Genomic DNA, 53,531 nt, shown 5'->3' with positions numbered 1-53,531 from the left:
CTCACCCCTTTATTTTCATCCATGCGGTAATCCCCAACCATAGTGGGCTTGGAGTCGTGAGGAATTTGAGTGTCCACCCGTTCGAAAGTTTGATTTTCTTCCGTGAACTGGATATCCTTTTAATTACGTTTGAGGTTTTGGGCTTTTAAATGTAATAAGGTCGCTTATTTATTTTGATGGTTTTATATGTTTTATTAAGATAGGTAATATTTATATTTAACTGTTGAAATTAGATAGTTTTAGGTAGCGTTTTCAAAAAAGCAAGAATTGATTTCAAAATAATACGAAAATAGGCAAAGCTTTCGCAATGAAGATATTTTCCAAAATTAATCACTTTTCCTAAAAAAGGACTTAATCAAATCGGTTTCCTAGAAATATACATGACGTTAAGGTGTGGCAATGGCAGTTTGCATGTCTAGGATTGGATCCGAAGGGAGTTTGGTACTTAAGCAGTCCGATAGACTCACCTCATCTTTTCCTGTTTCCTACCTGGTGCACAGCTTCCATTCACTTTAACCTATAATGAAATCATCTTTTAAAACACTCAGTAAGTTTTCTTTCTGGATCAGAAATGTTTTGAATGCTTCGATGTGGCATGTCGGATTCGGCCATAACGTCTGGGCCGAGTAAGGGGTGTTACATTTAGTGGTATCAGATCTAGGTTGCAATAACTTGGTTGTGGAATGGGTTTACAAAAACAAAGATTTTTGAAAGCGAAAATTTTATAAATAATGCGAAAAACTCGATTTTTAAATTTTAGATCTTTAGAAGGTGGAATTCTGAATCTCCGGCTCAAGTCTGTAAGTATTCTGAATTTTTTTGAATATTTTCCTGAATTATCTGTCTGTACTGAAACCCTACTAGAACACTCTAGATAGGATGATACTGAAACCATAGGAAAATTTGATAAGAGACTGAAACTGTAGCTAGACTTCGATTCTGCGAAAACAAACTTTGAATTACTATCTGATTCATAAAACATCTGTAATAATCACTGGAATACTAAGTTAATGCATAAAATTCGTAATCAGATAGTACGACATGAGTACAAGAGGCTGTGGACGGAGCCGAGGAAGTGCTCAAGCGAGATCTTCGTCTTCGGGATATATGCCGGCAGTGGATGCACCGGTACCACTGGCAACAGAGGTAGAGTCTCATGACCGCAGTGCCGAGGATGATGCCTTGTCACAGGCAATGCTTCGTGTTCTGGAAAGGGTTGCCGGGGCAAGTACGGGTAATGGAGTTCGGGGATCTATTTCTAAACGACTTCGGGCTAACAGAGCGGAGATCTTTAGGGGCGTGTCTGGTATAGCCCCGAATGTGGCAGAACATTGGTTGGAGGCCACAGAACGGATTATGGACAACTTGGACTGCTCTGAGGAGATTGTGAGTGGGTATCTGTGTTAAGTCCTTTAGGTCATTCGGTTAGGGTAGACAAACTATATAGGGACGTACCCTTAGAAACTCAAGGCAAGGTTTTCCCTGGAGATCTGATGGAGTTACCGTTCGGAGAGTTTGACCTCATTCTGGGAATGGATTGGCTTGTTAAGCATAGGGCGACTCTGGATTGTGCTACTAAACAAATGGTGTTAATGACCACAAAGGATGAGGAGGTTATAGTGATAGGTGAGCGAAGGGATTATTTGTCCAATGTGGTGTCGGCTTTAAGAGCCGAAAAGTGGATTTGAAAAGGTTGTGAGGCCTATTTGGCATTTGTAAGTCAGTCAGAAGAGGAGGGACTGACAGTGGATAAGGTTAGGACTGTAAAGGAGTTCCAAGATGTTTTTTTGGAGGAGCTTCCAGGATTGCCTCCGAATCGAGAAGTGGAGTTTGGAATCGACTTATTGCCTGGAACGGCACCAGTGTCTATCGCACTGTATAGGATGGCACCGAAGGAGTTAGTGGAGTTAAAAGCTCAAATTCAGGAGTTGTTGGATAGGGCTTCATTAAGCCAAGCGTGTCTCCATGGGGAGCACCGGTGCTATTCGTGAAGAAGAAGGATGGTACAATGCGGATGTGTATTGATTATCGCCAGTTGAACAAACTGACAATTAAGAATAAGTATCCACTGCCAAGGATTGACGATCTGTTCGACCAGCTTAGAAGAGCTTCTGTATTTTCCAAGATCGACCTTCGATCTGGATATCATCAGTTAAGGGTCAAGGAGACAGATATCCATCAGACAACATTCAGGACTCGGTATGGTCATTACGAGTTTCTGGTTATGCCATTTGGACTGACGAACGCTCTTGCAGCATTTATGGATCTGATGAATCGTGTGTTCCAATCATTTTTAGATAAGTTCGTAGTCGTCTTTATTGACGATATCCTGGTATATTCTGAAACTGAAGCTAAACATGATAAGCATCTCTGTATAGTGCTGCGAGTGTTAAGGGAGAAGGAACTCTTTGCGAAGTTCAGCAAGTGTGAATTTTGGTTGAGGGAGCTTAGGACATGTGGTCTCTGCCGAAGGGATTAAGGTGGACCCTCGAAAGATTGAAGCAATTTTGGAGTAGAAGCCACCTAGGACGGTGTCAGAAATTCGAAGATTCCTAGGGTTGGCAGGATACTACAGAAGGTTTGTGGAAGGTTTTTCTGTGATGGCAGCACCTCTAACAAAACTCATAAGGTAAGGAGTACCGTTTGTATGGACTGAAAAGCAGCAGGAAGCTTTTGAGAAGTTGAAGAAAGTTCTGACTGAAGCACCTGTGTTTATTTAGCCAGAGTCTGGGAAGGATTTTTCTGTGTACAGTGACGCATCACACGTGGGTTTGGGCTGTGTGTTAATGTAGGAAGGTAAAGTGGTTGCATATGCATCACGACAGCTTAAACCTCACGAAAGGAACTATCTTACTCATGATTTGGAGTTGGCGGCAGTGATATTTGCACTTAATATTTGGAGACATTACTTGTACGGGGAGAGGTGTATTATATACATAGACCAAAAGGGTCTTAAGTATTTGTTGACTCAGAAGGAGCTGAACCTTAGGCAAAGGAGATGGATTGAGTTGCTTAAGGATTATGACTGTTCGATCGAGTATCACCCAGGCAAGGCTAATGTGGTAGCCGATGCTTTAAGTCGTAGAACCGTATCTGATCTGAGAGCAATGTTTGCTCGTTTGAGTCTGTATGATGATGGCAGTTTGTTGGCCGAATTGCAAGTAAGGCCAATCTGGGTGGACCAGATTAAGGAAAAGCAGTTGAAAGATGAGTCTTTGGTTGCTCGTTTTCAACAAGGAAGGGGAAACTTCTGAGTTCGGTTTAAATGGTGATGGAGTTCTGTGTTTCCGAGGAAGAATTTGTGTTCGAGGACTCGATTTAAAGCGCACAATATTGAAGGAAGCTCATGGGGACTATGTGCCATGCATCCTGGAGGAATAAGTTGTATCACGACTTGCGAGAATTGTCTTGGTGGCACGGACTTAGCGAGAAGTAACGGAGTTTGTAGGAAAATGTCGACATGCCAACAAGTGAAAGTCGAGCATCAATTACCTTACGGATTACAATAGGTGAAGATACCACTTTGGAAGTGGGAGAGGGTAACCATGGACTTTGTGAGTGGGTTGCCTTTGACACCATCAAAGAAAGACTTGGTGTGGGTAATTGTGGATAGGTTGACCAAATCAGCCCATTTCATACCTGTACGTACTGACTTTTTGCGTCAAAAGTTAGCCAATCTGTATGTGGCGGAGATTGTACGACTTCATGGGGTCCCAGTTTCGATTGTCTCTGACCGGGATCCCAGATTCACATCTCGGTTTTGACAAAAGTTGCATGAGGCGTTGGGGACGTGATTGAACTTTAGTACGACTTTCTATCCCCAAACTGATGGTCAGTCAAAGAGGGTTATTCAGATTCTGTAGGACATGTTGAAGGGATGCGTGATTGACTTTCGAGGTAGTTGGGAGGATTACTTACAGTTGACAGAATTTGCGTACAATAACAGTTACCAGGCGAGTATTCGAATGGCACCGTATGAAGCATTGTCTGGACGAAGGTGTCGTACACCTAGTTGTTAGACCGAACTAGGAGAGCGACAAGTTCTTGGACGAGTTGGTAGGCGTCACGAGGATAAGGTCAGAATAATTAGGGACGGTTAAAAGAAGCATCTGATAGGCAAAAGTTGTAAGCAGATTTGAAGCGTAAGGAGATTGAGTACTCAGTAGGTGATATGGTCTTCTTAAAGGTTTCTCCTTGGAAGAAGATATTAAGGTTCGGTAAGAAGGGCAAGTTGAGTCCGCAGTTCATTGGGCCTTATCGGGTTTTGAAGCGAGTAGGCCCAGTGGCTTATCAGTTGGAATTGCCTCTAGAGTTAGATAGGATTCACGATGTTTTTCACGTCTCTATGTTAAGGCGTTATCGTGCTGACCCTGCTCATGTCTTGCCAGTTGTAGAAATTGAAGTTCAGACTGATTTACCTTTGAGGAGGAGCCTGTGCAAATATTGGCTCGAGATGTTAAGGTTCTCAGAAGGAAATCTGTCCCGTTAGTGAAAGTACGTTGGCGTAATCATGGAAAGGAAGAAGGTACTTGGGAATCAGAAGAGACTATGCGTCAACAATACCCTCAACTAGTTGGATCAGTTAAATTTCGAGGGCGAAATTTCTTTAAGGAGGGTAGAGTTGTAACGCCCCAATTTTCGGGAATTCTGTGAATGTTGGCATAGGTTTAATTATGTTAGTGGGCCTCTAGAAGGCCTAAGCTTAAGATAGAACCCGTCAATTTTAGTTAATTTTTGTTCCATAAGAAAAAGCGGGTGAAATTATGAAATAGGACCTATGTGAAAATGTTTGAAAATGCTATAGGCTAAATTGAAGTGGCCAAATAAATAGGAGTGCAAAATAGGAGGATTTGCATGACAAACCTCTCATTTTACATGAAGTGGCCAGCCATCATGTTGTTGTAGACAATATGAGCACTTGATATCCATAATTCATGGTACAAATTGATAATGGGTTAGGTAAATGTTCCATGATAATGGATTAGGTAAATATTCCATGATAATGGGTTAGGTAAATGTTCCATGATAATGGTTTAGGTAAATGTTCCATGATGGGCATTTCATGTCTTTTACATTAAAGAATTAAATGGATGAAATATGAAATTTTATTAAAAGAAAAAGGGGTGAAAAGAACAAAGTTTTGTCCATCTTTGTTCATCATAGCCGAAAGCTAGAGAAGAGAAAGGAGAGGAGAAAGCTCTTGAATGTTCGGTCACTTGGGGAAGAAAATTGAAGGTAAGTTCATGGTAGTTTGCTTCTATTTTGAGGTTCATGAGTTCTTCTTGATTCTACCTTAACTCTTGAAGCATATTTTGGTTTTTAGTTGTGTTGTGAGCATTTAGTCATGAATTAAAATGAAGGAAATGGTTGTTGTTTCATGTTCTTTTGATGAAAAATGGAAGATAGGTGAAGTTGAGCCAAACAAATGAGCATGCATGTGCCTTAGATGCTAAAGGGAAAAATCGGCTAACATGTTGTGCTTTAAAATGATGAAATGGAGATTATACTTAAATAAAATCATAGATATGTGATGATTGATTGGTGATATACATGTTTAAATAACATGCATGCAAGGTATGTGTGAAAGAGTGATTTGGAAATAAATCTGCTTGGGACAGCAGCAGTAATGTGAATTTGGAAAATCACCATAAATTGTGGGAGATGAATTAGAAGCTGAATAAATTATTTAATTAAAACTTATTTAGTCTAGTTTCTAATGAAATAAACAAGAACATATTTTGAATTCTGTACAATGAGAAATTTGATTCGTAATGAAGAGTGGTCAGATTAGTCAAACAGTGAAACATGGGAAACTTTAAGAAAAATCTGGTATTGATTGGCCAAACAAAAAATTCTGAAAATTTTATGGATAGAAGATATATGAGTCTATTTTCAGGGAAAATTAACGGCACTTGATTTGGAGTTTCGTAGCTCCTGTTATAAATGATTCAGTGACTGTTGCTCAGGAAGACAGCTTGCAGTGAAATTATGATTATGTGGTAAACATTGACAAAAATTTGTTAATGAGTTGCTTATTCATTTCTTATAAGCTTACTATGATCTGTAGGTGTGGTTGGCGAATATTGTAAGGGGTTAATCGTAGTTCGTATTTGAATAGTTAGATTAACGTGTTAGTAATCCAATTGTAGGCGTTCGTGTGTGGATCTAAATCGACATATATCGTCGCATAAGCAGTGTGTAATCGACACCCTCTCATAGACTAGATTGGCAAAAGCCAAAAAGCTGAAATGCCGAAAAGTCAATATTTTGGGAATTTGCGAGTGTGCGAATGCTCGTAAGATAGTTGGGTTTGTATATTTGGTAATCTAAAGTAATAAACTCCAATACGCGCGATTTCGTACATTTTGATAATTTGGGCTTAATGGGCCAAAGATCGGGTTCATGGGCCAACGGGCCCAATTCGATAAGTATGCGCGGTAAGTATTCTGATAGTACGTAAATAGTTAGGATATGCATGAAAACCCTAAAAGTAGCTAAATTACTATAATACCCCTATGTATGGAAAATTACTGTTATACCCCAAGGTGTAAAATTACCGTTATACCCCTAAGGTTAATTTTGACTGAAAAGTATGACGATCTGATTCTGTATGATGTATGCCATGATTATATATCTATTGCATGGGGACATGGGTTATATTATGGAGGAAGCGTCCTGGTGGCTATGCCACAATTATCTGATCTGGTGGCTCTGCCACATATATCTGTTCTGGTGGCTATGCCACAATTATCTGATCTGGTGGCTCTGCCACATATATCTGTTCTGGTGGCTCTGCCACAATATCTGTATCTGGTGACATCGTCACAATATCTGGTAGCCTCGCTGCGATTTCTGTGGTGTGTAGCGGTTGGGTGGGTCGAGTAGTCTCCCCACATGGTGTAAGGTTGGTGCAGGGTCATTATGGATGAATCTAGATTGGGTTTTGCATAAACATGTGATATCATTACGTTACATTATGGGCCTATGGGCTTTATTCGAATTTACATTGCGGGCTAAGGCCAACTTATTACATTTACGTGGGTTGAGTGATTTAGACTATGGTTGGGTTATTTTACATGAGTTTCCCCAAACTCACCCTTTTATTTTCATCTACGCAGTAATCCCCAACCATAGTGGGCTTGGAGCGTGAGGGAATTTGGAGTGGCCACCGTTCGAAAGTTTGATTTTCTTACGTGAACTGGACATCCTTTTAATTACGTTTGAGGTTTTGGGTTTTAAATGTAATAAGGCTGCTTATTTATTTTGATGGTTTTATATGTTTTATTAAGATAGGTAATATTTATATTTAACTGTTGAAATTAGATAGTTTTAGGGCGCGTTTTCAAAAACAGTAATTGATTTCAAAATAATACGAAAATAGGCAAAGCTTTCGCAATGAAGATATTTTCCAAAATTAATCACTTTTCCTAAAAAGGACTTAATCAAATCGGTTTCCTAGAAATATACATGACGTTAAGGTATGGCAATGGTAGTTTGCATGTCTAGGATTGGATCCGAAGGGAGTTTGGTACTTAAGCAGTCCGATGGACTCACCTCCTCTTTTTCGGTTTCCTACCTGGTGCACAACTTCCATTCACTTTAACCTATAATGAAATCATCTTTTAAAACACTCAGTAAGTTTTCTTTCTAGATCAGAAATGTTTTGAATGCTTCGATGTGGCATGTCGTATCCGGCCATAACGTCTGGGTCGGGTAAGGGGTGTTACAAATATACTTTGGTATGTTTTGTTAAATGTTTGATGGAATGGAAAATATGAAAATGTGTCTTGTTATTTGAAAGGTATATGAATGGAAGACGTATAGTATTAGTTAAGCATTGTATTCTATGGGGAATTGGTAACTTATGTGTATGAATTGTTATGGAATGGCTACCTTTTGAGTTGTAAAAATATTGTCATTTATGCTTGTGTATTCTTGTGAAAATAAGGTGGCAAAATGTCTTTGCAAATAGCCTATTTTTGTCCACACAGGCAGGGACATGGGCGTGTGTCCCAGCTGTGTGTGACACACAGTTTAGTACACGGCCATGTGTCCCCTGGTTTTGAAATTGAATTGAAGTCAGTATGTTCCACACGGTCTCACACAAGAGCGTGTTACTGGCTGTGTGGTACAAGTCAGTGAGTTATATGGCCTAAACACATGGGCGTGTGGTCGGTCGTGTGGCTAAGTCAGTATATTCTCCAGTTTTTACACGGGTGTATCCTCGGTCGTGTGATGCAAGTCAGTATGTATGTCCTATTTCCACACGGTCTATGACAGGAGTGTGTCTACTAGCCGTGTGAGGCGCACAGCCTGTTCACACAGGCGTGTGATACTTGAGATGTTGAAATTTTTCTAAGTTTCCAAAATTTTCATATGTTTTCTGTTTAGTCCCGAACCACTTTTAAAGCATGTTTAATGCCTCGTAGGCCCTTATAAGGGACAATATGATTGTGTTGAATGGTACTTGTATAAGAATGTATGAATGTATGAGATATGGATATTAAATGATGTGTATTGATCGGTAATACTTGTAACCCTACTCTGGTGATAGATACGGGTTAGGGGTGTTACAATGAGCATGTCTGATGCTACATATAAGATATATTCTCAAACAAGAACAAGCTAAGTTTTTAAATTATGATTTTCAGTAAGTATATGCAGAACTATTTTCAAACTTATGTTTTCTGACAAGCAGAATCTACGAACTGGGTCTCGCATCTTTACGACGAACCCAACTCACGACATGATTTTTAGACTAAGTCTTCTTTCTGTTTTAAACTCAGAGTTTTAAGCATACTCTGCTGATTATTCATTAAGTTCTCAATGAACTCACCCACTCTTCTCTTACTTTGCAGGTAAGTAGGTCGTGGGTGGCAAGATGCGAGGCAAATGGTCTAAGCGAGGCTAAGTCCTGAGTGGATATCAGTGAACCTGGGGAAGAAGGGATGTGATTTTATTTATGTAGATTTTTCATGGGATTTTTCTTGTTTGATTATCACTACAGTTATTAGATTCAATTTTTTTAATTTTATTTTCCTTTTGCGAACCATGTCTTAAAATATTTAATTATCTTTTTTATTATGAATGAAGTTGATGTTTTTAATCCATAAGTGTTATGTTGTATTACCTTAAATTTTATCAAAATATTCGAGTTATATTTATTTCTAATTACTATTTTCTATGACCACTGTATGTTTGTGACCCCAAAAAATTACATGCGTACCCCTGTTAGCGATAGCCTTACTACTTAGAGAACCCCGGTAAATTTAGCGAACCCATATATGTATGCAAACTCATGTGCTTATGCGAACCCTATTATATTTCTTAGCGAACCTATATTAAATGTCAGCATGCAAACCTATATTACTGTATGCAAACTTAGGTTGATGTGCAAAGTCATATGTGATGTGAACTGACGTTGATTGCTGCTATGCAAACCTATGTTGACTGATGTTTTCTAACCCTTAATTTGTTGTAGATTGATATGCGAACAGTTCCTCTATTTTTTTTATAAGCTCATATTTTTTATAATATATGCATGATGTTATGACATTCCGCTGCAATGTGTGAAACTTAGCACAACTTCCATGTTTTGAATTTGTGGTATGTTGGAGGTTAGGTTGGGAGTTAACGGAGAGTCACTCTGATGGCTAAAGTGACTCGCTAGATTCGGTTCAAAGTTACTCAGTCGGGTTTGGCGTGTTACATAATGACTAGCTAATCCCGAAGTAGGAGTTAATTATGAACACTTAAGCAAGTTAATCTTCTATCATTTAATAAGATAAATTCTACAATTTGTTTCAGCAATTATTTCTTATTACTTTTATAGAATATCTTTTATCACCACCTTAGGACTAATCGTAATATAATTTAATTAAAGTACTACTTAGACCCGTTTGCGTAGATGTTAATATTAGTTTAGTCTAGCCTCCTTTAAATACGATCCCCGATGTACTTTTAGTTTTTCGTTGTACAAATCTATATTACAACCTAGCCTGCATACTTGAGGACACTGCTTTAATTCCTATCTTTAGTTGCAGTGTTCTCACTTCCAACGTTGGTACATCGAGAGACGGTCAAGTTGTTGGCGCCGTTACTGGGGAAGCTTTACCATTAGATTGATTTTAATTTTTATGTTTAATAGGATAGCTAGAAAAATTTTAAATTATAGATATGATTTTATTTTTATTATTATATTTATTAATTTAGTTTACTAACTTCTTTCTTTTCATTGTGGATTTCAGCGTATTACTCAGAATACCGGCATACCTATAAAGTCAGTCAGTCATCCAGAAAGAATTATTTGTCGTAATCGACTTCAGCAACAACAATAGCCAATGCAAAATAACCTGTCTGCTACAATTTATCCACCACGCAATAATCCGCTATTTGACGATCCAAACTTACAAGACTTACCATCACCATCACCATAATTGTCAATAAAGTCAACAATGGCTTGGGAGGAATGCACGCTTAGGGATTATCCGCTACCAAATCTGAATGCAGTATAGGGCAGTATCACAATACCGACAATTACAACAAACAAATTTGAGATAAAGTCGGCAATGATCCAAAAGATTCAGAACAACCTATAGTTTAGAGGGACAGCAATGTAGGACCCAAATCAATACTTAAAATAGTTTCTCCAACTTAGTGATACTTTCAAATTCAATGGGTCCATCGATGACGCTATTCATCTTCGGTTGTTCCCTGTCTCCTTAATCGATAATGCATTTTCTTGGTTAGATTCACAGGCACTAGGAACTATCAAAACATTGAATCAACTTGCAGAATTTTTTTTGTACAAGTTCTTTCCTATAAGCAAAACAATCTAACTAAGAAGAGAAATCACGAACTTCAAACAAATGGACGGAGAGAATTTTCATGAAGCTTGGGAGTAGTTTAAGTCACTGATACAAAGATGTCCTCATCATGGTTTGCCCGAATGACGAAGGTTGCAAATGTTCTACAACGGGCTAGATACATATTTTAGGTCAGGACTAGATGGAGTCGCAGGAGGAGCCTTAATGGATCGAACATAAGAGGATGCCTATCAACTAATAGTGAATATGATTATGAATTCCTGTCAATGGCTGAATGAGTGGTTTACTTAGTCGAAGACCATCTACAGCTAAAGCCATCCACGAGGAGGATAAATACAAGCAAATATTGGACAAGCTGAACCGTTTAGAATCATTATCTCAAAGGCCCATGAGGAATGAGACAGGGAGAACAATAGGTTAGTACTCTGAGAACCAAGCCGAGGATTAGTACCCTGAGAACCAAGCCGATGATATGAACTATATCAGAAATAAGGTGGAAATCCCTATTTAAACAATTATAATCCTGGCTAGAGAGGCCACCCTAATCTGAAATGGGATTGTAACTAAGAAGGAGGTAATAGTTCTAACCAAAACTGAAAAATATTACTTACCAACCTCCTTATTTACAGAAAACTCAGAAAAGGGCCAACAAAAATGACCATATTTTATGTTGTAAAAGCCTAGACAAAATAGAGGGAGAAATGCAATGAATGTGGACAGAAGTGTGACAAGTCCAGTTTAAATGCATTCAAACATTAACCACAATGACCAAACTTGAAAATCAGATGAGCCAACTGCTGAGTATAATGAGAGATATCAAAAGACAAATTGGTACAGATATCCCAAGCAACAGAGAAAATAACACTCAGAGAGATGGGAATGAGCAAGTTAAAGCAATAACGCTCTTTTTGGGTAAAGTGTTGAGTAACTCGAATGACTCAAAAGGAGAACAAAGGAGTTGAAGATGACCTTCATGAGGAGACCCCTTAAGGAGATGATGTTGAAGTAGGACCAGAAACGGTAGCCCAACCAGTAGTTAAGTCAGAAGTTGAGCAGAACATAGAACCTGTCCTCACGAAAATACCATTCCCAGCATGGCTAGAGGACAAATGCAAAAAGGATGAAGTATAATTTTTATGTTTTCTAAACTTATTTAAATCGCTTACTGTTAATTTTCCCCTTATTTATATGATAGAGAAAAGGCCAAAATACGCAAATTCTTTAAAAAAAATGGCTAGGCATAGAAAACTTTAAAAAAAAGAGAGATCAAATTAACATAGACGCATCCTGTAGTGAGATAATAACTAAACAGATACCCCCAAAATTAAAAGAGTCGAGAGTTTCACTATTCCGATAGAGATTAAAGACATACACTTCAGTAAGACCCTATGTGACTTAGGAGTTAGTATTAATCTAATGCTCTTATCAACGTATAAGAAACTAAGGTTATGGGAGCTTAAAAAGACACATCACACTACAAGTAGCTGACAAATCTGTGGTAAAACTGAAAGAGGTGCTTGAAGATGTGTTGGTTAAAGTGTGTAATTTTATTATCCTTATTGATTTTGTGATTTTAGATTTTGAGGAAGACTGTGAGATCCCTATTTTTCTAAGGAGACCCTTTTTAGCCACATCTAGGTCCACCATTGACTTAGAGAACAATAAATTGATAATGAAAATTAATGGTGAGATTGAAACCTTTAAATGTGGTAACCTACAAAGCGAGGAATGCGAGGAAAAATTAGGGAATAAAAACTATGAGAAATCTATAAATATTCCTAACGAAATTGATTCAGGAAATGCATGTTATGTGATAAATGTAGGTCAAAAGATTAAATTCAAAGAGTGAGATAAATAGAGTACGGTGCAGTGGCATGACGAACGTTGGATAAATTTCAATAGAAAAACACAAGATGGGATGTCCATGAACACACTTACTGAGTTGTCAGATGAATTCGACAACCATACGTGATGAAATTGTGGACAATTTATTTATTATGCTGTAAATTAGTGTAATTTGATTATTGATGAATTCGAATGATACTAATTAAATAGGAGTAAGATATAAATTAGGACTAAGTAGGTAGAATAAGACTTAATTTTATTAGAATTATTTAAAAATAGGGTATGAATATGCCAAACGCCTCGAAAGACAAGAAATCAGGCCAAAATAGGGTTGGTGTCACAAAACAGAAACTTCGTGTCGTAACACTGACCACAGACTTGAAAAATTGAGAGATTCAATTTGATGTTGCAACACGGGTACCCCTGTGTCACAACATCGAAGAGTTTAGCCTTAGAACTTGAAAACTTGAAGGTGTGTTACGACATCGAACCCCGATGTTGTGAAAATGGGATACTACCAGGGGTGTCGAAATAAGGAACCCTTGTGTCTCGATATCACTACAAAATTTTGCAAGGTTTGACCCAACCCACCAACCAAAACCCTAATTCCATCTTATTTTAACTTTAAAAAAACACCTTATATAAGTTTATTTAACACATAGACCACTTTTATTAAGTTTCTTAACCTTAAGAGCTTAAATCCTCATTAAAACCCTTTACTCCTAAACCTTTATTTCAACCCTTTTTTTATTTTATTTTTTATTCCAATTCCTTTCTCTCTTCTTCAGCTCTTCTCTTGTGTAGGTAACAAGCTACATGTCCATGGAGAATTTGTAACAAGACTATAAACAGAACGAAAAGCATTCGGTGTAACAAGGTTAAGAATTCCTTTTGCCATTTTTCTATTCTATTGATTAATTAGAAATACATTGCTTAGGTTCAAGTTCATCTAGATAAAAGTCATTAGAAACATGCCTCCTAGGAAGTTAGAAGAACTAATGAAAAAGAAACACCGATGAATGTAAATCCCTCTAATTTTCCAAACCCAAACATCAAAAAATATTTTTTGAACTATAAGGGAAGACATTCATACAATAGAGGGGTTTCGAACCATCGCTGAACTTATGTAAAGAAATTTGGGCATTAGTCTAGTATCATAGGTGGGAGGGATTTTGTGTAACTTTGAAAGAACCTGCTTTTATTCTGGTAGTATAGGAATTTTACTCATCATTTTAGGACTAGGAATCTAGGAGACTTTTGATGATGTTTGGAAAAACATAACAGTTAGGGGTTAAGAGGTGTACATCACCCCTAGGGAAATTTGTGAATTTTACAATGTACCATACTATGAATCTAATTATTTAACATACTTCAAAAACATAGATATGGAAAAAAATTATGAATTATTTAACCGAGGGTAGGGATGAATAGAGGCATTGACCGGGTACCGATGTCCCAACTTCCTTTAACCAATAAATTATTTTCCCAATTGCAAAAATATGGATGCAATTGCGCTAGGATTACACCTATTTTAAACGTATCTAACATCAATAGTTTTTGAGCTATTTTTTTATATGCTATTTTACAGAAGAAACAAGTATGCATCGAGAGGTGGATCTATCATAGTATGAAGTGATGCATAAGCGTTCAGAAGGTCGAGGTCTTCTTTCCCCATTTAGTGACGACATTGTGTAAAAAGGTCAAAGTTCCAATGGAAACCTAAAAACAATTTATGAGGCCAATCAAGGAACCAACAAAAGAAAAAAAAATGGATGTCTTGGGATTAATGAAAAGAAAAATAACATCATTAGCTCGAAAAAGACTTGAAGGAAGTGGTATCCTAGACATGGAATGGGTATATGGTGGATGCAGGAAATAAGCCCAGTTGGACAAGAATTCGCAAGGAAAAATGGTATTCCAATACCAAACTTGCCTCCTAACAAATACGGCTCGACGCAGGTCCACCAACAATCCTAGGAGGAAGAAGAGAATAATAAGGAAAGAGATGACGAGGAGGACAAAGAGGAGGACGATATGGAGCAATTTCTAGAGGATGATAATTACGAGGTGACATTCCAACCGTAAAGATCTTCGCACAAATAGCCAGTCATCCAAAGTAGAACTCAACAAGCCCATTCGTCGGGTGGAGGCTCATCACGAACCTATGTTTCAGGCAGAGGGAAAGCTTCGATGGAACGGTGGCAACCACCTAAATTTGATGATTGAACTTTATTTTTAATGTTTATTTTGGGGAACTTTAAAATAATTAACTTGGATAATTTTCAATTTTTGTTTTAGATAAGGAGTAGGTTAACATTAGTTTATATATGTTTTGTATAAATTTTCTATGCACGAACTCCTACATGAAGAAAGCACTACAATTACGATCTTTAACAAATAAAGAAGCAGAAACTCACCATAAGTTTACGACAATGTCACGATCAATCGAGTAGCTTTTCTTATTTTTGAGGGTTGCATATTAGGGACAATGTGGTATCTACAGTGTGTGGAAGATAATATAGGAATTTTTTATTTTTAATTTTAGGAAATTTATTTTTGTTTTTCTTTTGAATTTATTTTTCTTGTCTAATGTGTGCTTGAGCTTGTACAAATACAAGTGATTGGTTAGGAGTATGTATATAGGTTGATTGTGTTTACTGTAAATTTGGCATGATAGTGAATGATTTTAATTATCAATTAGTAGACTAATTGGCTTTATATATTACATTGTGAATAGGCATTAAGTAATTGAGTATACCAAATGATAGAGAAAATATAGGAAAACGAACATGCTAGTATGAATAATAGTTAACTAGAATTGCGATTATTTAGTAGATTAAAGTCATGAATATTGAAATACCTAGTGATGACCTAAGCCATTATTTGGTATAAACTTAGAGCCAAAAAGCCAACCTTATTCATCGATCTTTAGTACTTATATTTGAGCCAAAAATCACTTATTAAGAAACCTTCATACAAAACCCTAAGCCAAAACATGAATTATACTTATCATTTTTCTTTGGTCCCCGAACTGCACCAACTTAGACGTCGGACCATACGTATTGAGGGATAGGTAGAGAGATAACAATGATTTTGAAATATCACAGTGAAACAAGAAGAAACAATGTGATATAGTAATTATAGGTCAAGTAAAGGTGTGCAAATAAAGAAAAATTCAGAAAAAAAAGTTAAAATGAGATGAAAAAGTACTAAATAAAGCAAAAAAGCATTGTGAGTGAGAAAAGAGTGAAATAGTCAAAGTGATCCTAAAAAAAGGACACCAAAATAGAAAAACTTAGTCATAGTGCACAAAAACTTTTTAAGCTAATCGTAGTTGCTATTGTTATATTGTTACTTCCTACATAGATAAATAAGAAAGGTGAGAGAAGGACAGAAAAGACGGTGAGCAGGAAAGGGATATTAAATGGGGGTGAATATGGAACAATACGATGTGTCAAACTCATTTTGTGCTTGAAACTGTTTTGATGCTCCCCGTTCTTGAATTCCATACCAACCTTCTACTATTGCTTGAAAATGGCTCATGTACTTCCTTCAAACTCATTTCTTGCAAAGGAGGTTGTACCATATTGTTAGTTTTAGTAGAATGGTTTAGACAATCACCTTCAATTTTCGATGTGTTGCCGGAATTGCGAGCTTGAAGGGTGATTGTTTCGTCTCCCACACGAAGTGTGAGCTCACCTGTGCCAACATCAATAATCGTTCTAGCAGTTGCTAAAAAGGGCCTTCCTAAAATCAAAGGAGTTTTGATATCCTCCTCTATGTCTAGAACAACGAAGTCAACGGGAAATATAAATTTATTGATTTTAACTAACACATCTTCAATAATACCCCTAAGAAATCTTATAGTTTTATCTTCTAATTGAATGCTCATCCTAGTCTGTTTGGGTTTCGCAAGACCTAGTTGTTTAAACATTTTGTAGGGCATGATGTTAATACTAGCCCCTAAATCAACTAATGCATTATTAACATCTAAACTACCAATTAAGTAAGGAATTGTAAAACTCCCTGGATCTTTCAATTTTTTGGGTAGTTTATTTTGTAGAATAGCTGAGCAAACTACGTTTAGCTTCACATGTGAAGCCTCGTCCAACTTCCACTTATTTGCTAAAAACTCCTTTAAAAATTTCATTACGTTTGGCATCTGCGATAGAGCTTCAATAAATGGCAAGTTAATATGTAATTTTTTAAGAGTTTAAGAAATTTACCAAATTATTCATCTGAACGGTCTTTTCTTGTCGCATTAGGGTATGGCACACGAGGTTTGTATTCTGTACTTATCGGTTTTTACTCATTGTGGTCTACCTCACCTTTGCCTTTGCTTATCTCAGTTTCTTGCCTTGGTTCTGGTTCAAGTGTGACTAACCTTTCCTCATCTTGACTAGTAATCGCGTTGAGTTGCTCCATTGGGTTAGATTCTGTGTTGCTTGGCAAGCTACCTTGTGGTCATTTAGAAATCAACTTGGCAAGCTGTCCAATTTGAGTTTCGAGCCCTTAGATTGATGCTTGTTGATTCTTAAGTGTTGTCTCGGTATTTTGAAAATGGGTTTCTGAAACCGAGATGAATTTGGTTAGCATCTCCTCAACGTTCGACTTCTTTTCTTGCTGGTAAGGTGGTTGTTAAAAACCAGGAGGATGTTGTGGCCTTTAATTTCCTTGACCGCCCCACGAGAAATTGGGATGGTTCCTCCAACCTGCATTATAAGTGTTACTATATGGGTTATTTTGGGATCTAGAGTTATTGTTACCCATATATTGGACTTATTCCTCGTCAATGCTAGGGTTGAAGGGTTGATATTCTGTGCACGCTCCTCCTCCATTCGAATCAAACCTCATCACTGGATGTACCTGAGTAGAATCACACAAACCGTCAATCTTTTTATTTAAGAGTTATACTTGGTTAGATAGCATAGTAACTGCGTCGAGGTTGAAAACACCGGCTGCTTTCTTCGGCTTTGTTCTCATAACTTGCCACTGATAGTTATTCAGTGACATCTCCTCAATAAATTTGTAAGCCGCCTCAGGTGTTTTATTATTGATAGTTCCTTCAACAGCTGCATCAATCATCTACCGAGTCGAAGGATTCACGCCATTATGGAATGTTTGAACCAGTAGCCAAAGCAGCAACCCATGGTGAGGGCACCTTCTCAAAAGGTCCTTGTATCTCTTCCATGCACCGTAGAGTATTTCTAAATTCATCTGCACAAAATAAGAGATATCATTACATAAATTGGCTGTTTTAGCCGGTGGAAAATATTTTAATAAAAAATTTTTGGTCATTTGTTTCCAAGTAGTGATTGACCCTCGTGGTAACGAGTTCAACCACTGTTTAGCCTTATTCCTTAATGAAAAGGGAAACAACCGAAGAAGGATGGCATCATCAGAAATGCCATTAATTTTAAAGGTATTACAAAATTCTAGGAAATTTGCCAAGTGAGCGTTGGGATCCTCGTCCTGCAAACCATTAAACTGAACAAACTGTTGTATCATTTGAATTATGTTACGTTTCAGTTCAAAATTATTTGTAGTAATAGCAGGTCTAACTATACTTGACTCAGTTCCTATTAAATTAGGTTTAGCATAATCATACATAGTGCGCGGAGCAGGATTCTGATTAACAGCAATCGCAGGAGGTAGCGAATTTTCTTAGGTTTCAGCCATCTCCTTGGTTGGGGTTTGAATATCGTCTTATTACTCGTTCTTTGTGTATCTTAAGCTTCGCCTTATTTCTCTTTGGTTTCTACGAACTGTGCGATCGATGTCACTATAAAAAAGTAATAGTCTTGACGGGTTTCTTCTAGTCATAAACTATAAGAACCTATCAGAAAAAAGGGAAAAAGAAGAATTAGTAACAAAAATTAGAAATAAATTTAAATTGCAGTAAAAGTAAATGGCTAAAGTAATAAAAATCGAGTGTTCCTAATATCTTAGTTCCCTGGCAACGACACCAAAAACTTGATACGTGATATTCGTGACAGGTTTTAAATATTTATAATGAATCGTTCTTGAAACTAACTATTATCACGATGAAGGCAAGTGTACCTATCGAACAGTAGTATAGCTTTAGCAAAACCGGATTGTCGAACCCAAAGGAACTAAAAGTACTAGTAATGACTGTCTTTTTATTATCTAGCCTAGGAATAATGGGGTTTGTTTTAACTAACTAATTAACTAAACTAAGAATTCATAGAAAATAGAATTGGGGAATTACTTTTGGAAAAACGATTGAATTAAGACAATACCTAAGGAAAAATCCACCTAGACTTCACTTGTTATTTGACTCTGAATCGGACGATTTATTCATTTGACTTGATCCGTAGAAATCCCTAAGTTATATTATTATCCCTCTCGAGACTAACAACGTCTAACCCTAGGTTGAATAATTGAAATCTCTTTCTAATTAACTCCCTAGGGTTGCATTAACTCGATCTATGGATTCCCTTATTAGGTTTCACCCTAATCCGGCAAAATCTTGTCACCCTATCTCTAGGCACGCAATCAACTCCGCTTAATTATGACAAGTGTACTCTTAGACAGGGTCTATTCCTCCTCTGAATAAGAGTTTAACTTGAATCAAAATCCTGGAATATCAAAACAAGAATTAAGAACACATAATTAAGAACAAGTCAAATATTTATCATACAATTCAGATAATAATAACAAGATCTGTCTTAGGTTTCATCCCCATTAGGTATTTAGGGGTTTTAGTTCATAACTAAAAAGGTAAACATCTCAGAAGAATAATGAATACAAAACATAAAGAAAAACCCAAAACTGCTGAAGGGAAATTAAGGGGAGATCTTCAGTCTTGATGATGAATCTGACTTCTGAGATAGAACAATCGGCTTTCCTTGAGCAGTTCCCTGCTTCCTTCTCTGTGTGTCATTTTTCCTCCTCCTCTAGGGTGTATTTATAGGCTTTAGAATGCCTAAGAACCCTTAAAATTGACCTTTTTTGAATTGGACTCTACTTGGGCTCGGTAGGGACACACCCGTGTGAGATTACTTCAGGCCATGGTCAAGCTTGTTAGATAGGTACGGCCATGTGGTCCAACCGTGTGAGTCGTGCTTCGATTCTGCCAAATTGACAAGGCCGTGTGGTCTGCCCGTGTGAGGAGGTCCAGGCCATGTTGATTTCGTACGTTGGCCCATTTTCTCCATTTTTGGCCCGTTTCTCGTTCCTTTCACTCTCCTATGCTCACCTAAGTATAAAACATGAAATTAAGGCATTAGGAGCATCGAATTCACCAATTTTAAGGAAAAATCATCCATAAAATGTGCTAAGCATGGGATAGAAATATGTATAAATTACGGTTTATCATTCACTAATTTAGATAATTAATCATCCAAAAATGCATTAAGAATGAGATTAAAATATGTTACTTTTACAACTTATTAGTTGAGCATGAATGTTGAGCTTGTTTGGTATGTGTTGAATCAAGTGAAGTTATTTCTTAATGCTTATAATGAATGGTTGGTTGGAAACAATTAAATAGGTGCCAAAATGGTTCATTTTTTCCAAAAGAAAAAAGTTCACGTCCCAACGATCATCCTCTTTCATCACAGCGTTGGCCGATAGTAAGTGATGTCACGACGTCAAGTGGCCTAAGGTCGTGACCTGACATACTATTTTGATGAATTCACGACGTGAAAAAGATGATGTCACGATGCCAGCCCTAAACTTTTAGAACTTTACAATTTGGTCATGTCTCATGCTTGAGTTAACAAAAGAGCTTTTGTAAGCTTGTATAAGATCCAAATATGATTGTTTAACATAATTTGAATGTGATTAACCCTTGATTACATGTGTAGATGTTTGTTTACTGCAAAATTGACTACAGTTGCTCTGACAATGAATGGAGCATCCTGTAGTTTGGACCTTGCAATTGGGTCGGGCAAGGGGTGTTACATCTATGAAGAATAGAAGCAGATGAATATAGAAGCCCGCTTCAAAGACATATTAGGGTAGGTAGAAACCTCCCACCACACCACTTTTGCAATTGACCTTAGAAAGAATGGAAAATTCGTAATCATAATTTGGAAGACTAATCCCTCTAACCTTCAACATACTAACTATCTTTTCCTTCTTTGTTTTGCACAACCACTCGTTGGCAACTCTCGATAATTATCTAAATTTTTCATCATCGTAAAGTTTGGATTTACTTTATCCTTTCCTTTCTCCTACCCTTACCTTTACCCCTTCGAATATTTTTGTTGACCAATCTATTCAAATATTAAACCTAGCTCTAGTTTACCGAAATAAACTTTTGCTAACAACACCAAAAACATTAAAAGCAAAAGTTTTTTTTTTTTGAAACTTTCCAAATGAAGCAAAAAGGAAGAGACTTTTGCAATGAAAAAACTTCAAGCGGTAGAGAACTTCCAAAAAATTCTCTTCAACAATACTTAGGCTCTCAACAACAGTAGTGTAAAGACTTAAGAAATTCTTGAAAAGCCCTATTTATTTCAAGCCCAAGTGTGCCCAATATGATTTTAAAAATGAGTCATTTCTTCGCAATTAATCAAACGCAAACACGTGACATTATAATTATGATTAGCCAATCCATGTCCAATGAACAATAATCACATGGCTCCCCATTAACTGGAAAAAAACTCAAATGACACATCTCTCCATTAAACCTGAGACTCCCACTAAAACTGAGACTCTTATGATTCCAAGACATGTGCACAACATTCGGTACACCCCTACCACATATATAATTCACGAATAGGTTGCCAAGATTTTTTACTTTGTTTAAAGGATAGAAATTCCAAGTGTCATTGCCTTGCCTTGGGGAAGTTTACTATATAATCTCCCCTCAAGTGGAGGAAATTGTTATACATACCTAGCCAAAATGGGCTGCATCGACCTTACCTCATCAATCACAACCTCGCTTAATAACAGCAACTCACCAAACATGATCCTTATAAAGACATGCATGATCAACACGTGGAATGCTTCCAACCTACATCTCCAAATATAGGTTTTAAGTCTCTTCCTTGCATGAAGCATACATAAAATCTATGTGGGGCTTCATTAAGTCCACATCAGTCTAATTGCAGCTAAATTGTCAAACCCATTAGCCCTATCACCGCCTAGCTAGGATGATTATCATGTTCTCTAATAGGCCAATTGGAAAAAAAAAAAAAACTAGTATAAACATGTGTCAAGACCTAATGCCAAGGTGGTGATCAAGTACCCCAAAATGGAAAATTACTATGTGGTCCTTTAAGAAATGCTTAAATTATAAATTAATATATGGTTAAATTATACTTTAGTCCTAAAAATTTAAAAATTATGTTAAGTCACTTAAAAAATAATAAAATTATAAATTAATACATGATAAAATTATATTTTAACCCCTCACAAAATTTATAATTAAATTCTACCCCTAAATAAATTTTTGGTTTCACCCATATTGCTCAACCTTCCTCTTGACTGGCTCTCAACATATCATCACTGTGTGGACCTCAATTTTCTTCCTTCTTCCTCTTTCCATCAAATTTGAGGCTAATTTTGTATTTAAACCTTTTTATTATATTTTATTTCAATTCAAGGTTTATTTGGTTATATTTTCCATTTATATTTTAGGAAAGATAGAATAAACTTTTTTTTCTAAAATTCAGATGAAATTCGAATTCAGATTTTTTTTTATTCAAATAAGTTTGAATCAATCATTTCTATTAGCACCTTATGACTATGTTTCCAAGCAATAGTTGAACGACACAGAAAAAGATACATGAAGTTTCCAATCCATTCCCATAGAATCTTTCTTTTCATCACACTAATACTATATTTTCATAATAAATGCTATTCTAACGAAAAATTAATATACCATCGAACAAGTATCAAACAACAACGCCCACAAGATGCATCGACCCAACCAAAAGTGATTTTAATTTAGGCATAATGTTCTTTTTTTCATTCCAATTTTATATAAAAAAATTTTATTATAATTTATTTATTTATGTATTTTTTAAATTTTATTTTTGTCAAATCAGCCTAATATAGATGGAAAAGTTAACTTTGTTGACGTGGCATACATGTGGATGATCATGTGGATGATATTAAAAAAACGTTAGCTTTTCTATTCATAATGAAGTGATTTGATAAAAAACATAAATTTAAAAATTAAAAAGACAAAAAAATTAAATGAATGAAATAAATCATTATATCTTTAATTAATTATTCACATAGATCTCATACCAGCTGGAAAGTATCAAAGAATATATAACCAAACCAACTTCCTACAACTCCATTAAACACCTCAACTTCCACAAAATTATATTCACTCTTTACGCTGCAAAATATATGTGTTATATATATATATATATATATATATAATATATTCTTAGAGATAAAAGGTCATTTTCATTAAGCAAAAATCAAACTTGTTTAGCTTCATTATGCAGTAACCCTAATTTTATTGCATGTGTATATGCTTTTTCTTATTTTTTGCTGATGGTTTGAATCCCTATAAATAGTGAAAACCAAATGTGAAAAAGAAGGTAGATGAAAGATTGTTAAAAAAGGAGAGAGTTAGGCAACACGAAAGTTAGATTTATAATATTAAAGAGAGATGATCAAAGTTCGGTCTGGCAGAGCAATATTTGTCAAAAAAGAGAGAATTAGGCAAACCAAAGTTAGATTTTCTTTTTAATATTTGAGTGAGAGACAAAATAACTCGAAATAAAAACCAAACACTTCAAACTCCCAATAATATTTTTACTTTCTTTTTTCTTTTTCCCTTGCTTGCCTGTGGAAATGGAACAAATCCCTTCATGTATTTACGTATGTCGAAAAAAGTAATTAAATATATTCATATTCGGGATTCTTTCATAATAGTATAATTTTACAATATTAGATTCATGATTAATAATTTAGTAAGAGAAACACAATTGTGTTAACATTGTGAACTTCATGAGAATATAAGAAAGAGGAATTTCGACGCATCATTTATATTAAACACTAATTTCACTGAAGTTAATTAATACTTTCAAACTCAACCACTAACTTCTTTGGACTGTTGACAAAAATAAAACAAATTTAACTAATTGTATTTAATAGAAAACAAATACTATAATTAGTAACTTAACTAATATTAAATATGTATAGATAGATAATTTGATTATGAATGCATATCTTGTGGGATGTTGCAATTCAAGTTATTTAACTTTTAGACTTACTTTTCATTACAAATTGCTAAAAAAAACTAAGGACATAAAATCAGAAGCTTCAACATCTTCATGTAATCATGTACTTTAATTTATTATAAATTTTATGACATTGTAATATCATATATTTTTATGAAATGTAATATAAATTGATTCAAAGAGCACGTTGCAAGTTGGAAGAGTAAATTAAGAGATGGCTGCCTGCCTGTTTACCAAACGACATTGACATTCGTGTGTGCTCTTTGATTTTGCATATATGTACGCATTTTGGCACCACCCGGGGGGGAGAGGAGGGGTAGGGCCAAACCCCCCAAGAGAATATTCTGTTTTCTTTTATCATGGCTAGTCACGCCCATCTTTAGTGGCTCTCGAACTGCCGATTCTTGGGTCTTTATCAACTATAACAAGCATGTGTTGTGTTGGTGCATGTTAACTCATATCAAGTAACACAAGATTTTAGGATAAATTATAGTAGAGGTTGTTGAATTATGGTTATTTTTCTTTTTTGGTACTTGACTATAAAAGTTACAAAATGATTACTCAATTATGAAAAATTACAAAATAATCATTTAACTATTTAATTTTTTTTTATCGCTAGCGGGCCAACATAAAAATAAAAATACTTAAAAATCTAAATAGTTTGGTGACCAAATTTTTTTTTTTACTAAACTGCATATATACATATAAGCCACAATTATATTAGTCCAAGGTGAAAATAAATGTTTTTATTTATTTCTTTAAATATGTACAATTGAATTAAATTTAAGCTTCATATATACATATGAGCCACAATTCAAGTTTAATGTAAATAATTATACCAATCAAAGTTCATGTATCAAATTGAACATTAAAATAAAATTAATGTATAAATTTGATTTATCCTTGTTATTTTGTCCATTGTTTTCACGTTCCTAAAATTCCATCCGTCGTGGTCCACTGGTGGCAGCCACTTGTCACTTGAAAAGTATATATTTCAAACTACTTTGTTTGATTTGAAATTATCTTATTGGTAAATATTTAAATTTTGTAAGTGAAATGAATAAGATATTAGGATGACATTTTTTGGATATTAAAAATAATTTTAATTACTTAAAAGAACAACCATATAATCATTTTTAATTCGTTAATTTATAAAATTTAAAATTTATTGTCAATATATATAATTTTGAAAACAAACTCTTATGTTTGTATATCTAGAGTTTATAATTGACTTAATGCATAATTTGGTGCTTAAATTTGATTTTTTTTAAATTTGGGAATTATGTTATTTTTTAGTTCAATGTTGTACTTGCATTTGACAAAATTATACATTTTGGTACTTGAAGATAACAATGTTAACTTTCTAGTATTTAATTTGGGTTTTAGAGTTAGTTTGATGAAAATTCATAATTAGCTATTAATATTAGCAATTAACTATTACGAAATTAACCCTAAAACCCAAATTAGTTCACACCCATCAGATTGTATTTGACAAATTAAATGTAAATTATACAAATTCACAATTAATACTAAATTCATTCTATTAAAAAATTATGAAAAATTCAAACCTAATAATAGTAGCAATTAACTTTCACCCAATCAACCCTCAAACCCGAATTAAACATTAGAAAGTTAACAACACCGTTACCTTTGGATACTACATTTAACTTTTGTTAGATACAGATACCATATTAGACCAAAAAGTAACATGAGTACCATATTAAAAAAAGTGTCAAATTCAAATACCAAATGATATATTAAACTTTATAATTTACATTACAGAAAATTTATATACCTACTAGAATAAAAATTTGGTTTTAAAGTATTAAAATTTTATAACCAAGAATCATTGGAATTACATTTATCATTAATTTAAAATAAATTTTACAAGTGTTTTTGAACAATCTCATTATAGATTCTAATCATATCAGTTTTTTTAATACAATACCTAGAAATACCCATAACTTATCTCCAACCCATAAATAAAAAGATAACGCGTTTCATTGCACACAAACCCTCATTTAAAGGAAATTGATGTATTCTTCCTTTTTTTTCTTTTTCAAGCTTGTAATTTTGTTTAAAGGAAATTGTGCTCTAGATGAATAATTGGAACATGAAAGATGTGAAATATACGCATAATCCAAGTAACTATTAAAACCCGGATTCTCACGTTTGTTTTTGCTTAATCTATTCCAAAGCTATTATTCATCAATAGTTAATATTATTTGTGGTGAATTTGGTCATACAAAATTTTTCTTAGAGAATTTGTATCTAAATGTGAGTTTTAACTTTTTAAAAAAAAAAAACCGAATCGAATTAAAGTGGTACAAAAATATATTTGATGTTTACACAAGGAGCCAAATTGTTGTGATGGGCGGTGGGTCTTCAAAGGAACAGTCTCTAAAATCCCTTCTAAGCATTGTGTATATATATATATTCCCTAAACGAATAAAAAAAAACAGCATGGTTTCCATGAATGAAATCTTTGGCCGGTTTGCATAATCCAATATTATCTATCCTCGACCGGAAAAATGATATTCGGATGAAGTTTGCAAGTTGGAGCAAATCTTATGGTTTTCGTTGCTAGTTCTTTGCATGATTCAGGATGAAGTGGCTTAGATTTGGTTAGCTTTTTTGCCTTTTTATGAATGTGAAAAGTGGAAAAAGAAGATCTCTTAAATCTACACATGAGGCAGGATTGGAGAAACAAAACCTTATCTCTCTTTTTTACTTCTTTGAAAATTATGGTTTTGTCGGTTTTTTAATGATACTAGGGGGGAAAATTTTGTATTAAAAAGATTTAAGTCTAATTATTACTTTTTAGAGACTAAAAGCTAAGAAATTTAATTAAAATATTTCGTATTTGGGGGTCTTAAACAGAAAATTTCCCATTTTGCCTAGCGGCCAAAGATGAAAAGCCCATAATCATGATCTTCTTGTAGAAAATATGAGAGGATAAACGGTTTTATTTGGAGTCCATAGTTATGTCTAGTAATGATGGCGAGATTTCTTTTCTATATAGATTACAAGTTTTGAAACAGGTTTAAATAATAACTAGTTGAATTGGAGTCATCGTTTTATTCTTTATATAAAGAAAATCTTCAAATCTTTACTTGGATAGAAAAGAATCTTTGTATTATGTTAAATACCTTATAGCAAAATTAGAATTAAACCATCAACTATTATTAGCAATCAATTAAGTTTAATTCTAACCATAAAAATTATATCAAATTTTGTGTTTTTGGTAAAATTTTTATTCTCTTATAGAAGTAACACTTATTTGTCATTCATTCCTTTTTCTCGCCACTAGAGACATCAACAAACATGTTTTTCTTCTTCTTAAACTTGTTGGTTTTCAACTTTAGTTTTATGTCAACTCTTCGACTCACAAGTTTGATGAAATAACTTCATTAAGTCTTTAATCGAACTTTCTCCTAAACGAGCTTATTATCCAATTCATTAATATCACATTTATTTTTAATAGTGCTACAGTTAAATTAAAACAATCCACAATTCAAACGCAGTGAGCTCAAAATGAACTAAACTAACCATGAGCCATCTACCATCATCCTCAAAATCTTTTAGCCTTATTGCAATATTAGTCATCTTGATGATATATTCTTGGATTCCCACTACAGCAAATTAGGGATATCACGACATTTTTTTTAACCTTTAGTGATGTTTACAAATGCCACAATATCCAATATCCAAACAGATAGTATAGCAAAATTATACAGAATCTATTTCAATTTGATTTGATTTTATTCAATTTGATTTAATGGCTCCTTTAATGCAGATTTGTATCTTTATTCATGAAAATTTTCAAAATTCCTCCATATTAAAGCCTAAAAAGATACTACATAATTCTTTAGAGACACACAATGAATTTATTTCACTCTCAAAATAATTTTTCTTTTTGTCTCCAAAGTTTCAAACGTTCGGTGATAGAAGAAGGCAAGGTTTGTTCGTTGATCACTGCAGAAGTACTACTATCACGATCATTTTGTTGTTGTATTCTAGGAGATAGACGACCAACGTTTCTTTAAGTACCATAGGAGCGGCTGGATCTGTCTTAAGGAAACTGTGAAAATAGGCCTCAACATCTAATTAAACCCGATTCCCTTATTTAATTTCTAATTTTTCAAGATCTTGTTTATTTAATTATTTTTCAGATGTGATGTTTTAAATAAATATAAATATTTGTTTATATTATTTGTCGAAACCATCTTTCAAAATTTTAAATTTTAATGAAAAAAAGGGGGAATTGACTTTTTGAAAAATGGAAATAGAGTCGCCACCGATCTTTTTGTTTAGTGTGATTGGATCACCTAGAAATTTGGTTATTTTAATAAAATATTTCCTTTTATTAAAACAACAATCCTGGTCTTATGAAAATATGAGAAAATGGGTTCGGGAGTCAGTTACGCATGAGGAAGGATTAGCACCCTCACTACGCCCAAAATTGGTACCAAATCAATTAAATACTGTCCTCATGTCTAAAATTAAAAATATTTTTGAAATGTGGTTCTTTTTAATAACATTTGAATAACCCAAGTTGGTCGTTAAAGTCTTCTCGTTTCGAAGGAATATAGCGTCGTATCCAGCACGATAGGACACGATCCTTTATACCCTCGAGAACACGATAAATTTTGACTTCCAAAAGTTTATATGTTGAAAACCGTAAAAAGATGTCCAATTGTTTAGTCTAACAAGAAAATCGAAACCCAGGACAGTACGGCACGACCCCTCGAATTTCTAAACATCGAACATTGCCTTATTTTAGAATGAGTGAAATCCTAAAGGAATATTCGATTATTTGGAACAAACAGGAGATTGCAACCCAGCAAGATAGGGCACGATTCCCCGGATTGCCAAACGTCGAACATTACCTTCGTTTTAAAGAATTTTTAAAGACATGAGCGAAATTCCAAAGGAATATTCGATTGTTTTGAACAAACGGGAAATCGCAACCCAGCACGATAGGGTATGATTTTCAAATTGCCAAATATCGAGTATTGCCTTCGTTTTAAAGAATTTTTAAATGAGTAATCATAAAACTGGCTTAAAATGCATTAATTTTACTTGAAATAGAATGAAATGATTGATTTTTAAGAGTTAAAAATTACAAAGCGATATTTGTAAATCAACAAAAAATGAAAACGTAGGATAACATGCATACGTAAAATACAATAATGGATGAATGAAGATAATATATCTTATTTAATCGATTAACAAAATAAACAATTAAATATAACTAGCCTAAAAAGTATAACCCAATTTGCAAATATGGGTGAACAACAGTTGATTTAATAAAACAAACAAATGGGGTGTAACAAATATACATATGAAACAACACATATGAAAAACAAAATAATATGAACTCAAGAATATATGAAAATATCAAACAATATGAAACAAAAATATAACAAGTTTTGAATATAGATGAACAAAATTGAAATAATAATACAACATACTATTAAACAACATGAAACAATAATACGGTAAATAATACGAAAACTAAAATAACACATAACATACAAAACAGATGGAAACAATTTGAAAACTATTTAATATGAAAAATTACAAATGAACCACATATAGTAGGATTTGAAATGATTTGCATATATAAAATAAAACTTATAAATAATATTAAAATAAACATTATGAAAGAAGAGATTTGGAACAAATAACATACAAAAATATTTTAAAAACATAACATATACATACAATAATGGACATATAATAATAAAAGAATCAATGTGAATAATATATAATGAAGGTATAATAAAACAACAAAGAATAAACAGTATACATGAAAGAATAGCAAACCAATATGTAATAAACAATATATACATGAAAGAATCTTAAATAATCAAAGAAATAACAAAATATGTTTTCTTAAAGAATAAACTATATACATAATGGATTAAAAGCATACACACACACATATATATATATATATATATATATATATATATATAAATTTAAAAGCAATCACATGTAAAAATAACATAGGAATGATAATACATATAAGATTAAATTAATTTGGTTATATGTGTACAAATATATAAAAACATTTAAATGAGATACTCCATAATATATTAAAATAATATGACATAAAGAAGAATCTCAAAATAATAATTTTATAAACACAAAAAAGTTCCCAAATAACTTTACACACGTAATTAAATGAATTTTAAAAACAATAAGTATTTTTAATAAAAAACCATTAAAATAATATATGTTTAAAATGAATAATAACCATAAATAAATAATGAACCAATAGAAAACAACGAATTTTAAATTACAAATTTTAAAAACTATGTAATATGCCTAAAATATAATAATTAAAGAATCGGTTAAAATATAAAATGTGGAAAAAATAACATAAAATACAAGATCTTAAAATAAACAATCATAAAACAATTTTTAAAATAAATAATACTTAAAAAATAATATATAAAAAATAGTTTTAACTAATTAACATAAAAAAAACATTTAAAGTCAATAATATATATTAACATAAATAATATACATGAAAGAAAGTTAAAAAAATTGAAATAAATAATATATAAGGAGATTAAAAAATAATAATGAAACAGAAAAGTAATATATAAATAAATCAAAATAAGTTAAGGACAAATTTGAAATTAAAACAAAATCTGAGATCTAAAAGCTAAACATTACATCAAGAAGACGGCCAAGATGGAATTCACAAGGACCAATAGGGATTAGAACAGAAAATAAACCAAACCCAATTTTATTTGTTTCCAAAGCCTTAAACGACGCTGCTTTATCAGTTATTAAGGCTAAAAAAAACCTAGAAAATGTTGTCTGCCATTTTTAAAGAACAGACCCATCATTTTATTAGGGTTTCGACATCCCCATGCCCCAAATGGCCGCCGCAATGCCAACCCTCCAAAGGCCAACTTTGATGACGGAGGGAGAGTTGCTGACGATGGAGGAGCGAGTCAACTCAGGTATCCCTCTTTCTCTTTTCTCTTTTTTGCTTTTTTACACACAAATAAAAGGAAATAAAAAAAAATCAAAAGAACCAAACAATCGAAAAGAAAAACCCTTTCTTTCTTTTTTATTTTCTAAATGCGATGATCAAAGATTTGAAGAAATAAATTACCAAGTAAAAAAAAAGAAATTGCAGAAATCAAAACAGAGATTACTTTTTCAAAAATGGCTTTCGAATCTTTCTTATTCGATCTGCATGTATAGTATGCGTTCGTAGTTTTTACAAAAGGAAAGGTTCTTGGCTTTATAACCGAACCAAAGAAAATGAAAAAGAAAAATACAATTCCTTTTCTTTTTTTCTCATTGCTCTGCCTGTTTTTTGCTATTGCTGTTGTGGTCGTCCTTTGCTTGTCTTCATTTGCAGGTACGGAGGCAACGTGGTGGGGGTAGCTGACGCGTACAGAGGCTGCTGGTGGTGTCGACGTGGAGGCGCGAGCCATGGTAGTGCTGGAGGCTACTGCGGCACTGAGCGAATGGGGCTAGGGTTAGGGCCATTGTATTTGGGCCGTGTAATTGGATTTTGGAACTGGACCCGGACTATTGATTGGTTTTTATTTTTATGGGTTTTAGATTTATTTTGGTATTTTGGCTTTGACATGGGCCCGGGCAAATTGACCCGTTTACATTATTTATTCAAATCTTATATTTAATATAAATATTTATATTTGTTGACTAACTTGTTTTATCCAACAGTTATAGAAGTAGCGCATTTTGTGCGTGTATTTCCTCTTATCTTTCTCCTATCTTCATCGTTTTTGGCATGCATTTTTGCCATTGTTGCTTTGACGTCATCTAGTTCTTTGACTACTTCATGTGACGAAGTATTTCGTTGAGAGCCACATCCAAAGAATTGAGATGAAGTCGGATCTATTCCGAAAATTTACACTCGTCCATTTCTCTTGGGTCCAAACACTTTTGTAGTAACTCAAATTTTGAAGTTCTTGCGGATCCAGTGAAGTCCCATTCGGTGCAGCTTATTGATGCCCAACAAGCCTTGAATTTGCTTTCTTCTGCACGATATTCAAATAATTTAAAGTTTAAAATGTCATTTGAAAAAAAATATGATAAGTAGTCATTAAATTTAAGGATTAGCAAAAAGACCATAAGTTGTGTTTTTTCATCTTTCTTTGTGTGCATCAGACGAAAAAGTTCAAGTCAATCCAAAAACTATCCATCTATAGTTTCCTACAGAACATCGAAAAAAAAAAAAAAAAGGAGTTGGTTAACAATAATAAAAATTGAAACAATTAACACCATTTAAGTGCTGACTAAGACCAATAATTCAAGTGATTTCTCATACCTTTTCATCAGCAAACTAAGCAAAACTTCCTGAACCACTTGTGTGAATGCATTTTTTATGGCTTCTCCTTTGTTCATCTTTTCTCATTCTTGTACAATGATAAATATTACTAACACTTATATAGATATGACCATGGGTTATGTTGAGTTGGGTTTGGGTCAAGTTGATATAAAATTTTAGGCTTGTTTTTTAAGTACGAGATTGACTCCACTCGAAAAATGAGCTTAAAATTTGACCAAACTAGACCTAGATAAAAAAATGCTAAACCTGAACCCGACTCAACCCAGCCCGCCCATATTAAAAAATTATATAAAAAAATAAAAAATATAATACATCAAATAAACTAAAAACATTAAAATAAATATTTCTCAACAAATTGAAAATACTTTAAAACATTTATACTTAATTAACACTAAATAGTTACAAATTAGTAATTAAATGTCCCTAAAATAGTAACAAAATTAATAACAAAATAAGAGTTATACAATATTCAAAAATAATAACAAAATAGTAGCAATATAATAGCAAAACAATAATAAACAATAGCAAAACAGTAGTAAACAACACCAACGAAAATATTTTAAGCAAATTTGGGGCAGGTAGAGGTGTGCATGGGCCGGGCTACCCGGCCCGGCTCGAAGACCCGCCCGAAATGTGGGAGGGTTTGGGCAAAAATATAGTCCCGAAAAATGGGCTTGGACAAAAAAATAAGGCCCGTTTAAAAAAAGGGCTGGGCCTTAGGTAAGGTATTTTTAGCCTGGGCCTAGCCCGGCCCAGCCCGAATCACTAAAGGACAAAAAAACTCTGCATATATATTTTTTTATTTTTGAATGTTATTTTCTTGTTGTTTTCTCCCTATTTTGCTACCATTTTACTATTGTGTTGCTATTATTTTGTTGTTATTGTTTGGATATTGTATAAAATTTATTTTATTGTTAATTTTCTTATTATTTTAAAGGCATTTGTTAATTTTTTATTATTTTAGAAGCATTTGCTTGTTAAGTTGTATTTATCTTAGTGTTATTTAAGTAGGTCAAGTGCAAAAGGCTCTATGGCAATTGAGAGTTTCAACAATCAATCTAGTTCTATCCCACACCCGATTCTCACTCCTTCAATCAAGCTAGCTGAGAGGAATTGAGACTTTCAATGGTCCGCTCTTCTCTCCTCGTGATCGAAGCTGACCCCATAAGTTGGGTATTCCTTCTTAAGAGGACACTAAACCTCCCGATCTTGCTAGCCGGGGGCTCGCTTATTCGATTCGTCCTCTATCTAAGTCTACATATTTTTAAAATTTATTTTTAATTTGTTGGGAAAGATTTATTTTGATATTTCTTGTATTTTTGATGTATTATATATATATTTAAAAATAATATAAAAAATTAATACGGGCGGGCTTGGCCCGGCTCGAATTTTAGTATTTTTATTCAGGTCGAGCTTGGACAAAATTTTAGGCCCATTTTTTGGGCTCGGTCCGGTCCGATCCCAATAAATAGACATTATTTTTTTGTTAAGCCCGGCCCGGCCCATGAACACCTCTAAGGGCAAGTCAGGCTGGGCTCGAGTCAAAAATACTACTCAATGCCTAACCTAATTTCTAAATGGATCTTTTTTTTTTGTCTAAACCCATTTTTTGAGCATATATTTTTTCTCAAACCCTATTACTTTTCGAGTAGGCCTTCAAGCTTGAATAGATAACTCAACCCATGATCAAGTCTACGTTTATATAAACATAATATAATATTAAATGAAAAGTAATTTGACTATTATTTATTTACCTTCGCTTTATCCGAGAACACAAAGTCCACAAAATTCTGGTATTGCCACCCGACCTCATCACATGGTACGTTTTCGCCTCCAACCTAAGGATCTTCATACTTCATGACATGTTGCTTCAATTTGCACGTATAATCTTTCCAGTTCTTCCCCAAAGAATTCAGAACAAAGTCTTCCAACTTTTCATCGAAATGAAATTTGGTCTGCAATTGAAAGTTTAACTAATTATTATCTAAAAAATTTCAATAAAGAATTAGAAATGCAATTAAAATATGAAGTGTCACCCTAATATGATCAAGAATGGCCGCTTTCTGGACTTTCTTCAGCTTATCGCATCTCTCGAAATGTATTGGACATCACCGACCATGTCAAGCTGTGAACCCTAGAAACCAAGTAAATAATTGTGCTTCCCAACCAATCGGCACGTCGTTCCACTTGTGCATTTAGACTTTACAGTTTCATGATGTTTCCTTTTAAAAACGTCTTTACATACACACCGTTTGATGTGTTTTTAAAAGAAACACTGCTAAGTTCTTGGAATTAATTTACTTTTTTTTTTAATAAAAATATAAATATATTAAATTAAACATTAATTATATGTTTTATTATTTTTATTATAACATAATAAAATTATTTTGTTTTTAAATTTCATTAACATATAACTTGTCATTTATATTATAATTCACATTAATTTCTTCTAAATTTATATTACTTTATCTAATTATATAATTAGAAATATTTATTTCTTAATAATCAAATAAATAATCTAAGCATATTGTGGCGTTTAGGGTAGAAACGCTGCTTCATATATACGAATAACGAAACTAAATTTTCTTTATATCTCACTTATTCATATAAAATTGATTAGTGACATTTTTACCAAAAACGCCACTAAAAGTTATGAACTACAATGGTGAATTCATTTTAAAATGCTACAAAGTGTTTTATCTGGAGGCGTTTCGGTCATAAACGTCGCTAAATGGTTTCTTCTGGAGGCATTTTTTTCGTAAACGTCATGAATGTCAGCGGTATAGAAGCGGTTTTATGTAGAACATCGTGGAAGGTTCAATCTGGTGGTATTTTTGTTGTAAATGTTCCCTGTTTTCCCCGTCGTATCCCTAATTTGTTGTAGTGGATCCCCTTGACTCATCGAACTTTATGATTGTGAGTTGTGCTATTAAATTACCAACGAGTGACTTGTTTGCATAACAAAAACGTTCTTCCACAAACGTAACATATTCTTTCACAATTTCATGTTGTGAAATTATGCTTTTAATTATGTTAACAATAGTCATTCGCAAAAACATAAGGCTCAATATGATTGATCGTTCCTATTATTGATGGTGCAACTTCTCTTCCTTACCACTTAAGTTAATAATAGTAGCAAGTTTATATTCTAATATTGTCAAGATAACTTGTTCACTCCATTCAAAGAAGTTAATTTATTAAATAAGTAACAAATGAAGGTAGTGAATAAAGAAAATTAGTTACAAAATAATACATAAAAATGAAGCAATACATAAATACTCAAAATATTAAATTTACTTTATAAATTCATATAAGCAATCCTTTGGGTAGATATTATAATATACTATCATAAAAATGTTATTAACTTTAATAGATAAATAAATAATTTTCATTAAATATACGCGTTGTCATTCAACATTAAAATCTATATCTAAAAAGTAACTTGCCTCCATAATTTTCATTATTCATGGAATAAATAATTCACCTTAGAGCAAAATCTAAATTTTTAATGAGTAGTGAATGTTCATTTATCCATATTTCCATCACAAGTATTTCATTAGTTACATGGATATTAACAATTTAAATTTGCATAATTGATTGGCCTATATAAAAACTTTCTAATTTTACTAATATATCACATAGACATCAAATTAAATAGGAATAAATATTAAAATTATAAATGAATTTTGGTCCAATGTGTAATTTGATATATAAACTTTTATTTGGTGCAATTATACATATGAAACTTAAATTTTGATTTATATGTATATATAAAACTTTGATTTTGATTCAACTATATACATTTAAAAGAATAAATGCATACATTTAAAAGAATAAATGCATACATTTATTTCCATATTGCATTAATATTAATGTAAAAGGGTACTAATTTAATGGTGTTGTTAGTGATTTGCAAATTTTAATTAAATTAAAATTTTAAGTATAAAATGACATAAAATCAAAGTTTATGCATGACATTACACATTACGTCAAAATTTATATATAAATTTAATATTTATCCTAATTAAAAATATTCATATTTAAAGCACAAAATCTTTTAATCCCCATTTATGTAAAATACATAGAACACTGAGAGTCTATATATCCAATTTTTATCAATATATTTATACATGAAACTAATCAATAATGCATTGTATAATAAAAAGTTTAGAATTAAACAATATGATTACTTGATACCGTTAGATTTAATAATAATAATAATAAAAACACTACAATCAATTGATTTGTTTTCTCTAGAACCCTAATAGGTCATAATTATAAAATTTTAATATGATATTCCAATCAAATAATTAGTTGATTTTATAATTTGGGCTAAAATAGTAGAATGTTACAGAGAAATGCATGGGAGAACTAAGTACAGTGGTTGATCAAAAAGTGGAATATTATCATATATGATTGGAGCGTCTACCAACTATCTATAAACCATTCGTGAAATCCAAATATATATATATATATATATATTATTCAATAATTAAACCTAAGAAAAAGATACGAAGTACAAACTGTGGTGGCTCTTTATGCCAACCTAATTAAGCTTTGTAATTCTCTTTTCCTTGTTATGAAATGGTATAGTTCACTTTCCCATAGTTTTAAATTTTAAAACGAAAAACCCTCCACATTATTTTAATCAAATGAATAAGAAAGCTCAGCAAATTATTTATATTATCGTAAGAAAAGTTTTGCCCATAATAGTATGCACTTTAGACTTTGAGGGCCTGTAATCTTCTATTTTAAAGATGAATAATTTTGGCAAAAGTATCCACTAGAATTTGAAGAACCCTTTTTCTAAAAAAAAATAAAAAAAAATTAAATGATGGAACTCTGTAGGTGAGATTTTCTTTTTTGAAAATAATGAAAAGCTAGATTAAAAATCAGTCATATTACACAATACATTCAACATATATCCCCAAACTATCCTACACAATTTTCAGTAAAAGTTGATAACAAAACATGGACACCTAAGGGATGATTTCTAGCGATCTTCGACAGCCCATTAGTTGCTCTATTGCATGCTGCAATTTGATCTCTCAACTTTGAGACATCAACTTTCGAGTATCCAATACTAAACTTGGCACATCAGCACCATCCATCTCCTGAATCAAGCTAACCGCCACCAAATTATTACTCTCTTGATAACTTTCCTCCATGCCAATCGCATCCCATCATACATTGCCCAGAGTTCAGAATTCAAGACTGAACAAGCGCCAATATTTCTAAAGAAACCAATCAACCAATCCCCTCTACAGTCTTGTATCAAACCCCCAGCTGTTGCCTCATTTGTGCCTTGTTCTACTGCACCATCAGTATTTAGCTTGTAGAACTCCGCTGGTGGTGGCATCCACCTAATTTTCTCCCTTCCCAGATCGATTCCAAGGCCCCTCCTCGTAGAGTACAATGATACTATCTTCGACCAAGCCATACCTGCAGCAACTATGCATTACGACAATTTCAGATTTTCCAAATAAAAATCCCAAACACTATCTGCCAATCAATTTTATTAATCTTAGTTCCATCCTTATTACCTAAATTATCGGCAAGCCAAGTATTAAGAGACATGTTAGAAAACCAAACCGCTTCTGACTTGGAACTACCATGTTTCACACTGATTTTGCTATATAACAATCCCGCATTGCATGAAATGGCGTTTCAACATGAAAACCACAAATAAGGCAGGAGCTGTCATCCGACATTCCTCTTCGACAACGCTCCGAATTAGTAAGCAATCTATCATGTAATAAGAGACAAATAATCTGTCGCACTCTTTGTGCGCCTTTAAACTTCCAACCTAGCTCCCATCTTTCCTCCTTCGGCTGTCACTTATTTTTCACAAACAGCTTGTACCCATCGGCCACTGAAAAACGGCCATGTTCAGTACTTCTCCAGGTTGATCGATCATTCCTTGCATTAGCTTTTGGAGGTCGAATACAAGCAATATATTTTACGCTGTGTTTGTTAGAGTAGCCAATAAAGTTAGTTAATCTGTTACCTGTTAGTTAATTGTCACTTAATCTGTTAGACTACTTTTGTTATATAAAGGAATGTGATTCCCTTGTACAAAGTTAACAAAAATATTAATGCATTCTTCTTGATTAATGTTGTTTCTTTTAGTTTCATTTCATCTAGTTATAGTTTAACATGGTACTAGATGTCCATTCATTCCTGGAGATTGATTCTTTGAGTTCTTCATGTCTCATCCTTCCAGTTCGTCCATTGTTCAGTCCACTGCACCAGTGATGGCTTCTAATCTTATTGATGGAGTTGTTGATAGTCGTTTCTTTTCCACCAAGAAAATCAGTGTTCTTTTTGATGACACTAATTACCTGTTGTGGCGTTAGCAGGTTCTTTTAGCAATTAAAACATATAAGCTTCAAAACTTTTTGGATTCTCGTACTGTTCCCCGTCCTCAACTGCTTCCGGATGCTGATGGTGTGCCTCAAGAGAATTTTGAGTTTGCTCAGTTTGAACAACAAGACAATGCTCTTGCATCCTGGCTCCTGTCGTCGGTAAGTCAGGTGGTTTTTCCATATCTTATTGATATGGATACTAGTGCTCAAATCTAGAATGCTATTGTTAATTTGTATGGCAGTAAAACCACCTCTAGACTGATGTTTTATAGAAGAGCTTTACACTCTTAGTGCAAGGGTGATCTTTCTATGAAAGATTTCTTAATGAAAATTAAAGGGTACTGTGATAATGTTGCTAGTTGTGGAGAAGTCATTAGCGAGCATAAGCATGTTACTGCAATTCTTAATAGTCTGTCACCAGAATATGAGTCTGTCATTACGAACATCACGGCCAGTCAAATACCTTACACGGCTCAAGGTGTCACTACCATGCTCCTTGATGCTGAAGCACGCCAACAGGCTACAATATTTGAAGCTCATAGTTTAGCCAATATGGTGTCACATCAACCTGCAGACCTTACTACCAACAGTGCACCTACACCAGCTTATCGCCCCTCCTCAACTACTGGAGGTCGTGGGCGTGGTCGTATATCTGGTCCACATTTTCAATGTCAGTTATGTGGGAAAGAAGGTCATCTCGTTGATCGATGTTACTATCGGTTTGATGCCTTGTACAAGAGTGCAGGCTACAGACCTCCACCTTTTCGACAAGTAAATGTATGTATGTTTGGTGTTGGATCTCATATAGTCCCTTGGATGCCATCTTCTAGGTCTACCTCGCTTGCTGTTGTTCCCAATACCCAACCCGGTTGGTTTTTTCCACCTGCTCTAGCACCTACTAGGCCTAAACCGTTTACTGCCAGTTCTCCACAAACTGTCAATGCACCCACTTCAGTAACCTCACATCCTCAAGCTTATATTTCCACTCATGAGACAGTTGGTGATAATGCTTCGTATCCGAATTCCGGGGCAACTTATCATCTCACACATTTGGCTACTTCACTAAGTGAAAGTACCTCCTATAACGGTCTAGGTAAAGTGTATGTTGGTAATGGCACTGCATTTCATGTTCTGTCTACTGGTCAGTCTTCCTTGCTTACTCGTTCATGACCATTATATATGCGATCGTTTTTGTTTGTACCTAGTATAACCAAAAATCTCTTGTCTGTGTTGAAGTTTACAAAAGACAATCAGGTGATATTTGAGTTCTTCCTACATAGTGTCAAGTTCGTGATCTGAAAACCAGGGAGGTTCTTCGAGGATCAGTGCAGCACAGGTTGTACAAACTACACTTACATGACTCTTTCAAGAATGTCTTACCTTTTGGTTTAGCTCAATGTTTTACAACCAGTACGATTGTTCCTTTATGTGTATGGCATTCTAGGTTAGGGCATCCCTGTAAAGCTACTCTTACAAAGGTCCTATTCAAGTGTAATATACCTTTTGGTACGAATAAAGAACCACTTAATTGTGTTGCTTGTCACTTAGGAAAAGAACATAAGCTGCCATTTCAGAAGTCATTGACTGAATATACTACACCACTTCAATTGATAGTTGCTGATGTTTGGGGACCAGCTTCAATCCCTTCCAATGGTTTTCGCTATTATGCTACATTCACAGATGCATATACACAATACACTTGGGTTTATTTCCTGTAGAAAAAATCAAAAGTGCTTATTATCTTCCTACAATTTCATAGGCAAGCTGAAAGAGCTCTTGGTTGCAAACTTAAAGCTTTACAAACAGATGGGGGAGGAGAATTTCAGGTATTAAAGTTGTACTTGTCTCAACAAGGGATCATGCATCGGTTTACTTGTCCTTATACCTCTGCACAAAATGGTCTAATTGAACACAAGCACAAACAGATAGTTGAAGTTGGTCTCTCTATGCTAGCTCATGCATCTATGCCCTTAACTTACTAGAATGATACCTTCAGCAGTGCTGTCTACTTGATAAACATGTTAGCCCTCTTATCCCCTAAACAATATCTCGCCATATGAAAAACTATTTTAGGTTCCACCAAGCTATTCATTCCTCTATGTCTTTAGCTGCTTGTGTTTTCCTAACATTCGACCCTACAACACCTACAAACTACAGTTTCGGTCAACCCTATGCACATTTTTAGGGCACTACCCATTGCACAAAGGATATCGTTGTCAAGATAATAATGGTCGTGTGTATATCTTGCATCATGCCACCTTTAATGGAACAGTGTTTCCATTTAAAACCATCATCTTCAAGCCTGCTCTTCCCATGTCTACATCACTGTCTAGTTCCAAGTTCTTTGTCTTATCCCTAGCCCGTATTCTACATGCTAGGCAAACATCTGTCATTTCACCTACTACTCAAGCCAACCTTCTGAATGATGTCCTTCAGTCTCACTCACTTAGTCCAGTACATTCTATTTCTAAAAGATCTACTTCTCGAACATCTGGTGCTGACGTACCTGACCAGCCACCTCCTCTAGTATCTGTTCCATGTAACTCCTATGCTATGGTAACACGTAGCAAAGCTGGCATCTTTAAACCCAAGGCATACATGAGCACAACACCCTATCTCTATGAAGATATCCCTGCTGACATCCATGAAGCAATGCGCAATGAGTCTTGGAAAGCTGCTGTGCATAGTGAGTTACAGGCTCTCATTCAAAATAACACATGGAGCCTTTGTTCTCTCCTTGATAATCGAAGAGTAGTTGGTTGCAAATGGTTGTTTAAAGTGAAAAAGAAGGCTGATGGTATTATGGAGAGATATAAAGTACGTTTGGTAGTCAAAGGGTTTTCTCAACATGCAGGGCTTGATTTTCAAGACACCTTCAGCCCAGTGGTTTGAGCAGCAACCATTCGGACTGTTCTTACCATTGCAGTCATGAAAGGATGGTCATTGAGACAAGTTGATGTTAACAATGCTTTCTTAAATGAATAGTTGATTGAAGAGATATACATGGACTAGCCACTTGGGTTTGAAGAGTCAAGTCACAATGGTCAGAAGCTTGTCTGCAAGTTAAACAAAGCCCTATATGGTTTACGCCAAGCTCCTCATACGTGGTTTCAAACTCTCAAATAGTATCTAGTTGATCAACTTAGCTTTCATGCATCAAAAGTTGATCATTCATTGTTCATTCGAGCTACTGCAGGAAATTATTTGTTGCTTATGGCTTATGTAGATGGCATAGTAATTACAGGCAATTCTAGTAAGGATATTGATAGTGTAGTGCAGCAACTTCACAATAAGTTTGCTCTCAAAGACATGGGACGACTCAACTTTTTCTTAGGCATTACCGTTCAGCATACACCTCAAGGGCTGTTCCTGAGTCAGATAAAGTACATCACTGAGATACTTCACAAAACAGGGATAACAGCAGCATCAACCACACCTACACCCATGGTGAGCACTCCCAAATTAGTTACTTCTGATGGCAATCCACCGTTAGCTGATGGTCACTTATATCGAGGTATAGTTGGCATGCTTCAATATATGTGCATCACATGCCCTGACTTGTCATTTTGTGTTAACAAACTCAGTCAATATATGAATTCTCCAAGTGATACTCATTGGAAGGCAGTTAAACGAGTATTGAGATACCTTATTGGAACAACGGGTCATGGGTTGTGCTTATCCAAAGGTCAGTTTGAGTTAGTCTGCTACTCTGATGTTGACTGGGCCTCCTCTTTTGAAGATCGACGTTTCACCATAAGCTATGTTGTCTTCTTAAGACTGTACTTTATCGCATGGTGCTCCAAAAAGCAAGCAGTAGTGTCTAGGTCCTCATCTGAAGCAGAATATCATAGCTTAGCCAATTGTGTGTCTGAGTTGCTGTGGGTCAAATATTTGTTAGATAAAATTGGTATGCCTCTCTGTCAGTCTCCAGTGGTCTGGTGTGACAACACGTCCACAGCCTCAATGGTTGCAAATCCCTTACATCATGCTAGGGTAAAACATATAGAGATTGATCACTATTTTGTTCGAAAAAGAGTTCTCAATGGTACACTGCAAGCCAACTTTGTTCCTTCTAAAAAACAAGTTGCTGATGTCTTCACAAAGCCCATCACTCCCAAACAGTTTGCCTCGTTTCGACATGCTCTTCAGGTTTTGCTAAGTTATGATGATCTTTTTTTTTTGTTTTAAAAAAAGCTTGACAAAACCAGGAGAATGTTAGAGTAGCTAATAAAGTTAGTTAATCTGTTAGTTAGTTAGTTGTTAGTTAATTTGTTAGACTATTTTTGTTATATAAAAGTATGTGCTACCCCTGTACAAAGTTAAATGTGCTACCCCTGTACAAAGTTAACAAAAATATTAACGCATTCTTCTTGATTAATGTTGTTTCTTTTAGTTTCATTTCATCTAGTTATAGTTTAACAGTTTTGTGGAAACTCCGCACTCCTAATTCCACTCACCAGTGGCATTCGTCATAGCAAACACAATAACTTCTTTGAAAGTCGGTTCGTCAATTGTGCAAAACTCCTTAAGAGGTCCAAGATCACTAATCCAGACATTCTACCAAAATTTTATTTTCCAACCATCACTAAACTGCCAAAAAACACTCCACTTCTGAACCTTCTAAACTTTTGCCAGAGACTTCTACACAAAGTTGCAATTCCATCGTTTAATACTCACCGGACAACCTTCAAACTCCTTATACCTTCATCGCAATATTTATACCTGTAACACCGCTAACCCGTATCCATCGCCGGACTAGGGTTAAGCGGCATTACCAAACATATCGAAACACTTCACATTCATATCACAAACATTATAGCATCATAGTCGAACATCAACATAAGTCCCTTTCTTAGGTCAATGAGACCTTAAACATGCACTAAAAAGAGGTCGGAACTAAACCAAACACACTCGTAAATTTCAGAACTTAGAAAATTTTTCAATTATATTGAGGTCACACGCCCGTGTATCCAGGCCGTGTGCCTCACACGGGTATCAGACACACCCATGTGAACTAGCCGTGCCAAAACAGGGTGACCATACTAACTTTCACCCACGGCCAATAGACACGCCCGTGTGCTATGGCCGTGTGATACTTAGCTAGCTACTGACTTATGCCCACGGCCATATGACACGTTCGTGTGTCAAAGCTGTGTGATTTTTAAGAGGTTACTGCCAAACAAATAGGCCACAAAGCACACCCGTGGCCTTTGACCGTGTGGTACAATGCAGGCTTGGTTTAAGACAACTTGGCACCCCATTATGGGTCAACCTACAAATAAGGAATCAAGCATATATGTACAACCCAATCAACCATTCTTTATGCTAAAACATACATCATTTAAGCCATAGTTGCAAATTAACATCACATATCATAACCCACTATCAAATATGAGTTCAAACACAAATTAGCCAAATCTCATGGCTAACTATATACATCACAAAATATACTTCACAACTACTAGCCTATACACGCCATACTTCAAATATTTACATTTTTAAAAGTACCAAAACGAGATCGATAGTGTGGTGACGATCCTCGACTATCCCCGAGACTTCAAGAATTACGATAATCGTGAAATGCATAAGAATCACACGAGTAAGCTTTCAAAAGCTTAGTAAGCTCGTACTCAAAACATTCATAGTATATGAACATAAAATGATAACCTATGAGTATTTGCACAATTTCAATCCATATAACTATATCAACTCAATGAGATTCATATACATAACATCATCTACCACTTAGGCATTATACATACCTGAAGCTTCCCGTACTTATTCACTTTTGTACTTACCTCATGTTGAATGTTATAAGACTTTCCATAAGTTATTCGTATTTTATAAATCAGCACACTTAGTGCTATAAGGTTAGCCGAAGCTAAATATTTCTGCACACTTAGTGCCATCTCAAATAACCGAGACTAAGTCGGTATCACACACTTAGTGCCTCAAGTAGCCGAAGCTAGTTAAATCGCACACTTAGTGTCAAAGCTAGTTTAAATCGCACACTTAGTGCCAAAACTTCCGTTTCATCACCATATTATCCAATTCAATTTTATATACAACCTATGTATAATAAAGACATCAAAACATACTTGACATCATATTTTAAGTACGAACTTACCTCGTACTCGAAATTTGTCGACTTGGACTATCTACTCGATAACCTTCGACTTTCCTCGATCTAAATCCGAATTCCTCTTTTCTTGATCTATAAGTATTCAAAATTAATCCTTTTATTTACCAAATAATTCAATTCATTCCATAAACACATATTTAGGGTAATTTGAAAACTAACCTTCATGTTTTCACATTTCGACACTTTAGTCCATCTTTCAAAAAATCACAAAATACACATAATTTGTTTGTACACAAGATTAACCGAATTTTCATGGCTCTCAAACAAGTCCACACATTTCATTTATTTCACATTTTAGTCCTTCAAAATAACATTTTCACAAATTAGCTCAATTTACTCAAATCCAACTAAAATTCAAAGACAAAACATGTAAACTCAACATCAAGCTTTAATATTTCACCATTTAGCAACACAAAACTCATGAATTCATCCATGACACATTTTCAAATCATCAACAAAATCAGAAATTGAGGCATGGGCTTTATAGTACATTTAGCAACGATCACAAAAACGTAGAAATTATCAAAAACCGAAGCAAAAACATACCCCAATCAAAGAATACAATGGCCGAACCGTAGGTGTTCTTTTTCTTTTATTTTTTTGTATTTTCGGTTAAGAATGGACATAAAATGATCCATTTACATGCATTTTTTTTATTCTTATTAACATAAAATCTAAATGACTATTTTGCCCTTTCATTCAACCATTAAAAATTCACTTAACACATGCGCTTTTATGTCCATTCAAATTTCCAATGGTCAAATAGCCATATAAGGACCTTTACTCTAAAAAGCCAACTCAAATAAGCACTTAAACATCTAGCACACAGCTTTTATATTTTATGCAATTAGGTCCTTTTTGCAAATTAAGCACACTAACAGTTAAATTTTCACACGGGACTTTCACACATGTAAATTCACTTACCAAATACACGGAAATTAATATTAAAATATTTTTTTAACTCGGATTTTTGGTCCCAAAACCACTATTCCGACTAGGGTCAAAATCAAGCTGTTACAGTTCTCCCCCTTAAGGATTTTCGTCCCCGAAAATCTTACCATTAAACAGATTTGGATATTGCTGTTTCATAGCATCTTCAGGCTCCCACGTGGCCTCTTCAATACCGTGCTGATGCCACATCACTTTAACTAATGGAATCTTTTTATTATGCAACTCTTTAACCTCTCGAGCTAATATTCGGATCGGCTTTTCTTCGTAAGTCATATCAGACTAAATTTCGATCTCAAACGGAGGAATTAAATGCGAAGGATCAGATCTGTGTCATTGAAGCATCGATACGTGAAATACATTATGAATCTTTTCTAGCTCTGGTGGAAAAAACAATCTATATGCAACCGACCCAATACGCTCGATAATTTCATACGGCCCGATAAATCTTGGGCTCAATTTGCCTTTTCTACCAAATGAAGCACTTTCTTCCACGGAGCCACTTTCAAAAATACTTTTTCACCAATATCAAACTCAATATCTTTTCTTTTCAAACCTGCATATGATTTCTGATGATCAGAAGTTGCTTTCAAACTATCTCGGATCACTTTCACTTTCTGTTCAGTTTCCTTTATCAAATCAACCCCGTGAATCTTATTTTCGCTGAGCTCTGTCCGATGCAAAGGTGTACGACATTTATGACTGTATAAAGCTTCATATGGTACCATTTTGATGCTCGATTGAAAACTGTTATTATAAGCGAATTCAATCAAAGGGAAATATTGTTCCCACGTACCTTCAAACTCAAGAATGCAACATCTCAACATATCCTCGAGTATCTGAATAATCCGTTCAGATTGACCATCTATTTGCGGATGATAAGCAGTACTAAAATGCAATTTAGTACCCAGAACATCTTGCAATTTCTTCCAAAATCTCGATGTGAATCTCGGATCTCAGTCTGATACTATAGACAATGGTACACCATGCAATTTCACTATATCAAAAATGTATAATTCAGTTAAACTATCAACTGAATAATCAGATCGAACCTGAATAAAATGAGCTGATTTTTTCAAACAATTAGCTACAACCCAAATGGCATCTTTCTTCCTCGGAGATAGAGGTAAACCCGATACCAAGTCCATAGTCACTCAATCTCATTTCTACTCCAGAATCATAATCGGTTGTAGTAACCAAGACGACACTTGATGTTCAGCTTTAGCTTGCTGACAAATCAAACATTTAAAAATAAATTCAGAGATATCTCTTTTCATTCCGGACCACCAATAATGTTGTTTCAAGCCATTGTACATATTAGTACTGCCTAGATGCACAGATAACTGGCTACTGTGAGCTTCACATAGAATCATCCGAATCAACTCCGAATTTCTCAGAACACAAAGTCTATTTCTGAACCTCAGACAGTCATCAACATATATCCAGAATTCAGAATCAGAATCAAAATTACACTGAGTTCGTTTAGCCATAATCTCATTATCAACCTTCTGAGCTTCGATAATCTGTTATAAAAATAAGGGTTTTGCTTTCAATTTAGCACAAACTAAGGTATCATCAGACAATGCTAAATGAGCGTTCATAGCACATAACGCAGACAACGATTTCCTACTCAAAGCATCAGCAACAACATTAGCTTTGCCCGGATGATAATCAATTAGCAGTTCGTAGTCTTTTAGCAGTTCTAACCATCTTCTCTGTCGTAAATTCAAATCTTTTTGCGTCATTAAATACTTTAGACTTTTATGATCAGAAAACACGTGACATTTGTAACGCCCCAATTTTCGGGTTTTCTGCGTTTCTGTGTTTTTTTTTAAATTTATGTGTGTTCTGGTTGGTTAAAATATATATTTTAGCAGGTTAGTGGGCCTTTAGAAGGCCCAAAATTAAGTTAAATCCGTGGTAGTCTTCGGAATTTTAATTTTATGAACAGGTGATGCAATTGGAGTTTGGGCTTTTAAGAGTAAAAGGGTAAAAGATGACACAAAAAGGAGTGTGGTGTAGTGGCAAGGTGGCGCCACTTAGGGGACAAGGAAGTGACGCCATAGATGAAGCAAGGGGTCCAAGGTTCAAGTCTTGGCTCTTGCAATATATTTTGGTTTTTCTTTTCAATAAATCTTGGAGCAAGTAGGTGCGCTTTAAAGTTTAATGTGTTGGATTTATGACACAAATGAGTTGATGGCCTAGTGGTGGCGGCGTGAGTTGGCATGTGAGAGGACTTTGGTTCGAATCCCTTGGCACGCAAAGGTTGATTATTTTGTTATGTTGGGATAGCAAGAGTTGGTGTTGGTTTTAAACTCTGGTGATGGAGGGATCCCACATCGGGAAGCTAACATAAGAGTAGATGGAGAGCTGGCTTTAAATAGAGCAAACCATGAGGAGAGTAGGCATATCCTTCTTGGCTAATCCCTTTCGCTTTGTGACGTGTTCGTTTGGGTTGGGCGTCAGTTAAGAGTGTTTGGAGCGCGGATTAACTACAGTCTCCTAACAAGTGTGTATTTCTCATTACTCTAGCAGTAGGAGGGCTATTTCGGGCCGCGATGGGCTGAAATAGGCCATGTGGTTCCAATGGGTCCGTAGGCCCAAGTGGATAAGTTGTAGAATTACTAAAATACCCCTGTAGGGTAAGACTACCGATTTACCCCTGGAGGGTAAAATGACTAATTTGCCCCTCGTACGTAAATGACTAACTTGTGTGATGATTAGATTAGTTGACGTGGATTTATGTTAGTTATCGTTAATTTGTAAGTCTAATGCGTTAGTGATCGATTGTAGGATTATCGCGTGGGAGATATCGTCATCAACTAGGTGTGTAAACGACACCCTCCCTTAGACTGAATCGGTAAAAGCCGTAATACCGAAATGCTGCTATTTTGTGAACTCGTGAGCGTGCGGACGCTCGAATGAATATGGTGCATTTGGATGATTAGAGTGAAGAGTGTGCATTTTCATGCACAACGGTATTTTTGGGCTTAATGGGCCGAAAATGGGCCAACGGACCCACTTTGGTAAAAAGACGAGGTAAGTACTTCTGATTACTTGGTAAACGTTAGAATGAGTATGAAACCTTAGCAATAGATAATAATTTTTGAAATACCCTTATGCATGCAAAATTACAATTTTACCCCAGGGTTATTTTTTTCTGAAAAGCATGATGTTCTGTTTCTGTATACGTATGCCATGACATATTATTTCTGTTACATGGGACATGGGTTTATATTGATAGAGGAAGCGTTCTACCACCCATTTTGCAATCTGGTGGCCTCGCCACATATATCTGTTCTAGTGACTTCGTCACAATACCAGCGACCTCATTGCAATCTGTGGCTTCACCACATATATATATTTGTTACGTGGCCTAGCCACAATATCATGTTAGTGACTTCGTCACAATATCCGCGACCTCGCCGCAATTTACGTGGTGTGTAGCGGTTGGGTGGGTCGAGTAGTCTCCCACATGGTGTAAGGGGTACGGGGTGTTATGGATGGCTCGGGTTGGGATTTCGCATTGATGATATATTTGTTCAGATCTCGCTATGGGCCTATGGGTTTCATTTTGATTTTCATCTTGGGCCAAGGCCCGATAAGTCGACTCTAAGGTTTGATCTGTTTTGGGCTATGGTTGGGTTATGTTACACATCGAGTTTCTTGAACTCACCTTTATTTTCATCTCTGCAGAAAATCCCCAACCATAGTGGGCTTGGAGCCGTGAGGGATTGATGGCCACATCATTTGCAAAGTTGGTTTTTCTAAGTTAGTTTATTTTATTATTTTTATATTCGATTTAATTTTGGGTTTTAAGTTGTAATAAGACCGCTATTTAAATTTCTTTTTCTCGCTATGGTTTATTTTTGGTTATATTTATACTATGATGGCTGCTAGTGTTAGGGTCATGCGGGTTTTCAAAATTAATGAACGTTTTCAAGACTCAACAAGCACAACAAAAGGGTAGCCTAAAGATTGATAAACCGGCTTTTCATTCAACCGCTATTTTTACAAAGACCACCCCAATCACTTAAACCAATGAATACATACTAAGTCGTAAGCCCATGTGACACGTCAGATCTGGCCATAACGTCTGGGCCAGGTTTGGGGTGTTACATTTAGTGGTATCAGAGCCAGGTTGCAACAACTCGGCTATGGAACAGGTCTAAAAATGGGAGTTTGTAAAGAAACACTGAATAAAGGTTTTTGAAAATCGTTTTTTTTAACTTGATTATAAATTATTTTCGTGAATGTTTCCAATATTTTCTCTTTACAAATAGATTATTTTAAAGATTAAAATCAGTTTTCTAAAATTAGGTTTTTTTTAGAAGGTGGCACACCGAATCTCCGGCCTAAGTCTGTAAGTTTTTTGAGCCTTTCTGATTGTTTCTGAAATATCTGTTATATGCTTGTACAAAACCTTATCATGGTACTTTAGTTAGGGTAACACTGGAACTATAGAAACTCTGATAAGTAGACTGAGACTGTAGCTAGGCTACCACAAAAGGAAACAAACTCAAACTCTGAATTACTTTTATTTATAAGACATCTATAATAAACATTGAAATATTAAACTGATTCATAAAATTCTTAATCAAATAATATGAAATGAGTACACGAGCAGCTCATGGAAGAGGCCGTGGACGTGGCCGAGGTAATGCTCAGGCTGAATCTTCGTCTTCAGGACATGTGCCGGCAGCAGATGCACCGGTACCACCGGCAACGGAGGTAGAGTCTCATGATCGAGATGCCGAGGACGATGCTCTGTCCCAGGCAATGCTCCGAGTTTTGGAAAGGGTTGCTGGGGTAAGTATGGGAAACGGAATTCGGGGGTCTATTTCTGAGCGGCTCCGAGCCAATGGAGCAGAGATATTTAGGGGCGTATCTGGTGTAGCTCCGAATGTGGCTGAGTATTGGTTAGAAGCCACAGAGCGGATTATGGATGATCTGGACTGCTCTGTGGAGTAGAAGCTGAAGGGAGCCATATCGTTACTCAGGGATGAGCTTATCAGTGGTGGCTCACGGTGAGAGATGGAACTCCTGCTGACAGTGTGACTTGGGAGCTATTTAAGATAGCCTTCAAAGGAAAGTATGTTGGGGCTAGTTACGTGGACGCTCGCCAGAAAGAATTTCTGAACTTGGTCTAAGGGAGTAAGTCAGTGGCTGAGTATGAGTCTGAGTTTTTGAGACTGAGCCGGTATGCTTCTGGGATTGTCGCTACAGAGTATGAGCGTAGTGTACGCTTCAAGGATGGTCTGAGAGATGAACTTAGGGTGCTGATTGCTCTGCAGAGGGAGTGTAACTTCGCTGCTTTAGTGGAGAAAGCTAAGATAGCTGAGGAAGTGAAGCATACAGAAAGACAGAATCGTGAGAAAGATCGGAACCGTTTTAGGAGAGATTCAGGACTTTCAGGTGGTATGAACAGGAATGTTAAGAGAACAAGGGTAATGAAACCAGTTAGAGCAGTACCAATGAATGCTGTTAGACCGCAGGGTTGTAGGAATTGTGGGAAGATGCATATAGGCGAGTGTCGGAAATGTTCTGGTGCTTGTTTCTGATGAGGATCTATGGAGCATAGGGTTAAGGATTGTCCCCAGGAACCAGATCAGGTTCAAGTTTTAGAGCAGAGGGTCGCTCAACCAGTGAGGGGTGGACCACAGTTTCCAAGAGGATGTAGGCAAGGCAGAGGTGGTAATGGAAACGGTCGAGGAAGAGGAACGCCTGGTAGGGGTGCTGGATTTGCTGAGGCTCATTAGCCGGCGTTGGTGTATGCAGCTCGTTGCCTAGAGGAGGGTGATGCACCTGACGTCATAACTGGTACGTTTCTGATTTCCAGTATGCCATACACTGCGGTGATCGATGTTGGATCTACCCATTCATATGTTGCATGTGCTATATCTGGTCATTTGGTGTGCGCCCGAGGAGACCGTGAGTGGGGTATCTGTACTAAGTCCTTTGGGTCACTCGGTTAGGGTAGATAAACTGTATAAAGATGTGCCTATAGAAACTCAAGGAAAAGTTTTCTCTGGAGATCTAATGGAGCTACCTTTCAGAGAATTCGATCTCATTTTGGGAATGGATTGGCTTGTTAAGCATAGGGCTACTCTAGATTGTGCTGCTAAGCGAATAATGTTAAAGACCACAAAAGATGAGGAGGTTTTGGTGATAGGCGAGCGTAGGGATTATCTGTCTAATGTGGTGTCGGTATTGAGAGCCGAGAAGTGGATTCAAAAGGGATGTGAGGCTTATTTGGCATTTGTAAGCCAATCGAAAACTGAGGATCTGACAGTGGATAAAGTTAGAATCGTTAAGGATTTTCAAGATGTTTTTCTAGAGAAGCTTTCGGGTTTGCCCCCGAACCGAGAGGTTGAGTTTGGAATCGACTTGTTGCTTGGAACGGCACCGGTGTCCATTGCACCTTATAGGATGGTGCCGAAGGAGTTGGTGGAGCTGAAAGCCCAAATTCAAGAGTTATTGGATGAGGCTTCATTAGACCAAATGTGTCTCCGTGGGGAGCACCAGTGTTGTTCGTAAAGAAGAAAGATGGGTCAATGCGGATGTGTATCGATTATCGACAGTTGAACAAACTGATGATTAAAAACAAGTACCCACTACCGAGAATAGATGATTTATTCGACCAACTTAGAGGAGCTTCAGTATTTTCCAAGATTGACCTTGGATTGTGTATCATCAGTTGAGGATTAAGGAGGTAGATATTCACAAGACGGCATTTAGAACTCGGTATGGTCACTATGAGTTCTTGGTTATGCCATTTGGGTTGACGAACGCACCTGTGGCATTTATGGATCTGATGAATCAAGTGTTCCAGCCATACTTGGATCGATTCATGGTCGTCTTTATCGACGATATTCTGGTTTATTCTGAAACTGAGGAGAAGCATGATGAGCATCTTCGTATTGTGCTGCAAGTGCTGAGGGAGAAGGAGCTTTATGCGAAATATAGTAAGTGTGAGTTCTGGTTGAGAGAGGTAACTTTCTTAGGGCATGTTGTCTCTGCTGAAGGGATCAAGGTGGACCCTCGAGAGATTGAAGCAATTCTGAAAGAAGCTCATGGAGGTCTGTGTGCTATGCATCCTGGAGGGAGTAAAATGTATCGCGACTTAAAGGAGTTGTATTGGTGGCCTGGATTGAAGCGAGAGGTAATAGAAGTTGTGGGAAAATGTCTGACTTGTCAGCAAGTGAAAGCTGAACATCAATTACCTTCCAGACTTTTGCAGCCAGTGAAAGTACCACTTTGGAAGTGGGAAAGGGTAACCATGGATTTTGTAAGTGGGTTACCCTTGACACCGTCGAAGAACGACTCGATTTGGGTAATTGTGGATAGGTTAACCAAATCTACTCATTTCATACCTGTCTGCACTGATTATTCACTTTAGAAGTTAGCCAAATTGTATGTGGCAGAAATAGTGCGACTTCACGGAGTGCCAGTGTCAATTTTTTCTGATCGAGATCCTAGATTCAAATCTCGATTTTGGCAAAAGTTGCATGAGGCATTGGGTACGCGGTTGAACTTTAGTACAGCCTTTCATCCTCAGACTGATGGTCAGTCAGAAAGGGTTAATCAGATTCTGGAAGACATGTTGAGGGGATGCGTTATCGACTTTCGAGGCAGTTGGGAGGATTACTTACCGTTGGCAGAGTTTGCATACAACAACAGTTATCAGGCAAGTATTCGAATAGCTTCTTATGAGGCACTGTATAGGCGAAGATGTCGTACACCTAGTTGTTGGACCGAGTTGGGTGAACGACAGGTTCTTAGACCTGAGTTGGTGGCAGATACTGAGGATAAGGTAAAGTTGATTAGAGACCGATTGAAGGAAGCATCTGATAGCCAAAAGTCATATATAGATTTGAAGCGCAAGGAAAT

At 35.4% G+C, this 53,531-nt stretch overlaps 2 long non-coding RNA genes and 2 other non-coding genes across 4 annotated transcripts; 2 read left to right on the top strand and 2 right to left on the bottom strand.

Moving 5' to 3' along the window:
• Positions 1-10,835: 10,835 nt before the first annotated feature.
• On the bottom strand, positions 10,836-10,942 carry LOC128289676 (small nucleolar RNA R71). Its single transcript, XR_008279321.1, has one exon. It is a non-coding gene; the product is annotated as a small nucleolar RNA R71 (small nucleolar RNA).
• A 6,872-nt stretch (positions 10,943-17,814) lies between these two features.
• LOC128290026 (small nucleolar RNA R71) lies at positions 17,815-17,921 on the top strand. Its single transcript, XR_008279667.1, has one exon. It is a non-coding gene; the product is annotated as a small nucleolar RNA R71 (small nucleolar RNA).
• Positions 17,922-30,564: 12,643 nt separating this feature from the next.
• LOC108481212 (uncharacterized) lies at positions 30,565-31,541 on the top strand. The gene is made up of 2 exons (XR_001870745.2): positions 30,565-30,822; positions 31,230-31,541. It is a non-coding gene; the product is annotated as an uncharacterized LOC108481212 (long non-coding RNA).
• On the bottom strand, positions 31,233-32,260 carry LOC128289380 (uncharacterized). Its single transcript, XR_008279016.1, has 2 exons — positions 32,166-32,260; positions 31,233-32,050 (listed from the first exon to the last, which is right to left on the bottom strand). It is a non-coding gene; the product is annotated as an uncharacterized LOC128289380 (long non-coding RNA).
• Between the last annotated feature and the right edge of the window lie 21,271 nt (positions 32,261-53,531).

Source organism: Gossypium arboreum, chromosome 2 (genome assembly GCF_025698485.1).
Source record: "Gossypium arboreum isolate Shixiya-1 chromosome 2, ASM2569848v2, whole genome shotgun sequence".
NCBI classification, from domain to species: domain Eukaryota; kingdom Viridiplantae; phylum Streptophyta; class Magnoliopsida; order Malvales; family Malvaceae; genus Gossypium; species Gossypium arboreum.
This window is presented reverse-complemented; position numbering and strand designations above follow the sequence as displayed.